This window comes from Globicephala melas, chromosome 2 (genome assembly GCF_963455315.2).
Source record: "Globicephala melas chromosome 2, mGloMel1.2, whole genome shotgun sequence".
NCBI classification, from domain to species: Eukaryota; Metazoa; Chordata; class Mammalia; order Artiodactyla; family Delphinidae; genus Globicephala; species Globicephala melas.
In genome coordinates, this window is record NC_083315.2 from 146,154,122 (window position 1) to 146,208,161 (window position 54,040).

General features: G+C 46.0%; 1 protein-coding gene across 1 annotated transcript; it reads left to right on the forward strand.

Annotated features, from left to right (window-relative positions):
• Nucleotides 1–293: 293 nt before the first annotated feature.
• TTC9 (tetratricopeptide repeat domain 9) lies at nt 294–35,436 on the forward strand. The gene is made up of 3 exons (XM_030831544.2): nt 294–908; nt 28,277–28,459; nt 31,203–35,436. Exons 1-3 carry the CDS (start codon nt 509–511, stop codon nt 31,280–31,282), a joined length of 663 nt encoding a protein of 220 aa, XP_030687404.1. The 5' UTR covers nt 294–508; the 3' UTR covers nt 31,283–35,436.
• Nucleotides 35,437–54,040: the final 18,604 nt, after the last annotated feature.

Genomic DNA, 54,040 nt, shown 5'->3' on the forward strand with positions numbered 1-54,040 from the left:
CGTGTGCCTCTTTCAGACTAGGCGCGTCTCCGAGGGCTGGATTGAATGGGAAAGAAAGGGCCAGTCTTTGTCATTAATCCTCCCCTCCTTCAGGCGAGCCAAGCTTCTTCCGGGTCAGCGACAATCACCGCCAACCCCAGCAGGCCCTCGGTCCCCCTCACCGCTAGCCCCGGAGCGCGCGAGGGCCAGGTCGCCACCGCCCGCAGGTTGAGGGAGGGGAGGAGGGCGAGGAGGAGGGCGGGCGGCGCGGGAGGAGGGGAGGGAGGGAGGGAGGGAGGAGGGAAGGAGGGGAAGGCAATCCGAGGAGGAGGAGGAGAGAGCAGCCTCCCGCAGCTGGCGAGGAGAATGGGAGTGCGGGACGACAGACCGCCGCGGGGTGTCACGGCCGCGGCCAAGCTTGCCAGGCGTGGGGCAGGCGCCCGGCGCTTTTAAACCCGGGAGGGCGCGGCGGCGGCGGCGGCGGCGGCGGGCGGATCGCGGCGCGCGCTGGGCGCCGGGTGGCGGCCGAATGGAGAGGAAGGGCTCGGCGGCCAAGGGGAACCCGAGCCCGCCGGCAGCCGGCGAGGCTCAACGGCCGCAGCCGCCACTGTGCGTCCCGGGCGGCGGCGGAGTGACCCCGCCGCGGGGCCAGGGTGGCGCGGCTGCGGAGCCAGCCGAGTTCATCCGGCGAGCGCACGAGTTCAAGAGCCAAGGGGCGCAGTGCTACAAGGATAAGAAATTCCGCGAAGCCATCGGCAAATACCACAGGGCGTTGCTGGAGCTGAAGGGGCTGCTGCCGGCCTCCGGGGAACGGGAGCGGGACTCGCGCGCGGCCTCCCTGGCCGGGGCCCCCAACCCCGGGAGCCTCTCGGAGGAGCAGAGCAAGACGGTGGAAGCCATCGAGATCGACTGCTACAACAGCCTGGCAGGTGAGCCGCGCCGCGCCCCCGACCCCTCCTCTCCCTGCCCTCCCGATCTCCCGCCAGGCGCCGGTCCCCATTCCCCAGCCCCGGGCCTCCGGGTCACAGCCGACCGCCGCGGCGCGCCGCGACGCACACGCCCCCGCTGGGACCGTGCCGCTCTGGGAAGGAGAACCTGAAAGGGGGGCGCTTTGGGAAAAGTGTGACTTTTAGGATTATACCTTCCAAAACTCGTTGTCATCTCGCATTCCTCCCCCGCAACCTCGTAAATCTCGCCTATAAATAACTGGACAGAGAGATGGGGACCCAGCCGGCCTGGCGGCGACTGCTACTGCTACTACTGCTCGCCAGTGGCCCTGGGTCCAAATGCGGGCAGCAGCACCCAGGGTGGGCCACCCGCACCCACGGCATGCCCAGTGGCTGCTTGCCTCAGGGATCGTTAGCACCAGAGCTCGCCCTCACCTTCCCCGCAGCTGACCGCATCCCTCTGGGTCAAGTCCTTCCCCAAGTTTCTTTGGCCCCAGTAGCAAAGGGCAGTTTGCTACGATGCCTTCAGCATCTCAAGCAAAATGGATTCCAAAATGCACTTTCTTCTCTCTGAGCTCTGCTGGGGCCCGGGTTGCCAGGTGAAGAGAGCGATCTCAACGGAAAGCTAGTCCAAGGTTGGGCTTGAGCTGTGCTGCATTCTAGCTCTTCTCCCTGCCTCACTTCGTGTAGCGCTGGTTCTCACACCAGCTAGCTGCTAGGCTTGAGGAAAACGGAGCCCTTTTATTGGGATAAGAAGGTGAGGTATACATTCCCGAGTACACTTTGGGGGTTAAGGTCAAAGTCGGGCGTTTTAAAAATTAACTTTGGCACAGAAAATTTTAAAGTCTCTAAAACCGGAGGAGTCGGGGTCACTCCAGGGGCTTCATGTGAGAAAGTGGAAGATGTTGGCAGAGGCAATGGCCTTATATTTGAAAAACACTCTCTCTCCTCTTCTCCCACCCCATTTGGTGGGATCTGGGCATGATGCAGCTCCTCTGGCCAGATAAAGGCCATCGCTCCTAATCCTTAATCCTTGAAGTTGCCTAAACTAGCTCTGGACAGTTGTAGCAGAGTCAAGTTGGGGGAATGGGTGTGGTTGGGGACGGTGGATTTGTCTGGGGCCCAGACAGCTGGGGATGAAAACAAATGTATGGACAATTCTGCTCTGTTCCTAAGTGCCAGTCAGCTCAGTTCCCTTTGAGATCTCTGGCGCCAGCCTACCTCTGCCTTCCCATAACGCCACGTCCAGTGTCATCTCTAGTCAGGCAAAGCCCAGGCACTTTGTAGATTGTTAAGTAGTTTACAAACTTAAAGGATTAATGGTAATAGTAGTAGTAGCAATTGTGGAAATGGTGGTGCTAATAGCAGTACTAGTAATAACGGCAGCAGATAAAGTAGTAGGAATACAGCATAGATGGACTATTTCAATCCATCGCAAGGTACACCATGACTCCCTTTATTTCCCGTAAGTCTCTGGCATATTCATTACTGCCTGATGAATATAAAGGGCAGAGTGGCCATGGGGGAAGGAGGGGGCACTCTGGATCACTAATGCAGTGATTTCAGAGTGGTAATAGAGTCTTATATTCAGTGTTTTCCATGGGCATTCTAGAGTTGCCCCTCACCCCATGCTTTGGCTGCCTGCCGATGGCTAGCACTGCCTACTTTCTACCCCAGAATTGGTTACATTTCCAAGGTGAAACCTAAGCTGTGTCCTTGGTCAGACCAGCCCACTCAGGGCAGGGCTAAGATCTGGACGGTTCCTCCACTTCCATAACCACCCCTCCACACACTTTGGAAAACTTTAGTGGCGAGAGAATGGAAAGTAGCAATGGCAGATTTCCCCCTCTGCTGCCTTCTCCGGTGCTCACCACTTATTAATATTAATAACTTGTGGATTACAAAAGTAATGCTTACCTATAAAATGTATTTTCGTTTAGAAAATACAAAATTACCTTTAATCCCACCAACCTAAAGAAATCCATTGTGATATATTTCCTTCTGTATTTTTTTCTATACCTAAACATAAACTATTTACAAAGCTAAGGACCTCCCGTATCCTGTTTTTATTCCCACTTGCCATCATTGTGTCAGAGCATTTTTACGTTTCACTAAAATATTTTTGTGAAGATTATTTTAAATGGCAACCCAAAATTTGTAAATGTGTGTTTACAATGAGCATTTGATGGAAAGAGAAAGAAAGATGATCGCTGTTATTGCTGTTAGAACCAGAACAGTGCAGCGTGGCCCATAAGACAATCTACCCCCCCACCCCACCCCCGTGCCTGATTAAAGGGAGGAGACAGCAACTGCAAGTTTGTTCCAGCAAAAAGGCAACTGGCCCTTCCACTGGGGCTGCAGTGCTGGCTGAGCAACCCAGTGGGCTTCAGGAGAGAGCAGTCTGAAGATGTTGGTTCTCTCAAGGACCTGTCCTTCCACACAGCTGTGCATAGAGGGAGAGGTTTGGGGTTTAGAAGCAACATGAACTAGCCCAGAAACACCTGGAGGATTAGGCTGTGTTGCTAAGGGCATCTCAGCACCTAACAAAAGACTATTATGAGGCTTCGGGAGGAAACCTAGGTTCAGTGGACCCTTGCACTCTTAATGGAAGACTCCAAGAGAACAGCAAGGGGGCGGTTAGAATCTGTTAAGAGATGTTAACCTAAAAATCCATTTGGATGACTTGAGGTGACCACTTGAAGGGTGTGCAGGCAACGTGCAAAGTGCCTGTGGCTGTGGTCTGTTCTGCCTCGGAGTTCCTTCTGATTAGTAGGGATCTGGCCAGGGGTGCAAGACCCCCAGATTTGATTTTGCATGTCTTATTCTCTAAGAAATTCAAGGCAGGAAATGAGAAGCATCTTCTTCCTTCAGAATTTCTAATGACTTTGATACAATGATTAGAAAAGATATTCTGCCTGGGAAGATGTAGACATGTGATTCTTAGCAAGGCTGCAAAAGAAGCATGTACTGGCCTGTCGATCAACTCCCACTGACCTTGAGCAAGACACAGGACTCCCCTGGGGCCTTGGAATGTTCTGTGCAAAACCTCTTGAAGGACAGAACCTTTTGCTTTACAGCTGTTCCTGTGGGGCTGTAGTGGCCCCAGCTGGGTTTGATCAAAATGTTGCAATGCATGACTCTGTTGGTATTTTCAAATGATGTTCAGGACTCAAATGCCCACAGTGGAGATGGGTGCTGACAGGCCATGGCATTGGATCTGAAGGCTAGACGAGAGTCAGCTTATGTCCCTATTCCTGGCATACCTCGTGACTTTGTATTAGTCCCTACCACATCATTTTACCTCCATTTTCTCATCCATTTAGAGCTATGTTTGGGCGGGGTTTTTTTTTGTTTTGTTTTGTTTTTTACCAGAGGGGCAGATAATATCCATTGATGCCAACTGAAAGTCCGAGGACAGGGGAGTGACAAGGCCTAAAGAAGTCACGCAAGAAAAAGGCCTGGATGGGAGCCAGCTTTATCAGTGCTTGTGGACGTGTTTTGAAGCCATGGGACCGGGCCAGCTACATAATTTGTGAGGCCCAGTGCAAAATGAAAATGTGGGGCTCCTTGTTCAAAAAAGCAGGAAAAAGTTGTCATTAAAAGTTTTAAAAGATAAAGTTTTTCCCCTTTCTTTCATGGTTTCTCTCTCGACTGGAATGGTGTTTTTATCTGCTATTTAATGTCATTTCAAGAAAATTACAATTTTAAATTATTGGCATGAATTTACTATTCATCTTTATAGTGTGCAATGCCAGTTTTAAGTGGAAATATAAAAATGCTTAACTGGTATATGAAATCATGTCAGTTACACAATTCACGTTTCGTAGCTTGTACATGCATATGTAGTTTATTCTTTTTTTTTTTTTTTTTTTTTTGTGGTACGCGGGCCTCTCACTGTTGTGGCCTCTTGTGTTGTGGAGCACAGGCTCCGGACGCGCAGGCTCAGCGGCCATGGCTCATGGGCCCAGCTGCTCCGCGGCATGTGGGATCTTCCCGGACCGGGGCACGAACCCGCGTCCCCTGCATCGGCAGGCAGACTCTCAGCCACTGCGCCACCAGGGAAGCCCTGTAGTTTATTCTTACTGAAACCATGGAAATGCTGACAAAATGAACTCAACTCTTTTATTTCACTTTTTATATGCATACTTTATAGGTGCCCTTTCTACCAGTCTTGGCTTTCTGATGAATAAGGAAAGGAAAAGGAGCTATTCCATACTCCTACCCTAGTCTTTCCTCCTCTGTCATCCTTTTCAGCATAAGTGGTTGGCTAGTACAGGGCACTTAAGCAAGAAAGGATGTGATGGGGTTTTAGGTTATTTTTGTTTCTTAGAACACCATTGCTCTCTTTCTGCATTTGAAGCAATTTCTGGGTTGAATGGAAAGCCTGGCCTCTTCGGCTGTCAGCGTGTGTGCTTACTTAGTTATTGACCTAAGCCTCTTGTTTGTTGCTGAACTCCCCTGCATTGTGGGTCCACTGGAATTCTGAGCTCATGGGGCATCGTGAATGCTATATACTACATGGGCCTGCAAAGAATAGTTGTACCTCTGTCTTCTGCTCAACTTCATGCTCCATTATCCAATCAGGCTTCACTTCCAAAACACAGTTTCAAAGGTAAAATAATTAGAATTTCAAGAAGTCAACAGCAGAGCATTAAACCAAATACAAGGCCCTTCTGAGCATGGGTCTTATGTGACGGCACCCTTAAAGCCGCCCCTGCAATGGGACACCAGGAGATGACTGAGCGTATACATCTAAGGTGGACAGAATTAGATATAGACCCTGAGGCAGATTCTAAGACAAAAGGTACCCCACAGAAATTGGTGTGGGAACCAGAGAACCAAGCAGGAAGATGGATAAATTACAAATGCAAGAACTCAGTGAGAAAAAAAAAAAAGAGGTCAAGAGCTAGAGACAAGCAGTAACCTGGTAGCCAGAAGATGAATTGTTGGGATAAGAGCTGGCAAAGGAGGGGAAAGAAGAGGGGCTTCATGCTAAGTTGCTCAGTCAAGATACTGCCATCTGGATGGGAGAGTTTGACTGGCCAAGCCATTGTTAACCTGAGGCTATTCCTCAGGCAGCCCCTTGGCCAATAAATCTTAAGCCTGTAAATGTGGCTTCAAAGATCATCTTCCAAGAAAGGATGTGAGAATTGAAACTTGTAGAATGCTTTCAAGGAGAGAAAATTCTGAATGTGGACTTTGGGCTGAGTTTCTAAAGTGGATTCTGAAGTTCCTTAGTTTACCTGCAAAAGTAATGAGTTGGGTGGCTCGTAGCCAGAAACTGTCTAAGATATCTTGAAGTAAGAGTCCCTACAGCCAAAAGGCATGGGAGTGCCCCATCCAAGGCAAGGGGACTTGGCTGCAGGATGGACAGGAGGGCCAAGGTGTGGAGCAGCCCAAAGCTTCACAGAGCTTCACAGGTTGGGAGTGACCTTCAGATGGGACATCCTCTCCTGCCAGCTCTTCTCTTTCTTCACCAGGTTGTGCCTCCTCCAAAGAGCTGGGATAAAAGCCAAATGTTTCAACCAACCAGCCAACCAGCAATTTCCTAATTCCCAGATATTTGGCTTTGGGAAATCAGAGGTCCATGCTGGGACCAGAGTTTGCCATTATCACCAATGCGATTAGTGTGGTCCATTCCTAATTACATAGCAGCAAGCACAGCTCTAGCACAGACAGTGGTACCAGACATTTGAAAAGCCAAAGATAGGGGCTTCCCTGGTGGCGCAGTGGTTGAGCGTCTGCCTGCCGATGCAAGGGGCACGGGTTCGTGCCGCGGTCCGGGAAGATCCCACATGCCGCGGAGCGGCTGGGCCCGTGAGCCATGGCCGCTGAGGCTGCGCGTCCGGAGCCTGTGCTCCGCAACAGAAGAGGCCGCAACAGTGAGAGGCCTGAGTACCGCAAAAAAAAAAAAAAAAAAAAAAATTGCCAACGATAGGGGAATTCCCTGGCAGTCCAGGACTGGGCTCGGTGCTATCACTGCCGGGGCCCTGGGTTCGATCCCTGGTCAGGGGACTAAGATTCCGCAAGCCACGTGGTGCAGCAAAAACAAACTTTAAAAAAAAGCCAAAGATAATACGACAGAAGATTAAAAGAGTTTAGTCTTGGCGTTCATATGGCCTTGAAATGATCATAAGCAGTGTAAAGCTCATTATCTTCCTCTTAAACATACACACACATTTTCATATCAGCAATGAAATGATGCCATGTCTGGTAGGACTCAAAACCAACAGTTCCCAAATATTTTTTAAAAAGAAGCAGGATGTAGGAGCTATGCTCAATATTTTGTAATAACCTATAAGGGAAAAGAATCTGAAAAAGTATGAGATTATATATAATATATATATATATTATATAAAACTGAATCACTTTGTTATACACCTGAAACTAACACAACATTTGTAAATCAACTATACTTCAATTAAAGAAAAAGAAAAAAAAAGGAAGGGGAATGTGTAAGTGCCAAGGAGAGCTGACTTGAACTAAAAGAATCCTGGGTTGAAATATATCCAAGTGGACCTTCTCTTCTCTTTCAGCCAAAAGGAGTTTAAAACAGCACTGAAATTACAGACAGGGTTTACAGAGAGGAAGCTTGTGGAGCAAAGTTTCCCTGCCACAGTGTGTCTGTGGGAAAAGAACAAAAGTGCTAAGGAAGTGCTAACTAACTAGCTCGAGAGTTATGGAAAACCAGAATTACGATTTCAGATTTGGTTATGACTCCATACCTTACAGAGGTGTGTGAATTTCCTTGTCAACATTACCACCTTGTTATCAGCGTGAGCTTAGGCATTTCCAAAAATAGGGATACCCACCACTACCTATAGTGACTTATTTAATAACCACCACCACAAAACAACAACTATAATAATAATAGCAGTAACAATAATGGTAGTAAAGACTACCGTGAGGAGCCCAGCTCCTGGCAGCCAGTAGATGTTCCACAAATGTGTTTGAAAGGAGTGAAAATGCTTATCCCAGCATCTGTCTCATTAAGGATCCAAGAAATTCAATCATTTCATTAATATTCATTGAGCAACTAATAGGTGCTAGACGCTGGGCCTTGAGGGCTGGGAACACAGGAGTAAACATAAAGAACAAGGTCACTGCCTTTCATGAACTTACATATGTACCTGTATAACTTTGTGAGAAAGAAAACTCAAGCTGGAGCAGTTAAGTCCCTTGCCCATGGTCACACAGTAGTATGTGGCAAACTGGGATTTCTCATCTGCCAGGTCTGTAATTCCAAAGCCTATAGTCCTAACCATTCACCCCACAACCTCCATCTTTAGAAGTTTCTTCCTTAGGTACTAAAATTTGCCTCCTTGAAATTTCTATCAATTCGTCCATATTCTATCTATCTTTTGAAGCAACAAAAAATACATCTCATCACTGTAACAAGGAAAAGCCTTGACAGTTTTAGGGCAACTCGCTTGCCCATCCTCCAGTCTTGTCTTCTGTAAGTTATTCCTTTTACCGTGATTATGCCTTGTGTGATTAGGATTCCCATTCCACGACCATCCTGGGTGGTTAAGGGGAAACTGTCCTGCTCTCTGTAACCAGGTTCTGTGTCACTAGGAAGGTGACCTGAGAGGAATGAGAATCTGATGAGTCATAATTTCTAATGAGCCTGGAGGCTTACAGAAGCCCCACCCATACGTCCCCTAGTTTTTATCCCCTTTGCTCCAGAGTGTGTGAATTCCAGTTAAGAGGTCTTGAGAAATTTAAGTGGATGTGGTAAGAGTAGGAATTCATTTCAGCCATTATTTTTCAGTAACCAGTTTGTGGATACAATGATGGGAAGTGACCCATTAGAAAAATAACATCTGGACTTGTGCAGATGCATTACTCCAGACCTGGTCAGTTTTAATGTCATGAGAGTGATGATACCATCATTTAAAAATATGTTCTGGTTTAAGTGCTAAACGAGATTGGACACAGTATTATTCTGTGTGGCATGGAACATTTTCTCTCCTAACATCCTGTAAAGTAGTATTTATTTTTTAGTTTGTGTCTTTATGACTGGCTGATAAGTTCTAACTTTGTGAGCCGAAACCTCATCTCCCAAGAAACAAAAACAACCCCTCCCCCAAACCCAGCAGTAAATAGACCAGTTGGCCCTGTGTCTAGTGGGACGGGAACTAAGGGAGACTCGTGTGACAGCTGGTGGCACATTCGCTACATATGTGAACTTAATCTGGTCTTGAGTTTCCTCACATATTAAATGGGTATAATCATGCCAGCCTGACTCGCAAGATAAGGGTGAAAAGCAAGAAGATAACGTATGAATGTACTTTATAAACTACAAAGTATTAGAAGTGTAAATTATCCTTTTAAGTGGGCAGGGATATTTAGGAGAACAAAAAAAAGAATAGAAATAAGAAGTGGGAACTGAGGCTTCCCTGGTGGCGCAGTGGTTAAGAATCCGCCTGCCAGTGCAGGGGACATGGGTTCGAGCCCTGGTCTGGGAAGATCCCACATGCCGCAGAGCAGCTAAGCCCGTGCGCCACAACTACTGACCCTGCGCTCTAGAGCCCGCGTGCCACAACTACTGAGCCTGCGTGCCACAACTACTGAAGCCTGTGCGCCTAGAGCCCATGCTCTGCAATAAGAGAAGCCACCGCAATGAGAAGCCCGCGCACCGCAACGAAGAGTAGCCCCCCCTCGCCACAACTAGAGAAAGCCCGCACACAGCAATGAAGACCCAACGCAGCCAAAAATAAATACATTAAAAAAAAAAAAGTGGGAACTGCCCAATGAAGGAAATTTTCACCTTTAATTCTAACAGTTTTAAGACAAAAGAGATACTTGAGTAGTACCTACTAGGAAAACTCTCTTGATGCGTGGTTTCTGCATTAAATATCTATTGATGCTGACTCTCCCATTTTGTTTCAAACGCACACAAAAAAACTGCTCCCCAAATGCACGTACTCCACCAAAAAAAGCACTTGCTAATACAGTAAAACAAAAGCGTTCCTGATGAGCAGAATGCGAGGGACGTTCTTTGAAAGTCTTCAGACGTCCCCATCAAAGACACAGCGGAAGCGTGACTTGGTAAAGAGTGACGTGGACAGCAAGTTCTGTCTCTAACTCACCAGCTGCCTTGGGTCAAGGAATTTTACCTCTTGGGCCGTAGTTTTCTGATGTCTAAAAACCGAGGGTTGGAGTCCAGGATCTCAAAGGTCCTTTCCAGCTCTGGAAAGAATAATTCTCCATTCGTTCTGAACTGGGTGGCCATTATCCAGAATGGGAGAGTTCCGTGTGGACTGATAGAGACCAGTCTCCAAAATCTGTTATTACGTGAAAAGGCAGAATGCAAAACAGTGTTTATTTGCTTTGTGTCTGAAAAAAGAAAAAAGATATAAACTAGCATCAACATATACTCTAGTACAATACTTGCTTTCAAGAAGATTATCTGAAATTATGCAAGTGAAGCTGTTCACTTCGCTTGAATAGGGACTGGGCAGAGAAATTGGGGAGAGACTTTCACTTCTTTTTTTTTTTTTAAAGATTAAGACTTGATTGTTTCTAGAGCAGTTTAAGGTTTACAGCAAAATTGAGGGGAAGGGACAGAGATTTCTCATATACTCCCTGCACCCATACATGCCTAGCCTCCCCCGTTATCAGCACTCCCCACCAGAGTAGTACATTTGTTACAGTTGGGGAATCTACACCGACACGTCATGATCACCAAAAGTCCACAGTTTACTTCAGGGTTCACTCTTGTGTTGTACATTCTATGGGTTTAGACAAATGTATAATGACATGTACCTATCACTGTGGTACCATACTGAGCGCTTTCACTGCCCTAGAAATCCTCTGTGCTCTGCCTCTTTATCTCTTACGCCCCACCCTTGGCAACCACTGATCTTTTTACTGTCTCCATAGTTTGCCTTTTCCAGAATGTCCTATAGTTGGAATTATACAGTGTGTAGCCTTTTCAGACTGGCTTCTTTCACTTAGTCATATGCATTTAAGGTTCCTCCATGTCCTTTTTTAACTTTTTATTCTAAATCTTTCCATAGTGCATGACTTTTCTAAGTATATGCATTATTACTTTTATTTTTTACGAAAAACGATGACAGGATTATCTGTGTAGAAAGATTATGGGTAGTTTTGCTTTCTTCTTTTATATTCCCGAAGAAAACCTACCTCAAACACATAATTTTTAATGCCATTCTGGACATTATCTGTGCCTTGTCTAATCCTGTCAGACTGTAACACCAAAGATGTCAAGCAAACTTACCCCAAGCCTCAGACTTTCTCTTAGTTTCCCATAATATGACTTATCCTTTCTGCAGTGCCCACCACCCCCATGCACACATAGGGCTGGATCCTGGCAGCATGGTACCCCACAGTAGGGAGACGCCCCTTTGGACTCAGTAGCACGTGAGTGACGGTTTGAATCTGCTGGTGAGGCAGGGAAGAAAGTTGGGTCAGAGCTTGTGATACAAACTGGTCCTGAGCGTTAGTGATGTGTCGCTGGTGTGGAGGAAGGGACCGTATGGGTGGTCCATGTCCAAGATGCTTGTTGGCCCCTGAGTCTAGGAAGTCCTGTCCATCGATAGCTCAGACACAGCACCCAGAAGGAAGCTCACTCAATCATCAGATCTTTATTGGATACTTGCCATGGCTCTTCACAGCCCAAATCTCAAATCCACTGTGTTCGCCTCAAAACATGGCATGCGGTTGTGGGAACAGGGTTCTAATCTAGAGTCTGCCGTCAACTTGCTCCGTGACTTTGGAAAAGTCACATCACTCTGAGCCTCAGTTTCCTCATATGTAAACAATCGATGTTGGGTCACATGCCCTCCGAGTCCCCTTTCAGAAGTGCTGAACTGTCTAGGAGTTTGAAGACCCTCTAGCTCCCCTCTCCCCCACCTTCTAGCCTCTCTCTCTGGAAGCAACCAGATTTAGGAAGGAAACAGGAAACGAGCTCTCTTTTGTTCCCGTTTACTGATATGTGCTGACAAATAGGCATAAAGATCTCAACTAAGATTTCCAAGGTAACCTTGCAAATCTGAGGGTAAACCAAAGTAAATGGCAGTCTCCCCGGACGACAGAGTCAGACAGAGGGTCTCAGAGAGGAACCGGAGTAGGGGTGGGAAGCCTCTATAAAACATTGCCTGGGCCCTGGAATCTGAATCGACGGTACCAGAGATTACATACTGCTGCTACACCTTCTCAGATTATTCCAAAATTCAGACTTTGGTTCTAAGCAGGCAGTCGTTCACCATAAGAAATCTGGCAAGACTAGCTGTATTAGGCCAGGAAGTTCTGATGGAGGGGAAAAAAAAAAAAAAAAAAGCTGTTAGGAAATGAACTGGCAGCGGCAGGGCCAAGAGTTTCAGGGAGCAGTTGCTGGCTAAGCTATAGCATCTCAGAGAGTTGCCACCATTGGCTCAAGACTGGAGAGCCCTGAGGAGTCTGGGCCGGATCTGAGGATTTGGGGGATGTGATTCTAGGCCAACTGCTCATGCTGAGTCAGAACGGAGCTCTTTCCTTGAATGGACCTAAACCTCAGGCTGTAGGTGCCACTGGGTCATTGGAACTTGTGTGGAATTCTCCCTGATACCTAGAGAGAGAGAGAAGGGCTGTGTTCCTGTGTGTGCCAGTGAAGATGGGAGGGAAGAAAGGGAGCACAGAAAACCTGTAGGGCAAGGTGGCCTGATGGAAAAGATCTTTACTTAGTGTAAGAGGATCTGGGTTTGACTCCTGACTTCCCATCGACTCCTCCATTAACCTTGGGATGGTCCTAATCTTGACAAGCTTCTGCTTCCATTATAACATGGGAGTAGTAGTATGCACCAAACAGGATTGTGATGGTGATTGAAATTAAAGGATACATGCACGCATGCCTAGCACAGTGCCTGGCACGTAACAGATGCTTAATAGATGATGGCTACGGGGACTTCCCTGGTGGCGCAGTGGTTGGGAATCTGCCTGCCAATGCAGGGGACATGGGTTCGATCCCTGGTCAGGGACCCACATGCCGGAGCAACTAAGCTCGTGGGCCACAGCTACTGAGCCTACATGCCACAACTACTGAAGCCCGTGCACCTAGAGCCCGTGCTCTGCAACAAGAGAGGCCACCACAATGAGAAGCCTGCACACCGCAATGAAGAGTAGCCCTGCTCGGCGCAACTAGAGAAAGCCCGTGCGCAGCAATGAAGACCCAACGCAGCCAAAAATAAATAAATTTCAAAAATAAATAAATAAAATATAAAAAAAAGTAGATGATGGCTATGTGTAAATCTAACTCCTACTCCGGTAGGAACTATGGCGGGAAAGTGTGCAAGAGGGGAGGAGAAAGGACTCAGCAAAGGAGGCTATGGGGGAGCATGGGAAGCAAGTGAGCAATAGAGGGGTCACACCTTGCTCACCTCCCCTGCACTGTAGCCACTTAAGAGCAAGTTTCAGCTCTTAAGTGCAGGGGAGGCAAGCAAGGTGTGAACCAACAGTCTTTGGTATGGATGTTTCCTACCTGGGCCCACGGGGCTGGATGAACAAGTAACCCATCAGGCTTCCTCTGAAGGGCAGCTGAGCTCCAGCAGAACCAAGGACCTTTGGGCCCTGAGGTCTATGCCTGCTTCCAGCTTCTCAGGATATAAGGCGGTCCAGAAAACACTTAGAAACTGCTGAGTTGGGACTTCCCTGGTGGTGCAGTGGTTAAGAAACCACCTGCCAATGTAGGGGACATGGGTTCGAGCCCTGATCCAGGAAGATCCCACATGCCACGGAGCAACTAAGCCCGTGCGCCGCAACTACTGAGCCCACGTGCCGCAACTACTGAAGCCCACACGCCTAGAGCCTGAGCTCCGCAACAAGAGAAGCTACCGCCATGAGAAGCCCGCGCACTGCAACGAAGTGTAGCCTCCGCTTGCCGCAAGTAGAGAAAGCCCGCGTGCAGCAACGAAGACCCAACACAGCGAACAATAAATAAGTAAATCAATAAATGAGAAACTGCTGGGTTCTAGGCAGACATGTCTCTGGCCTGAGGTTGTGCAAGCGAATAAGCCTCAGTTAGACGGTGTCTGTTCTCTGCCACTTTCCATCCTCTGCCCCAGGATTCTCTGACCCGTTCTTTGAACTGAACTAGTAGGGAAAGAACTTCGGATTCTCTCACAAGTTAGACCAGTTCAGAGTCTGAGAGCAGAGAGCAAGGATGTTCCAGGAAGAGAAGATATATGCTGTGATCAGCTGGGTTCCCCGGGCAGCTTCACAAGCAAGAAAGTTGACTGGTGCTCTGGGGAAAGGAGGCTGTGGAAGAAGGCAAGGCCCCTGCAAGAGGGAGAAGCTGCTAAGCTGGCAGCCTCATGCCTGCTCTGCCTGTTCTCTTGTGTCTTATGCTGGCGCCAGTTTCCTGAGCTGCCTTCCTCATGTCGGATGAGGAAAGCGCCTGGCTTGATCAGGTGTCCTGGGAATAAAAGCACTAGCAGCCATGTCCCCTGGAGCCTCCTTTCAATCCCGCCTTACCGGCACTCCTCTGCCACAATGCCTGGAGTCCTCTCATGACCCTGGGTGTCTCCAAATTGAACAGCCAGTGCTTTCTGCTCAGTAAACCCTTCAGAAGCCTTTCCTGCATCTCTCCTCCCAGGTTCCCCCACTTCTCTCTTTGAAGACATAATGGGCAGAGGCGATTTTTTTTTTAAATAAAATCACAGTTGATGAGGGTATTCTAAAAAAAGATAATTTCTTCCCTAAGAGGAACTCTGATGCCTGTTATCACACATTCTTCACCCTGATACACACACACTCACACACACACACACACACACACACATTTATTTTTCACAGGATTCAGGTTGTACTGCACAAACGTTCACAACTTTTTCCACCAATATTTTACACTAAAAACATTTTTCCGTGTCATTATTTTTCTACAGCATGATTTAATGTACGCGTCATGTTCCATTATACCAATGCCCTGTTATTTATTTAGCCAATCTCCTACTGATGGATCTTCAAGTTATTTCCAATACTTTGCTAATACACACAGTGCTGCCACAGAGAGGCCACAAAAGTGCTCTTTCTGCTACACGTGTGCCTGTTAACTAACTTATCTCCAAACATATCTGGTTACGTGGTATTTGCCCTGTTGGCATGGAAAGATGGCAGGAGAGGCAATAGGAACAGGAGAGGTGTTGCTGGGGTCACAGAAGGATGGAGGGAGAGGTGATCAGAACAGGAGAGGTATTTTTTAAAGTCTAAAAAGAGAACAAGATGGCATTTTGGCTTCTGAGATTTTCCCCCATCCTGGCTCAGAATTCCTGCCAATGGGCATGACATGTGTCCTTGGCCAGAGCTAACAAGGTAAAGATACTATCAGGCAGTGGGTTTCTTCTGAATGTTTCTGGGTATATACTCATTGTCATATTCCAGATGGCCCAACTGGCCCTTCCAAAGTCCCACTTCTAACCCAAGAAAGGGTGTTAATGAAGACAAACAGTAATCCTGTCCTACCTTCTTCCTACTACTCCACTTCTCTCTGTGTATATACCGCAATGAAGTCGATAAGAGTTGGGGGCCGTGGATGGGATAACTTGTAAGTATGCTGCTGTAGCACCCAAGTCTGCTCCTTCCCTCATGAACAGGAGCATGTGACAGGCACCAAAAGGCTGAGCTGACCTCAGGCTTTGGCATTACAACTCTCTTGAGCAGATTTCGATATCCCTTAAAGGACTATCAACATAAGCTTTTAGCTTATAAGAGTTTTAGACTGGTTTTTCACTTGAGCTCTTTCAAATGCCACTTTCACAACCAAGTAGTGGCCAACAGAGGGTGAATAAGAAGAATATAAACTCCTTGAAGATATCAATATCTTTTGAATGCTCTCCATTTCCTTACAAAGCCCCGGCACAGGCCGTGATGAATGAATCCTCATCGAATAAGTTTATGAAGAGCCTGTACCCAGGATTGTGTGGTTATGGTGAGAGGGATGCAGCAGCCCTTGAATGCTGGGGACATCCATGTGAAGAATTCGAAGGGCGGGAAACAAAGGGCAGCTTGGAATGGTGTAAAGAGACCTCCAAGAATAATGTCGCTAAAACAAAACAAAAGAAACACTTCGCAATGTTTATTTGAATCCATGTTAAGCATGTGCTAGATTGGAAAAATAGAAGGTCAGAAATTCATGTGAATGGAATCAGAGGAGATTTAGCCCATGAGATAAAGGCAGACGATCCCTGGTCATGGGAACAGCATCAGCAGTGATGGGGGAACTCTATCTAGGCGCCAGGCAGGGCAAGAATGATGTGAATGAAGATACTGCCACTTGAAGGGTGCTGGCTTCCTGAGTCAGCAGGAAGTTGTCATAGCTTCCCAGTGCCTTAGACTTGGAAAAGACCTTCAGGGATCAGTGAGTCCAGGTCTCTTTATCCACCAGCTCTGCTGGAGGGGAACCAATGTGGGCTTGGGCTTAGACAGTCCTGGCTCTTTCCCTAAAACTCAAATGGCCTTAGCAAATCACTTAACTTCTTTAAGCCTCAGCTCTTGGAAGCAGGACTAATAAGACCTATTTTCCCAGAGTCGCTGTCAAGGTCAAGTGAGTCATGAAACGCTATATAAGTGTTTGGTATTGCTACTTCCTGAGCATACGATATGTGTAAACCAGTATGATGTAGTTTTGCTGTGTGAGGGTTTACAGATGCCCTACAGATGCTTGTCTGGAAAGCAAAGAAGGTATGTGTCATAAACAGCTGCGATGATGGGCATGAGCTGAGTCTATGGCTGTGAAAAATGATTTTATTCATTGGGAAACAAAAGGGCCCACCTGATGACTGTACCTGTAGATCTGGCCTCATTAGAAAAAGACCACCCTACACGTTCTGTGAAAGTGTTACCATTAGGGAGGGTTGTACTATAAATCACAGGTATTAGAAAGATGGTAACTTCTCAGCAAGTTAGAAATAGAGGGAAATTACCTGATCTTGATAAAGAACATCTACCAAAAAAACTAAAGCTAACATCATACTAATGATGGTGAGAGACTGAATGCTGTCCACAACTCTTCATAGCAGCAGCATTCATAATAACCAAACACTGGAAATGGCCCAGATGTCCTTCAACAGATGAACGGTCAAACAAACTCTGGTACGCCCGTACCATGGAATACTACTCAGCAACGAAAAGGAATGAACTATTGATACTTGTAACAGCTTGGATGCATCTCAAGGGGATTATCTCAAGATTATGCTAAGTGAAAAAATAGCTACTTCTCAACAACTTCATACTATATGATTCCATTTATGTAACACTTTGAAATGACAAAATTTTAGTAATGGAGAACAGATTAGTGGTTGTCAGGGGTGAAAAAGGAGGTGGGGATACAGGAGAGACATGGATGTAGTTATAAAAGGGCAACGGGATCCCTCCTGTGATGGAACTGTTCTGTAACTTAACTTTGGGGGTAGACACAGGAAACCACGTATGTGATAAATGGTATAGAATTAACACACACACACACACACACAAATGAGTACAAGTGAAGCTGGAAAACCTGAATAAGATCTGCAGATTGTATCAGTGTCAATATGGTAGTCAATATATTATACTATAGTTTTATAATATGTTATCATTGGGGACACTGGATAAAGGGTGCAAGGGATCTCTGTATTATTTCTTACAACTGTATGTGAATCTAATATTATCTCAATAAAAATTTCAATTAAAAAATAATACTGTTGGTGTTAGTCTGGCCAGCAGCAGCTAAGATGGATGTTGTTTCAGGAAGAAACCAGAGATGTGTCATGTCAGCCCTATTAGGATCACAGCCGACTCTCAATGGAATTGGAGATGCAGGTGGTTTTAGGACTTAAAAAAGAGAAGCCTTGGTGGAAACTTTGCACTTGGTTTTGTTTGTTTGTTTTTGTCTTTGAATGCAGAGACATAAGAAGGGTAGAGGGTCCCGGAGAGTTATATAGGAAGCTTCCAAATGAGATGTATACAGATAAAGTATACAAATAAAATGAGAACAGTTTGGTACCAACAGAGTCCCACAGTTGCACCTGGCAAGAAGCAGAACTCAAGCCTCAAAGCTGTCTAATGAAGGAACTGAATTAAAATTCATTATAGGCAGTTGAACATTCTAAGACAGCACTGTGGGTAATGCTTAAGATCACGGTCTCAGGTGACAGATGGCTTAGAATCAAATCCCGGCCCTGATGCATATTAGCTTTGTGACCTTTGGCAAGTGACTGAACTTCCTTGGGCCTTAGTTTCCCCATCTGGAAAATGGGCAAAATACTAGAACCTACCTCATAAGCTGTTGTCCAGATTAAATGGGTTAATGCTTAGAACACTCCCTGGCCAATTCATGCTTGATCAAGGTTACCTGCTCTTACTCTTACTACCCTTCTGGGAGGATAGATGAATACTGCCTATGGTGCAAGGCTAGATTCTCCTGAGCTCATCAGGAAGCATCTCAGCGTTCTACCCTGTTTCTTCATTTCCTTGGCCTGGGCTCCTATTCACCAGTCAGAAGTCTCTAATCACTAAGAAGGAAAGAACCCAAAATGTCACATGTTGACTGTCGGAGAACAGCTGTTTGCCTACATGTGCAGATTTCCTGGCTCTAGGGCATGGCTTTCTGGGACCTGTTTGCCCTTGTGGGTAATCCTGGGGCCTCCCATGGTTATCCTGGGCTCTTGTGGTTTAACCAATAGATGATCCTGAAGAAACATACATCGAAAATGGTAGAATGTAAAGTACTAGCTCAGGTGAGGCGGCCCACCTGCAGGTGCTCACTGGCGACTTTTTAAAAATGTGGATTACGGGGACTTCCCTGGCAGTCCGGTAGATGAGACTCCACGCTTCCAATGCAGGGAGCGCAGGTTCGATCCCTGCTCGGGGAACTGAGATCCCACATGCTGTGCAGCTCAGCCGAAAAAAACAGACTTAAGAAAAAAATGTGGATCACAGAGTTCCGGAATCTCCATGTTAGCTAATGACGATCAGTTAGCGTGGATGATTTAATGAGAAACACTGTGGGGTTCTCATCAGATGTCAGGGAAACCCTGACTTTTCTCAGCCCGCTCACAAGCCTTCAAGGTGGGGAGCAGCCATAATTACCTTCATTTTTACCCACTTCAAAACTGAAACTCTGAGAGGCGAGCTGTCTGAACCCAAGGATGCCAGGTGAATGCTAGTGCTGGGGACATTGTCTTGTATCCACCAACTCAGAGGCACTGAAACTGGCCAGCGACTTCTCCATAAAAATATTTCCGTCTTCTCTCGAAGGCTCTTTCATGCCCTATAGAGTCGGGAACAAGGCCTATTCATTTTCCTGCCACAGCTGGCTTTTAGAGCTCCTAGCTTTCCCAAATTATTAGGACTCCAGAGGAGCCCAGCAACTTTGGGTCTGTCTGCCACCCCATCCAAAAAGCTGTCAGTGGAATATCGGCGGTGGTACCCAGTCATCCACTCGTGATGAGAGAAGGGCTGAGAGCAGGCAGGAGGCAGCATTCACGTCTGCAGTTTAGGGATGGAGATGGGTGGGAGGAGGGCACAACCAACTGTTGACTCAGAGGCTGTCTAATCTATAAGTGAAAAGAAAATAGTCCCAGAACCCTACCCCATTCTTTCCCTAAGCCCCCTTTTCTGGCTGCAAAGCTGCTTTTATCATGTTCTCTGCACATACCCACCTACCCCCGATAGGAAAACACACCTTTGAGCACACTTTTGAAAGGAAAACTGGTAAGTAAAACCAAGCATCAAACCTAGGTGTGGGAAACATTTGTGGCAAGTGTGAGTTTATGTACATCCGAGACCATGAAAGGAAAAATGAGAAATCGGGGATGGGCTCTGCCCTCGCCGCACAGGTTTGGGGGCGGAGCATTTTTGCTGATCTCTGAATCGGCTCATGTCCACGGAGCATTTGCTGTGGGCCCAGCACTGCATCCAGCGTTGTGGTGCACTTTCTCACTTCATCCTCAGAACAGACCGGTGAGTTCGATAGAGTTGCTGTCTTTATTTCAGAGACGAGGAAACGAGTCTTAGAGAGGGCCAGTCACTTTCTAAGGCCGCATAACTGGCCAGGGGCAGTCAAGATTAGAACCCAGGTCTGCCTTACCCCTAAATTCTTCATCTCCCTTAGAAAGTACACATCTCTTTGTGCAAACTGGGGTTTGCCCATCTCCTTCCAGCTGTCTTCTTTGCCCTCCCCACAACCCAGTGAAATAAAAGCAAGCCAAACATAGATTATTTCTGAAATGAAGATTCCTAGGCGTTTGGGAGGGCCCAAGGCTCTAAGTAAACAGCCTCTGTCAAGGGGAAAGATCTGTGTGTTACGTGGCAAAGGCCACGCAGACAGTCACACACCCTGACCTAGTAATTGTAACCCTGGGATTATAGGTTATATTTAACATAAACAAAACCTCCATGAGTATATTTATCATAAAGTTACTTCAGTATCTAAAATGTAGAGGCAACGTAAATGTCCAGAAAGAAAAAAAAAGAGAGAAATCAAGAAAAGAAAGTTGTTTTCAGAACTCTGAGTGTAAGCATTTGCGTACAAAGAGAGGAAAATCAGTACTTTTATGGAAAGGTAAAATTGGGTGGGTCATAGCAGTCCTGGATATGAAGCCTAATAAGTAAAAATACCCATCATTTCACTGCACACACTACATTCCCATTGCTCTGCCACAGAAAGACCCTCTGTCATTTTGCAATATATACAAACATCAAATCACCATGTTGTACACCCGAAACGAACATCATGTTATGTCAACTTTACCTCAACCTTTTTTCAATTTTTTTTTTCTTTTTTTCTTTTCTTTGGCCACACCGCATAGCATGCAGGATCTTAGTTCCCCGACCAGGGATTGAACCTGCACCCCCTGCAGTGGAAGTGCAGATTCTTAACCACTGGACCGCTAGGGAAGTCCCTACCTCAATTTTTTAAAAAAAGAATCAAGATGCTAAAAAAAAGAAAGAACCTCTAAATTACCCTCCAAAATATATCTGACCTATTCTTGAAAATTGGCTTTAAATTAAGCTGTAGTTTCCTGCACTGTGTGTAGGATTCAAAATGGAAATTTCCTCTGGTTAACAGAACACGTTGCTGGGGAAACCACATTCGACCAGTGATTTCCTAAAGAACTAGCATTTATGAGAATCAGTGTTTGTGCCCAGCGCTGTGTGGGGCATATAACATACATTAATTACTTCATTTTATCATCACAAGAGTCTCTACGATGTAGGTATTATTATCTTCATTTAACACATGAGAAGAAGGAGACCGAGGGAGAGGAAGTAACCTGCCCAAGGGCCAGGGCTAGTGCGTGGCAGAGCTTGGATTCCAGCCTGGGACCGTATCTCCAGATCCAGCACTGACGCAGCCAGAACACCCCAGAACCGGCACAATCCCATGTGCCTATTCCGTGTGGTCAGGACCTATACCAGTTGTTAAATATCCTGAATGTCACCTCTATCCTGATCCAAGCTCTTTCCACTTGACTCCTATGCCAACGCCCCTTGAAATCAATTTGAAAATGGGTCAAATAATTTGGTTTGGGAAAATCTCCCCCAGGAACGTCATAGCCAATTCCTGGGCCCACTTCCCAAAGAAATGACCAGCAAGGTGTATTCGTTTCCTAAGGCCACCATCATAAAGCACCACAAACGGCATGGCTTAAAATAACAGAGAAACACTGTCTCACAGTTCTGGAGGTTAGGAGCCCAAGATGAAGGTGTTGGTAGGGTTGGCTCCTTCCGAGAGCTGTGAGGGAGAATCTGTTCCAGGCCTCTCTCCTAGCTTCTGGTAGCCTCTGGCATTCCTTGGCTGTAGGTGGCCACCTTCTCCCTGTGTCTCTTCACATCGTCTTTTCTGTGTGTGTCTGACTCTGTGTCCAAATTTCTCCTTTTTATACGGACACCAGTCGTACTGAATTAGGGTCCACCCTACTGACCTCATTTTGACTTGATCACCCCTATGAAGACTCTCTCTCCATATGGGATCACATTCTGAGGTGTTGAAGATTAGGACTCCAACATACCTTTTTGGGAGGACACGATTCACCTCCGAACAGGGAGCAGCCTCGTGAAGCAGGTTCCCCCTCCTCACTCCTGGCCCCAGATGGGTCTCTCCTTCCCTCCCATCCAGCCCATGCTTCCCTCCCGTCCAGCAGGTAAGGGCAAATGGTAGTGAATCGGCTGTCAGAAGAAAACCAATGGCTACATGAACTTGGCCTTCCTCCTCCCATCCAGTTTCCTTTCATCTCATGCCAACAAGTGGCGTTTTGCCCGGGCTGTCACCATGCCCTGCATGCACCAGGAAAAACAGAAACAAAACAGGTGGCAGAGCCAGGAGAGCCTGACGTGTTTTAGCCTGAGGTCTCAGTGTGGTTGCCTTGGGGAACATCAAACTTATGATTTCCTCTGTCTCTGTGTGTGAGTGCTTGGGGCTGTTTAAGTTTCTGATTCTCTTTCTCCTACCGAAGAGTCCTCTGCGGAGCTAAGAAAGCCTGCCAAGCTCTTTCCATAAAATCATACCCTAACCACCCAAGGTTGGCAACGGAAGAGGAATCTCCACATGGGAGGAGCGATTGAGGACTTACCGCCCCAATTTTGTCCTCCAAGTTTACCTTTCTCTTGTAAGTTGCACTGGCCACTACTGCTGCCCCCATGGTAGGCTCAGGGAAGGCAGTTTCCCTTCTAGCACTCCTTTCCAAGTATGAATGGAAGCTTGTCCTAATTCTCCACAGCTTGGTTGATTCCAGGATGCAGCATTTATTCAAACTTGTCAGAAGACCGAGAGACCAGAAAGTTCATAATATTTCTCTGAAAAGAGCTTCTAGATATGGTGGTCTGGGAGCCCGGGCCCATCGCCACATGTCTACTTTGGACATGTCTCCCCACCGGGCATCTGCTGCTTAATAACTGCATCTTGGAAGCCAAATATATACTCAGAGCCAAGACCACGGACAAGAACAAGCTCCCTTTCCATCTAGCCTGAGGCCTGCCTTCCCAAGTCCACTGTCTCCTAAGCTGGGACTGGCCAACAGCGGCGGTGCTTACGCCCTGCAGGGAAGATCCTGCCCCAGAGCCTTGGCTTGGGAAGACCACATCCGAACATAGTCCAGTCTCTGTGCCAGAACAAATCTCCACATGGCAGGACTGTCTTAGACGAGCCCTTCAATCGCTGCCCCCCCCATTTCTGATTGTCATCTGCAGCAGAAGATGCCTTTTACCAAAAGTAATAGAACAGAAGTCCTTTTGAAGAGGAACCAGTGAAACAATTTCATCCTTCTATTAAGTGGCAAACATTGATATTCACAGGCTGTTAGGTATGGTAGAGATGACTCAGTGAAGTGTGGGCCCCTCGTTTTTACTGAGGCCCCGAAATGGAAAGTGATTTTCCTAATGTTGGCTAGTGGCAAAGGTGGGACGAGGATCCAGCTCTTCTGATTCCCAGCCCAGTACTCTTTAGAATAGTGATCTGTGCCGTACAGTAGAGCACAGAGACTCGTATTTTAAACCTTATTTCAAATGGAGACCAGGTTGCTACAATGTGGAAGAGAACTCGTGGATCCTCAGTGGATCCAAAATGGCAAGCTAGGATCTCCCGGGATGACGGGATCCAAGCACGTGAGTGTAACAGCAGAGGGAACATGCTTCAGGGGTTCCCTAATGCTAGTCAGTTCTGACTCCTGGGTGCCGCTTGAATGAATCCCTTTCTCCTGCCTTTCTGCCTCAGCTTGAGTCAACCGAGTCACCATTATTTTATCATCCAAATCCACTCTTGCCCTAAGAATAAAGTCCCAGATCCTCAACATGAACCAGAAGGGTCTGTGTGTCCTGGTTTCATCTTGCTTCTCTAGCTTTATTCCCTTTTACCCTTCCCTTCAGTCTCTCTGCTCCAGCTGGGCTTGGCTACTCAAACCTCCTCAAATAAGCCATAATCTCTCTTTCTTTCTATCTTCCTTCCTTCCTTCCTTCCTTCCTTCCTTTCTTTTCTCTCTTTCTTTCCTTCCTTCCTTCCTCCTTTCTCTTTCTTTCTTTCTTTCCTTCTTCCTTCCTTCCTCCATCCCTCCCTCCCCCCCCCCCACATAGAAAGATTTTTCTCCTTTCCACCTACATCAACTGTTCTCACACAAGCGTGATTCCCCCCGCCCCCACCAGGGGACATCTGGCGATATCTGGAGACATTGTTTTGCTTGTCACAATTGGCATCTAGTGTGTAGAACACAAGGATATTGCTAGACATCCTACAATGCACAGGACATCCCCCCCCCCCGCAACAAACAATTACCCAGGTTAAAATATTTATGGTGCTGAGGTTGAGAAACACAACCTTTGGAACCCAGCTTAAACACCGCTTCTTCCAAGAAGCCTCCCACGATACTTGATCTTGGTTTAGGGCCCTCCCCCCTCAGGAGGCTCCCACTCATCACTTCTCCTTCACAGCTCTTGGCACACGGGGGTATTTGAGATAACGCACCATCTGCCCTCCCCAGCAGTCCATCAGCTCCAGGACGGGGCAGGGCGTTTGGTTCACCACCTCATCCCAGTGCCCTGTACAGTGCTCTGTGCAGTTAGTTTTTGTTTTGTTGACCCTGGGACCCAAAGGAAGGCTGTTTACACAGGTGCCCTGTCTTTTACGAGGGGTGATGTGGTTTCTAAAGGCTTCACACGTAGACCCACAGGTACCCATGGGCAAGAGTACAGCCTTGGGAGCCAGACAGAAGTGGGAGGATATCGTAATTCCGCCACCTCCTAGTTGAGTGACCTCCAGCAGGTTACCTACTTTCTCTGGAACTGGGTTTCATCATCAGTAAAAGAACCATAACGGAGAACCTGTTTCATAGATTTGCTGTGAAGATGAAAAGACATAGTATATGTAAGGTACTGAGGTAAGGTAAGGTATCCTCTGACACAAGGTAAGGGATTAACGACAGAGAGGAAGAAAGGGCAATGGGACAAAATGACCTAGTCTCAGGGTTTCCTGCAGCCCCCAGGCCCTGGGTAGCAGGCAGAGAAACATGGAAGAAACATCAAGAGACTGCTGGTCAACCTCTCCTTCTTAACTTCTTCAACTCTAAAATGTGCCTACAAACATCCCATTTTACTTATCCCATGGACTTGTTATATGTACCCCAGATAACTCCCCACCCAAACAAGAGAGGTACCTAAACATCACCCGCAGGTAGGGCTGAGTGCAGCCCAGACTGTCTCTTGCCTCCTCCACCCTGGGCCTTCTTAAGAGCTCTGGCCTGCCACCCCTTGTTTCTTATCTGGATTCTCCCTCTGGGTGCAGACTTTTGGGAAGGCAGCCCATCTGGACCCGAGGTAACTCCAGATTTCTCCATCTCCCTGGGCTCTGCCTCTGGTGCCAATAGGGCCTCCACACCCTGTAACCTGCCGGGCCCCACCTCCCCTGCGGTCTGAACCGAGGTCCACAACCAGGTCTCACAGTTCACACCAGATCTGCAGGGGAATTCCAGACATTTTCACTGAATGAGTCCTAGAAATCGACTGCTATCCTTCTTTTGCCCAAGGTGGGGGGATGGTGTGTTAGCGGGAGGACTTCCCCATTTCCAGGCCTTTTTGTTTCCCCCCCCACCCCAGTTTTAGACATTCAAACACTGTTTTTTTAAAACAAACAAAGATCCATTTCCTAGACTGCTCAGGTCAGCAAACAGAAGTGTCTGAGGATGGAGGGCTGGACAGGAAGAGGGCTCTCAGCTGAGAACAGTGGACACGAGATGGCCTGTGGAAGCTTGGACAGGAAACCCTTCAGTTCTGGGGGCAGCTGTTAGAGCCAAGTCCCACATAGGTAGCAGCCAGTGAGGTTCCCAGGCGGGAACCTCATGACAGAAGCCCTCCCTGTCCGCAGAGCTGTGAAAGCACCAAGGCAAACTCCAGCAGCAACGGGGTAGGGCAGGGGGGCAGGGGGGCCTCCACCCCACAGCTGAGGGAAGAGAGGGCAGGGAGCTGGTGGCATCAGCTCGGCAGGGTGGACCCCTAGTGTGCCAGCAGGTCTGCGTGTCTCTGAGACCACAGCCACCCACGCCCATGCCCACGGGGTTAGCAACCTGCTGCTTCTGTCGATTTGTTTGGCTTCCTGCCCTGTAGCGAGTGGAACGTGATGGGTCAATTTCCAGATCTGGGCTGATTCTCTGCCACTTCCTGGTTGTCATAGCGCCAACTCAGCCTGCAAAAGGATGTTTTTTGTTTGGGTTTTTTTTTGTTTTTTTGGGTCTAAAATGCCCGATGAAAGATCTGGTCTCTTAATCAGCAGTTCACATCCCTGGGAAGTTATTTAAGGAATCAAAGCAGCAGAAGTTAGACCCCTGAAGATTAAAATCAGTGACTTGACTCTATCCCGAGGATGATTCTTCCAACGTGGGAGAAACCTGGGTGCAAAGGAGCAGCGCATCAGCATCCTCCCACGTCCCACGTCCCACCAGCCAGGTCTTGGCAGGAAGCAGCAGTTTGACCTGCTAAGTCTGTTTTCATTCACTTTGAAGAAGCAGACAGGTGCCCTTCCGCCACCGCACCCCACCCCCTTTTAAAAAATTCCTCCAGTGTGTTTGACACCCTTCTTTGCCTTTAGTCAACGCCTACTGAATGCTTGAGGGATGGAATGGAGGCCGAGGTAGCTCAGCAGGGCTGGGATTAGGGTGAGGCAAGTGAGGCCCCTAGGGCACAGTATGTAAGGAGGTGCTCACTCAAGGGTACAAGCTTCCTCACCCTCGCCCTAGCCCTGGCCCTGTGACTGATCGCTGTGAGAGAAAGCTTCAAGGGGGAGACGGTTTACTCAGAGATAACTGACTCTGGAATAGGAAGGAGCCCCACATAGGCAGCTGCCAGCCTCAGCTTCCTCTTGCCTGGGACCCCCAGGTCTCTCACGCCCAGAGGTGTGCTCTGTATAAGGCTGGTCACCAGCCCGTCAGAGGCCCCTGCTCCCAGGGACTGCAGAGACAAACGTGTGGAAGAGAACTTGAGGAAAGTAGAGGCAGTTGTCACCACGGGATTGCAGGGGCTGCAAAGAATTATAATGACATGAAGTAACAGTGTGGGTGTTTACTATGTGCCAAGCCCTGTGTCAAATACTGTGCCACCATTTCATATAATCCCTTCAACAGCTCACTGAGGAACCTGGGCTCTGGAGCTGGACAGTTTTGATTTAAATCTCAGCCTTGCCTCTTTCATGTTGTGTGTCCTTGGGAAGTTACTTAAACCTCTCTGGGCCTCAGCTTCCTCATCTGTAAAATGGGAATAATACTTGGACCTTCGTTATAGTATCCCAAAGATTCTATCAGGTGAGACAAGTAAAGCAACGAAGCAAGCATCCGGCACAACGGAAGCGTTTGACAAATATTGGCCAAGGTTAGTATTGTCATTGCCTCTTGTGGCTTGTCCCTACCGTAGCCACAACAAAAGTGTCACAGACTGATGGCTTATACAATAGATACGTTCTGTCTCATGGTTCTGGAGGCTAGGAGTCCAAGATCAAGGTGTTGGCAGGGTTGATTCCTTCTGAGAGCTGTGCCTCTCTCCTAGCTTCAGGTAGCCCCAGGCATTCCTTGGCCATCTTTTCCCTGTGTCTCTTCACATCGTCTTTCCTGTGTGTCTGTCTTGGTGTCCAAACTTCTCATTTGTCTTAGTCTCTTTGGGCTGCTGTAACAAAAGTATTGCACAGTGGGTGGCTCAAACAACAACTACTTATTTCTCATAGTTCTAGGGGCTGGGAAGTCCAAGATCAAGACACCGCAGATTCAGTGTCTGGTGAGGGCCCACTTCCTGGTTCACAGATGGCTGTTGTCTCACTGTGTCCTCACATAGCAGAAGGGGTGAGGGAGCTCTCTGGGGTCTCTTTTATAAGAGCACGAATCCCAGTCATAAGGGCCCCACCCTCAATACCTAGTCACCTCCCAAAGACCTCACCTCCAAATACCGTCACTCTGGGAATTAGTTTTCAACATGTGAATGTTTGGGGGGACACAAACATTCAGTCTATTGTACCCTTTTTATAAGGACACTGGTAAGATTGGATTAGAACCCACTCTAATGACCTCTTTTTAACTTGATTACCTTTGTAAAGACCCTATTTCCAAAGAAGGTCACATTCTAAAGCACTGGGGGTTAGGACTCAGCGAGGGGGGCGGGGGGCACAATTCAATCCATATTACAAGGTCAGGTAACTTGCTCAAGGTCACAGAGCTTGTTGAAGATGAAACTGGATCCTAGAACCCTGGATTATTTGATGACAAACTCCACGGCATAAACCCCACCGTAAAGCCCCAGCACTCGTAAACCTTCTCCGGTCAGAGAGGAAAAACCAAAGGGAGACATTCAGAGCCTGCTGCTGTTGTGGTGATGACACTATCCCTTCTTTCTCCCTTCCTCTGTAGCCTGCCTGCTCCAGGCTGAGCTGGTGAACTATGAACGAGTCAAAGAGTACTGCCTCAAAGTCCTGAAGAAAGAAGGGGAGAATTTCAAGGCCCTTTACCGGTCCGGCGTGGCCTTCTACCACCTTGGAGACTACGACAAAGCACTCTACTACCTGAAAGAAGCAAGGACCCGACAGCCAACAGGTAAGGCAGCAACTGCTCTTTCCTTACCACCAGCCCCCTGGGGCAGCTCCCAGGCCGTCTCATTGCCGTGGTCAGAGTTCCTGGCTGGCAGGGCCAGGCAGGGAGGGAAATGGCAAATGAAGGGTCAGGTGTGTGCTAGGTCCTGGAACAAGGAGAACACATAGTCCCTGCCTTTGCCTGGGGTCTGAGTTCCAGGGAGCTTGGGCATCTCTTCTTTTCAAATAGAATATGGAATTCTTCATTTCTCCAACCGAGAATCCAGCCCTCTTTACTTATTCAACAGGTACATATTGTATTCTTACTATGTGCCAAGATTTGTGCTGGGTGCCAAGGATGGAGATGAGAAGACGCGGTCCCCACTTGTGAGGAGCTCACATTCTGGTTGATGAGACAGAATACAAATGGATAATCTGGGGGCTAAGCCCAACATCCTCCAGGAAGCATGCTCCAACTCCTTCAGTCAGATCCTAGTCCTTAGAGCAGGTGTCATCTGTACCATTTGCTTAAATCACATCCACTAGCCCCGCCATTCATTCATGCCACAGGTATATATTGAGCAGGTACAATGGGCCAGGAACTCTTCTAGGTGCTGGGTAAATAGCAGGGAACAAAAAAAGTTGCTACCTTCAAGGACTTTATGTTATAATGGAAGGAGATGGACAGTAAACAGACAAATGGATAACGTAATATTTAGTAGTAGTAAGTGCTATGAAGGAAGTAAAGCAGAGTCAGAGGATCAAGATTAAAGGGGGTGCTATTTCAGACCAGGTGGTCAGGAACACCCTCTCTGAGGAGGTATCATTTATTTATTTATTTTTTAATAAATTTATTTATTTATTTTTGGCTGAGTTGGGTCTTTGTTGCTGCGCAGGGGCTTTCTCTAGTTGTGGTGAGCGGGGGCTACTCTTCGTCGCGGTGTGCAGGCTTCTCATTGTGTTGCCTTCTCTTGTTGTGGAGCACGGGCTCTAGGGGCACAGGCTTCAGTAGTTGCTGCTCACAGGCTCCGTAGTTGTGGCTCGCGGGCTCTGGAGCGCAGGCTCCGTAGTTGTGGCGCACGGGCTTAGTTGCTCCGCGGCGTGTGGGATCTTCCCGGACCAGGGATCAAACCCGTGTCCCCTGCACCGGCAGGCGGATTCTCAACCACTGCGCCACCAGGGAACACTTGAGAAGGTATCATTTAAACCATGACTTTGACTTGCTGTTGCCGTGGTTGTTCATATGGATGATTTCTTTTTAATGCAATTCTCCTTCCAAGGAGTCTTGCTAGGATGAATTTGCAAATACCCAATATGCTTTTTTCTTTATTTTTTTAAAGAACACTAATATCTTTATTTTTATGTGTTGTTGATTTGTTTTCTGTATATAAATCGTGTTCCCCCAGCTCTACTATAAGCCACTTGAGGACCAAGAATGGGACTCATTCAACAGAGTTTTCTTGAGCACCTGCTATCTGCCAGTACTGTTCTGGGTGCCCTGCCAGGCATTCTGGAATATTATACAGCATTCATTTGTGCTTGTGGAAGTAAACATCTCAGGCAGCCTAATTCATATTTTGGTGTGTGCAGGGCTAAATAGTTGTTCTATGTTTAGAACACTCACTAATTTAAGGGCTGGAACTGGGGGGAAATTCCCCAGTTTGTGGTGAGGTGGTTGCCTAACCTTACTAGTAAGAACGAGATAAGACAATGAAGCAAATTTCTTCTAAACTCTCCAACTGAAAAACATTACAGGGGCTTCCCTGGTGGCGCAGTGGTTAAGAATCCGCCTGCCAATGCAGGAGACACGGGTTCGAGCCCTGGTCCAGGAAGATCCCACATGCCATGGAGCAACTAAGCCCGTGAGCCACAACTACTGACCCTGCGCTCTAGAGCCCGCGAGCCACAACTACTGAGCCCACGTGCCACAACTACTGAAGCCCGCGCGCCTACAGCCCATGCTCCCAACAAGAGAAGCCACCGCAATGAGAAGCCCGCGCACCGCAACGAAGAGTAGCCCCCGCTCGCCACAGCTACAGAAAGCCTGCGTGCAGCAACGAAGACCCAACACAGCCAAAAATAAATAAAATTATTTTTTAAAAAAAAACATTACAATCAACTAATATTTATTGATCATTTGGATTAAGCCCTTTTAGACATATCTACTTTGGTCCTCATAGCAATTTTATGAGGAAGATATTATGATCCCTGGGAGAGGCAGCCTTTGGATTCAGATGCAGCAACTATGTGTGTCTCCTTGGGCATCTGACTTAATCTCTCCGGGGCCCAGTTTTAACTTTGGTCACAGTGAGGATGATGAAACATACCTTACAGGATTATAATGAGGGTTCAGTGAGACGATGAAGGTTAAAAACATGGCATAAAGTAGGCACTCAAAAACGGAGGTTGTTTCTTGCAGACGAGACAGGAGGCTCAGAGAAACTTCTAAGTTGCCTGAGGTTAAACTCCAACTAACTGTGCTGACTCAGGACCACTGAGGTTTGCTGCTCCATAGACATAAGTGGAGAAATTCCCCTGTCTCTCCTCTCCTTGCCATCTGTCCTCTGGGTCACAGGGACCTGTCCACGTGGAGACGCGGAGCAGTCAGAGAGAGGAACCACATCCTGGTTGCCCTTCAGCCACACTGGACCTTGGCTGGGTGCGTCTGGCTTGTCCATGGTCTGCAGATACAGCTTTGATCTGATTCTCCACAGACCCAAGAGTTTCCCTCACCAGCTGTTCCCTAAGGTGTGTTTCTCTCCTCACAGACACCAACGTGATTCGATATATCCAGCTGACGGAGATGAAGCTCAGCAGATGCTCCCAGAGAGAGAAGGAAGCCATGTAACTGGAACACCTTTCTAGAGCCGAGCCTAACCCGGGACATCCAGGCACCTGCTGGTGGAGAGCTCTTCCCAGAGTTCTCTTCCTTTCTCCCCACTTCCTCCTCCTATTGCCCCTCAACTCTTTGTCTACTCCCAGTGTGAAAAGAAGGAGACGTGCAGATTTGGAATCTGGTGGGTTGCCCTGACAAGGGACATCCTCTTTCCGGTAGGGCAGCCGCTGAGAGGGACCTAACTTCAGCGGGAACAGCCGGAGAGGACTGTCACAGGTTGGGAATGCCATTGCAGCTTTGACTTGGGCCAGTGCTTCCGGCAGAGGCAGAGCCTGGCAGGTGCACCATCCCAAAGGCGTCGGGCACGGAGCCCACGGGCTGGACCCCTCCACAGCTGCCTGACAGACTGCAGCATCTCAAGGCAACTGTGACAAATCCAGGGATGAGACAGACACCAGAAGCGTTGGTTAAGCCAACAGAGTCCGAGAGTCTGTGCACTGGATTCCTGCACACAGACCCGCTCCCCACCCCCAAAACCTCAGGCCCTGCCTCCCTCCCTCGCTCGTTGTCTTGGTGTGTGCTTTCTCCTCTCCCACTTGGGGATCTGAGACTCTGCCAGGATTCACATGCCATCGAAGCCCACTCTCAGTGCCCTCTGGTGACCACACATACCATTCTTCCATACTCCCAGCCAGCAGGCAGCTGTGACAGCAGAAGGGCAGGGTAGAGTGGGCCAGGGGCTGACCACATAGGGATGGGGAGAGGGAGAGATGATATCTAGGGGAAAGAGCATTGTATAGACTGGGAGACTGAACTGCGGACGAATTAAGTGTAAATAAAAATAAATTAACAGGCAGCAGTTCCTGTCATTTCTGTTGAAAGCGGCCCACTTCCTCACTTTTACTCCCTCCCGCAACCCTCGATCAGAGCTGCTTGCAGCCAGGTAGGATGGGACTTCCCCCAAAACAATGAGCCATTTGCGCAGTGGTGTACAATGCTGGCTGCGCCTTTGTGCTTTTAGAGTAGGCTGGCATTGTGGAGACTGCCCAGGGATTTGGCTGTGTGGGATCCTGTAGCCTCTCTTTTGATGAAATTACCTGGACTCAATATCTAGCACATAGAATGTGTTCAACAAATATTTGTTGAATGACTAAATGATGACTGCAGACTGGCTCTCCTGCCTTAAACTAATTTTATCCCAGCCTAGTCTCCCGATACCGATGCCCTTTTTGCGATGCCATGTTGCTTCAGTCAAATCAGAGACGCTTACTGAGGGCTTCTTGTTTGCCTGTCATTGTGCAGTTTGCCCTGGGACGTAGGATGTAGTCCCAGTCTTCAAGGAGTTGGAAGAGTTGAGAAATAGTCATAGGAGATTATTACCAATGATACCTTTAATTTATATGATGCTTTAAAATTTTCGAAGCACTTTCATGTATTTTTTGTGTGATCCGTGAGATAATATTGTACAAATTAAAATATATACAGATGCAATAATATTAATAGTGAGCATTTATTAAATGCACTATCCTCAGATCTTTACATGTATAATCTCATTTCTTTTGTGCAATTACCCTACTATTCCCATCTGATGGATAAGAAAACTGAAAAAGAGAAAACTAGCCCAATGTTGCATGGCCTTAAGTGGCATAGCTAGGATTTGAACCGAGTCTGTCTGACTCCAGAGCTTCAGCTGTTAACTACTCTGTAGTTAGTTGCTGCCCTAAAAAGTATAATATTGGGTAGTTACAACCATTCAAAAGCAGGACAGTATGTGTGACAAACCTTGACTACGTCAATGATGGTACGTGGGCTGCCTTTCATATTTAGCCCAAGGTGAAAAATTGTCCCTAACACTTGACTCCCTAGTGGCGGAAAAGGCAGCTGAGACCCAGCAGTTATTTCTGTGTATTGTTTATTCTCCTTGCTGACGGGCCAGCACGTATCCAAACAATCCACCCAGCATTCCTCACCCCATCCCCAGCTTTGGGGAAGAGTCACAGTTCCAGGTAGAGATTGAAAGGAAACACAAAGTTAATTCTGGCTTATTTGTTTAATCAGAGGCTCCAACACTGCAGGATCCAATCACTTCTGAGGGGCCCAGAAGCCGGCAGCACAGTTTATATTCACATAGCTCCTCAAAGGCTTCCAACGGGGGCTGCAAGAAGGTGCTAGAAATATCCAGGGGCCCCCAGTTGGTTGCCTATAGCTCACTCTCTGGAGAAGGGAAAAAGGGAAAAACGCTGATACTGCTGCCACATCCTCCCCCACCCCTACCATGTCCTCCTCTCTGCCCTCTTCCCCCAAAATGATTTCACATGACCCTAACTCAAATCCACCCCGCAGCACGCATCGTACAGGCAAACGTGCAGAACTCCCCTCTTCCTGAGGCTCCAGCCCAGAAAGTTTGCGAGTTGGCAGACTGCTTGTTAGGATCTGAAGGATGAAGATGAGGTCAGAGGTGGTGTGCAGAACCAGTTCAAATGGGCAGGGTCTTCCTTTGGTCTTCGTGCCATGAAGAAGGACTCAGAGTAACTATTCGCAGCGTGGAACAGGAGAGGGGTCTTGCCTCACCGAGTGAGTTGGGGCAGAGCTGGACAGATGGAGATGATAAGATTGCTGCCATCCTTCCAAAGAAAACGGTTGAAAACCAGAACTAGGTGAGGACAACCTCATGGGACCTCATAGAACAAGCGACCAGGTCTTCTGCTTGTCTGGTAACGTAGGTACGCGTGCTGGGAACTCCATTCACTGTGACCCAAAGTTAAATGATCCCAAAGAAAAAAGCTGCCTGGGACTTGTTTGAGATGGTGGGACTGAACTTCCTGTGCGTTTGTCCAGAGACTTCAGAGAGCCGGTAGGCAACATGAGCTCTGTTCCCCTTAACAAACCATCAGCTTCCTTCTCCTCGTCCCTCCCCCAAACAGGGACTGGTATTTAATTATACGTTTTGTTTGCAGATATCACTGCTGAGCTATACTTGGAGCGCTCATCCTGGATCTGACCTGCTTTGCCATCTCCCGCTTGGACTTTTGTGATAGACTCTTTGGGGAAAAATATTATACTTTTATTGTAATTATTATGAAAGCCTCACATGTGTATTGTAGAAATATTAGGGGAAAAAAAAGATAAATTCCGCCCCATAATCCTACTACCGGAGACAGATATTGTTATCCTTATGGATGTATCTTTTGGTTGTTTTTGGTATAAATGTACACATGCACATGCATTTTTTTTAAACAAAGATTGGATCATACTGTACATACTCTTTAATAACTCACTTTTCAAAATGTGTATTTATATTGTAGAATATGTAATGCATACACAGGTACAAAATTCAAGAATTACAAAAAGATCTGGAGTCGGAAGTAACTCTCTTTCCTGCCCTGTCTGCCAGCCTCTAGTTTCTCTCCAGCTACTTGTATATCCTTTCAGAGACAGTTACGCATTTTCAAATGTATGTATCTATTTTGTCACAAATGGTAGCACATGGGACACACTTTCTGCACCTTGTGCTACTTCACCCACTATAACACGAACGTAACATTTTTTGCTGGTCTCGCAAACTGTTTCAACAGCGTCCTCATTATGTGGGTGGACCCTCATTTGGTAACCAAACTTCCAATAGTGATTATCTCATGCGTTCCCAATCTTTATTGTAAATAATATTGCAACAGACATTCTTGTAGCTAAATTTTGCACATATCTAGGACTATTTCCTGAGGATAAAATCTGAGAAGGATGTCGTTTGGCTATCTTTAAGAATTTTGATATATTTTACCAACTGCCCTCTGGAGAGTTTGTACCAAAGCACTCTTCTACTTGCAGGCTTGAGAGTGCCCTGTTCCCTGCACCCTCACTACAGGTGGGTATTATCACTTACCAAATCTTTACCAATTTGAGAGGAAAATAATAGTATATCAATGTTATATGAACTCACAATTCTTTATTAGTGAAGAGCATCTTCATATGCTTATTGACCATTTGTACCTCCTTCTTTGTGATTTTTCTATTTATTTGATATTGGTATGTTTATTATCAATATGTAATTTTATTAAGAGTATGATTTTGGGCAAGAAACACTGCCAAGTATGCTTTCCAAGTGCTTTGTTTTCAAATTTTGTTTATGGTGCTTTTTGACATACATAAATTCTTAATTCTGCAATTCATTTGTTCCTCTGTTGCCAGCTTCTTCTGCCTATGGTTCACCTTTTCATTTCTAGCAGAGTGACCCTTCTAAAACACCATCTGATTATGTCATGCCACAGCTTAGAAATCTTTAGTGGCTGCTCATCACTTTTAGACTAAAGGCCAGACTCAGCATAACACACAAGGTCTTTCATGTGATTTCTCCCACTGACACCTCCTGGTCCTCTTCCCAAGGTTCCCTACATTCTCCTGTTGCCTAGCTTCTTGTGATTCCCCGAACCCATTGTTCTGGGGTCTCTGGGCCTTTCCATGCTGTTCCCTCTGCCCAGTTGGCTATGCCTCACCCCTCCAGTCCACTCTTTGCCATGCTAACTCCTATAGGACTTGTTCAAGTCATCACTGCTTGAAAGCCTTCCTTGATTCCTTAGTCTGCATTCCAAACAACATGAGTCTACCTCTGCCTGGCATCTGCTACAAATAGGAATCAGAACTTCCTATTCCTATTCGTTTGGTCCACTATCCGGATGTTCCTCAGGGCAGACACTGTGGTTTATTCATCTTTGCAGCTAGAATGCCTAGTACAATGCCTGGCACATACTAAGTGGCCAATAAACGTTGAGCATTGAACCTGGGATGAATGATGGATCCGGTGGCAAATGTTACTTGAAGTAAGTGCAGGGCTCACTGGATCTTGGCTTCTGAGGACTGAAGAAATCCTAGGAGACTTGGGTTAGAAGAGAAGCTATGGGGCTTCCCTGGTGGCGCAGCGGTTGAGAGTCTGCCTGCTAATGCAGGGGACGCGGGTTCGAGCCCTGGTCTGGGAGGATCCCACATGCCGCGGAGCAACTGGGCCCGTGAGCCACAACTACTGAGACTGCGCGTCTGGAGCCTGTGCTCCGCAACGAGAGAGGCCGCGATAGTGAGAGGCCCGCGCACCGCGATGAAGAGTGGCCCCCGCTTGCCGCAACTAGAGAAAGCCCTTGCACAGAAACGAAGACACAACACAGCAAAAATAAATAAATAAATTACTAAACTCCTACCCCCAACATCTAAAAAAAAAAAAAAAAAAAAAAAATTCACTTCTGTCATATAGTCACAAGCCCAACCAGATTCAAAGAAAGGGGATATAGACCCCATCTCTCAGTTAGAGGTGTGTCAAAGAATCAGTGACCACGTTCTAAAAAAAAAACCACCTAAAAAAAAAAAAAAAAAAGAAGAGAAGCTATGTGCTCCAGTGCTGTGCTTTTTCCAAAACATCAGAATCACTTGAAGCAGCTTTTTAAAAATACGTAATCTCAGTCTGTGCCTTAGATGCATTGAATCATGGGGATGATGCTCAAGCTACTATAGTTTTTTAACGTCCTGAAAAGTTTCCGCTGACCAGCCAGGTTAAGGAGCCACTGCTGAGGTAGCCCAGCAGGCAGTCAGAACACCCAGCTCCACTATTTCAAATCCTGTGATCTTTCGGCGTGGATAGATGGAGTTTTGTTTGAATACCAGCTTTGATGTCTACTAGCTGTGTGACCTTGGGGCAGTTGCTTGACTTTTCTGATCCTCATTTTCCTCACCTATACATGGCATAATGTCACATTTCTTAAAAGGCTGTTGGGAGGATTAAGAAGTACTTGTCTCCTAGCTCAGTACTTGGCACAGAGTAAGCATGGAATAAACATTCATTTCTTCCTCCCACCCTGCTCAGCCTCAGTTTCCTCATTTATAGTGTGGCTACTAATACCTGTATGTTTATCTTCTGTATTTCCCTACACTGCACTCTAGAAGAAAGTGAACTTCCAGCAGGCCCCTGGGTTACTCTCTGATCAAATAGAACAAGTATAGATACTTGGGGGTTAGGGGAGCAGAGGAAGCCCCATACTCCATCACATGCCTTCTGCAAGCGTATATCAGACTCCACAACAATCGGTTGGAATAATTCTGATGGTTTGCAGAACCAGGTGTTTCCTAGTCACACCCAAAGATCAACACAGTTTTCTTGCTGCAGTTGCTCCCACAGGCTAGCGGCTTCTGCGCTGCAAGAAGAAGGCAATTGTCAGGGAAAAGGATAGCCATCGCCCACTCTCCTTCCAATGCCATGGTATCCACATCCTGTGCCTCAGAGCAGGAAACACAAAACTGGCTGCAAGGCCAAAACAGCTGATCTGCAGCTGCTTAGATTAAAGTGCCCCTGCTTCCCACTCCCAGTGCCTGCACTTTCTCTTCCCACCAGCCCAGAGCGGGTAACACAGGCAGGGAAAATGCATTCAGTCCATCAGGCATGACAGAGTTCAAATTACCAAGTCAGCATGAAAAGTACCCCTCTAAATGGACTGAAATTGGATTCTGTAAAAAAACCACCCTCAGTGAGGCCCTTGGCTATTCATATTTGCTAAGACATGGAGAAGGGGGAGAAGGCAGAGGCCCCTGCAAAATGTTGGGAATCTCAGCTGTTCTGTTGAATTGCTTGTCTGGAAGTAAGCCAACAATTGAAAGCCAGATTTGCCCTGTCTTCAGCATCTCACAGAATATTAGGGCTGGAAAGGATTTAAAACTGAATACTTCAACCTCTCAACTTACAGATGAGGGATCAAGTCCAGAGAAGATAAGTGACTTCTTCAAGGTCACACAGCTAGTAAGTAACAAAGCCAGAACTAGAACTCACATTAGTTTTCACATCAGTTTTCTAACAACAAATTTAACTTCTACCCAGTGAACCAAAATACACTTACAAAGCATCTTTCTTTTTTTAATGTGATGCTGTGACATTACTCTCTTCTAAAGAAAGAAGGAACATAATACTCACGCAATCATTCCCTCACTCAATATTTATCACTCCCATCACTTCACTGTAGGTGGTTAACAAGGTATTGTCTCTGCTTGAGAAACTCACAGTCTATAGGGAAGAAGGAAAAGTAAACAGGCAACTTCAAATCTGTGTAATAAATATTACAGAAAACACCAAGGGCACAGCAAGAAGGGGCATCTATAGCAATCCCGAAGGATCAAGGAAGATTTTCCCAAGGGAGTGTCAATGAGAGGAGCAGAAGTGGTAAGAGGGGTCAGCTTCAGACCAGGGTCAACGGCAAAGCTCTGTTACTCCCTTTCCTGGATACCATATGAAAGGATTTGAGGCCGTCAGCATGAGCTGTTTTTTCTCACCCTTGCCCTGTTTCCTCATGCCTGAGCTCAGGCAATGGCAATGTCACTTTACTACCCTTATAGGCCCAAGGGCTGAGAAGTCACAGAAAACTCTGCAGACTCTTATCTGATTAAATCCCCTCTGTGCAGAGTAGGGACAAGTACACCTGTTATCTCTGAGTGCAATCAGAAGCTCTTCAACACTTGTGATTTCCATAATAGGTGAAAATTCTACACTAGGTTTCACAAATGTAGCTCCAGAGCCATCACGGCATGCATACTTTTGATATATTCCATTGTTTTATGTTCCTTTTTTCCTCTAATCTCAGCCTCTTTATTCTAGAACAGCACTGTCCATAAGAAATATAATGTGAGCCACCTGTATAATTTTAAATTTTCTAGTAGCCAACCTTAAAAATAAACAGAGAAAATTACTTTTAGTAATATTTTCTAAACAAAAATAAGATTAAGAAAACAATCAAAAAATTAAATCATCAGGAATAAATTTAGCAAAAGCGCAAAACTGATACTCTGAAGACTACAAAACATTGTGGAATAAAATTAAAGAAGACCTGAATAAATGGAAAGACTTTCCATATTCATGAATTGAAAGTCTTAAGATTGTTAAGACAGTAATATTTTCCGGGACTTACCTGATGGTCCAGTGGTTAAGACTCCACCCTTCTACTGCAGGGGGCAGGGGTTCGAACACTGGTTGGGGAAGATCATGCATGCCTCGTGGCGTGGCCAAAAAAAAAAAAAAAAAAATAGTAATACTTTCCAAGTTGATCTATGGATTCAACACAAACTCTATTAATATTCCAACTGATTTCTTTGCAGAAATTGACAAACTGATCCTAGACTTCATATGGAAATTCAAGAGACCCAGGATATCCAAAATAATCTTTAAAAGGAAGAGCAAAGTTGGATGACCCACACTTCTTGATTTCAAAATTGACTACAAAGCTACAGTAATTAAGACAGTGTGATACTGGCATATAGATCAATGGAATAGAAATAATAGTCCAGAAATAAACCCTCTCACTTGTGGTAAATTCATGTTCGACAAGGGTGCTAAGACAATTCAATGGGGGAAGAAGAGTCTTTTCAACAAACAGTGCTGGGACACCTGGATAACCATATGCCAAAGAATGAAGTTGGACTGCTACTTCACATCATATACAAAATATTTACTCAAAATGGATTGAAAATCTAAATCTAAGAGCTAAAACTATAGAACTCTTAAGAAAAGAACTTTGGCGTAAATCTTTATGATCTTGGATTAGGTGATGATTTCCTGGGTATGACACCAAAAGCACCAGCAACAAAAGTAAAAATAGATGAACTGGACCTTTTATCTATTAAAATTAAAAACTTCTGTGCTTCAGAGGACACCATCAGGAAAGCAAAATGACAATACACAGAATGGGAGAAATTTTTGCAATCATCTATGTGATAAGATAATTGTATCTAGAATATATAAAGAACTATTAAACCCTATAATAAAAAGACAATGGGCAAAAGCATCTGAATAGACATTTCTCCAAAGAAGGTATACAAATGGCCACTAAACACATTAACAAATGCTCAACACATCATTAGCTACTAGAGAAATGCAAATCAAAGGTACAGTGAGACACCCCTTCATACCCACTAGGATGACTATCGTCAAAAGACAGATAACAAGTGTCCCGATGCAGGGAATTGGAATCCTTATACACTGCTTGTAGTAATATAATGTGGTACAGCTGCTGTGGAAAACATTTTGGCAGTTCCTCAAATGGTTAAACATAAAGTTACTGTATAACCCAGCAGTTCCGCTCCTAGGTATATACCTAAGAGAACTGAATACATATGTCCACACAAAAACTTACACACTAATATTCGTAGCAGTATTATTCATAAAAGCTAAAAAGTGGGGAAAATCCGGATGTTCATCAACTGATGAATGGATAAATAATATGTGACATATCTGTACAATGGAATGAAATTAAGTAGTGATACATTGTACAACATGGGTGAACCTTGAAAACATTAAGTGAAAGCAGCTAGTCACTAAATACCACGTACGTACGATTCAATTTTTATGAAATTTCCAGAATAGGCAAATACTAGAGGCAGAGAGGAGATTAGTGGCTGCCCAGAGCTGGAGGTTTGGGCGTGGTGGTGGGAGGATTGGGGGGTGATGCCTCAGTGGTGCAGGGTTTCTTGCTGAAACGTGATGAAAATGTTCTAAGATTGATCATGGTGGTGGATGCACAACCCTGTGAATATACTGAAAGCCATTGTCAAGTACATTTTTTTTTTTGCTGCACTGCCCGTTCCCCCACCTGGAGTATTAGTTCCCCCACCTGGGAATCAACCTGGACCCTCAGCAGTGAAAGCGCCAAGTCTGAACAACTGGACCCCCAGGGAATTCCCTCAAGTACATTTTAAATGCGTGAATTTTGTCCCAATAAAACTGTTTAAGTAATGTATTTTATTTAGCCTAAGATATCTAAAATATTACCATTACAGCATACAATCAATATAGAAATTATTAATGATGAATTTACATTCTTTTTTCATAATCCAGTGTGTAATTTACACTGACAGCACATCTCCATTTGAACTAGTCACATGTTAATTGCTCAATAGTCATGCGTGGCTAGTGGTTACTGTATTGGACAGCAAAATTCTAGAGCTTCAAGGACCGTCCTATGTCATCAGGGGCCTTCCTGGTTATTTTAATCTTGCTCTTTCATGGAGTTTCCATGTCCCCCAACTCCAGACCCTTCCGTAGCTGCTGCCACTGAACCAAGGCAGAGGGGCAAGGATTGCAACATTGTAGGAGAGAGGGCAGCAGGGGAGAAGAGAGCGCAGTCATCTGCTCCCTGGGCCTCTACTTCTGACCCCACTCTGGCTCACACACCTTTTGTAATGTGAGCCAATCAGAGTCCAACTTCAGACTTTAACACTTATTTGCTGTGTGTCTCATTTCTGAAACTAAGGATAATAACAGTACCATTCTCAAAGATTTCCTGTGAAGATTAAATGCAATAATGGGGGTGAACTGCTTTGGATGGCGTCTGGTACAAAGTAAGCATTCTTTAGCATTAGCTAATTATTTAATGATAATAATAATAGTAATAAGATGAGAAGGGGGAAGAAGAAGGAGCAGAGGAATATTTTTTAACAGAATATATAATTATATACATTATATATGCATATTATATATAAATATATAATATAATGTAGTATATTCCTTATCCATTCATCCTTGTCCGCATCTTTGTCATCCGTTCATCCATTGATGGACACTTAGGTTGTTTGCATATCTTGGCTATTGTAAATAATGCTGCAATGAACGAGCAGAGGAATATTATCATTCCTAACGTCTCTAGGTTTTAGCAGAGTGCCTGGCATACAATAGATACTCAGGAAACCATAGCTCTCCACCCTGGAAGCTTATGACATCCCCAACAGTTGGTTCTCTAGTCTCTGCGTGAATGCTTCCAGGGAGTTTCATATCAAATAGAGCCCATTCCATTTTTAGGTACTTCTACTTGTTGAAATCCACCATCTTATATTGGACTGGAACTTATAAAGTGCACATATCTCACGTCTTACCAAGTATGCAAACTGATGAGTCCTAATAATGAATACTCCCCTGCAACCAACACAACAATCATGATATAGAACATTGCTGTCACCCTAGAAAGTTCTCTCATGCCCCTTTCCAGTTAATCTCCTCCCGGAAACCCTAGAAGTAACCACTATTCCCATTTCTAGCCCCGTAGATTGGTCTTGCAAAAATAAAAATTGCTTTTAAAGTTCATGTAAATGGAATAATACAGTATCGTCACATTGTATCTTTATCTCAATGCACAATTTTATTCCTATTGCATTTAATCGTATTGATTTCAGTCTTCCCTTACAGCTTGTTGTGAGCATTTTCATCTTGATCCCATCACCCATATTTGCTCATTTCTCCCACTTGGTGCCACCTACAGATTTGATAATAATTCTTTCTTGTCCTTCGCCCAACAGGACACAAGAACAAAGATGGAGTCCAGCAGTACCTGACTAGAAATCTCCACTAATTTGAAAACGTAGGAGATGAGAAGCATTGTGGAGGTGCTGCCAAAAAGGGGGCATGAGGAGAGGCTCCATGTTGATGGAGAAGACTGAATTCTGCCTGGATTCATGGAAAGAGGGCAGTGCTGACATGGCATCCTGCTGGGGAGAGCGCAGGGCTGCAGAGGAAGCGCTGAGACTCACATGCATAGAAATGAGTGCTGAGCTGGAGGGAGGAAAAGAGCTTGGGGCGGGGCGTATGGAGAACCGAGGACCCATCACTCACCCATAGTTAGAGGGCCACGAAAGTTTCCAAGGTCATCTCCGAAGTCCTGAGCTAAGGTTATTGTTTGGTCTGGTTTTACGTTTGGTTTTATTTGTATTGATAAGTCCCAAATGGAGTCTGGCAGCTTATAAGAAAAATTATTTTCCTGGATTTAGAATCTACTGAAATTGTTAAAACCATGGAGCGCTCTTAGTCTCTCCCCAGCTTCAAATCAGTGAGGCTTTGGGTACCTGCTGAGTGCAGGCTGGAAGGTGGAGCTGCGGGAAAGGATGTTTGGGACTTGTTGGTTCTTTTCATCTTTCAGTCAGGGGATAATTCTGGTAAAGTAAAGCCCACCTTATCAAGATGTTCTTTAAACTTTCACTTTTTGCTTACTTTTGATTCAGCATCATAGGGGCTTCTGTTTCTTTGACACACATGTGAACTCAGACATGTAGATAAGTGCATGACCTATAACAAAGGAAACCTGACCCTCCATCTGCCATCATTGGCTTTGGTACCTTGAACGTGTGGCAGGCCTCATCTACCTTGTCCTCAACTATAAATGGGTGAAGGTGAGTCAGAATCCTGTCTGGGTGTCAGGAGCACCCAGCCAGCATTTAGAAAATACAGATGTGGGGTCCTGGAAACTGCATTTTTTTAGAAGCTAAAATTCTGATAGAGGGTCACAGAGTCATATTTGGGAATTGCTGAAGTATTGAGGTCTCTGGCAGTTCTAATAGTCTATAAATATGTGGTAGGAGATCCTAGCTGACACCAAACAGAATTGGTCCTTTCTGGTCCGTGTATTTATTTCGTTTATTTGCACGCATCAATATACATATTGGTCAAAGTTGAGAAAACGCTTTTTTTTTTCCCCCAGAGATTTAGAGAAGATGGAGAGATAGACATAAAGACAGTAGGGATGGAGTGTCTGACCATCAGGTATGGTTATAAGTTCATGGTAGATTGACATTTGATGGAAACTTCTATGATGAGGAAATGAGGAGATTAAAAAGGTATGCCAGGGGAGTTCCCTACTGGCCTAGAGGTTAGGATTCCAGGCTTTCACTGCTGTGGGCCAGGTGCAGTCTGGTCGGCGGAACATAATTCAGCATAAGCAAGGTACTGACACCTCATCCCCAGTGGACTGAACTGTGAAACCTTTGAGCATGAGGTTACTTAGGCCTCTTAGGTACCATCAGAGCCGTCATTGAACTTGTAGAAGAATTAAATTCTTTCACTTCCTCCATTCTCCTTCTGCTCCTTGTAACCACAGCTACCTTTTAAGCCACTAAGTCCCACTTTCCTAGACTGGGTCTAATCTTACACCTGCCCAGGTTTGCACCAGTTTCTAGTTAAAAGAACCCAAGGTCTTAGCCGAAGCGTGTTCTGAGATCCAGAAAAAGGAACGGTAAAACAGAAGAGGAAAGGGAGCTGAGAGAAGCTAAAACTCTTTGTCAATCATGTTGCTCACTTTGCAGTTAAGAAACTGAGGCACAGAGCACTCATGCACAGCAAGAGCGTTGCTAGCCTGGTCTTCAGTCTTTCTGGGATTCACTGTACAGAGACTTCAAAGTCTCTCTTTAGGACTGCTGGAGGTTGCTTAAATTGATTTCCTACATCCCCTGGCAGGTGGCAATAGGGGAATTTTGAATAAGACTATTAATAGAAGGTATGCATTAGGGAATGTCTAGTGAACCCACTAATAGAGGAATTATGTCTGGTGACTTAAAAAAAAAAAACTCATACTGAATATTGCTGGTGTTAAACTCTGAATATATGCCGAGGCCAAGAATGTTTGATGTGGCAAAGGCGTACTGGTGATGTGGCTCCCTCTTGCTACTGGTCTATATGCAAAGACTTTATTCAAAGATGAGCTCACTAAAGTATAAAGTTAATTTCAATATAGAATGTATTCCAGTTCTTAGCATACCTGATGGCATTATATCCTGGCTTAGAGTTTAAAAATCGTAGCAGTTCACACATTCCCTATGGAGAACCTGGGACCTAGATGGGTGAACAGCAGTGCTTCTCAAACTTTGATGTGCCCAAGAATCACCATGGAGATCTAGTTAAAATGCAGATAAACTACTGAATGGAAGAAAATATCTGCAAATGATATGAGTGATAAGGGGTTAATATCCAAAATTTATAAACCGCTCATACAACTCAATATTGGAAAAGGAAAACAACAAAGAACACAATTTTTAAAATGGGCAGAAGACCTGAATAGATGTTTTTTCAAAGAAGACATCCAGGTAGGCAACAGGCATATGAAAAGATGCTCAGCATCGCTAATCATCAGAGAAATGCAAAGCAAAACCACAATGAGAGATCAACTCACACTTGTCAAAATGGCCATTATCAAGAAGTCTACAAACAACAAATGTTGGTGAGGATGTAGAGAAAAGAGAACTCTAGTACACTGTTGGTGGGATTGTAAATTGGTGCAGCTGCTGTGGAAAACAGTATGGAGGTTCCTCAAAAAATTAAAAATAGAAGTACCGTATGATCCAGCAATCCTACTCCTGGGTATACATCCGAAGAAAACGAAAACACTAATTTGAAAAGATACATGCATATGTTCATAGCAGCATTATCTACAATAGCCAAGATATGGAAGCAACCTAATTGTCCATCGACAGATGAATGGATAAAGAAGGTGTGGTATATATACACCACGGAATATTACTCAGCCACAAAGAGAATGAAATTCTGCCATTTGCAAGGACATGGATGGGCCTAAAGAGTATTATGCTTAGTGAAATAATTCAGACAAATACTCTACATTATCACTTATATGTGGAATCTAAAAAATAAAACAAATGAATGTATATAACAAAACAGAAACAGACTCACAGATATAAAAAGACAAAATAGTGATTACCAGTGGGGAAAAGGTCAGGGGAGGGGCAAGATAGGGGTATGGGATTAAGAGACACAAACTGCTGTGTATAAAATAAATAAGCAACAAGGATACACTGTACAGGACAGGGAAATATAGCCATTATTTTATAATAACTTTAAATGAAGTATTATCTATAAAAATATTGAATCACTATGTTGTATAGCTGAAATTAATGTAAAATGGTAAGTCAACTATACCTCAATAAAAAAAAATGCAGATTAGGATTCAGTAGGTCTGGAGGGAGGCCCAAGATTCTGCCTTTCTAACAAGACGTGGGAGATGCTCTGCAGCTGGTGTTTGGGCCATGCTCTGAGTAGAGAGAGAAGAGAGTAGCCTGACTCCTGAGCAGAGACAGCCAGCCTGCAGAGTCAGCTATTCCTAACCCTGCATCCAGATACTCCTCTGACCATATCTTTATCTAGCTACACGTTGTTTATAAATAAACTACTGTATGCTTAAGTCTCACTGAGACTTTTGGGTATTCCAGCTCTCCAAACATCCTGGGAATCAGGATCTGAACCCCACAAGCCACCTCTACTTCCAACCCCTTTTGCTTACCTCTAAGTTCTTCTTTGCGCAGTCACCCAAATCCAAACCCTATAATCCATACTCCCCAATTTACTTTATTTCCCTGTTTTCCTCCCTGTGAAATAATTTGCTTCTATAATAGGAAACGTCAGTTGACTTCTATGCGGCAGAACAGTGTTTTACGGTCCTATCAGGTTTGTAAACATCATTTTATGAGACAGTTATTATTAGAACAACCATTTTACTGACAAGAAACTTGAGACCCAGAAGGGTTAAATAAACTGCCCAAGGTCGTGGAATTAATAAGTGGAAATACCGAGATGTGATCCCAGACCATCTGACTCCAAAGCCCACATTCTTGGCCACTGTAATGTGGGAAGTTGTCCTGGGAGCGTGAGCAATCCATTCTCCCTGGGATGTCAAAGACTCTTACTGCCTCTTCTCAGCCAAATTGTATCTGGTCCTAACCCACTCTGGCTGCTTTCATCTCTCGTTAGCCTGGAACAAAGTTACATTAGGTCCTGAATGTCCGGGATCAAAGTCTGGGTTAACCTTTGAGCCTCTTCAACACTAGAGAAGTTGGCCAGATTGATGTCTGAGGCCCCCAGCCTCCTCTTCCTGACCCTCCCTGCTGGCCCCCATGGGACCACCTTTCAGTCCGCTCGTCCCTCTCACTTCAGGAGCCTCTGCTTTCCTTTGTTCTCTACTCTCCTTTCCTTCTACATCAAAGGTGGCTTTTAGAGAAAGATCTGAAAAGATTTCTCAGTGTCTCCACATGCATGAGTTTTTCGAGGCAGTTTGCATTTTAAGCCTTATCACTTCATCAAGGGAGAAAAGTTCTGGGGCGCTTAGGTCAGAAGGATACATGGCTGTTGATTAGGCCCAGGCTGGAAAGGGAAGTGGGCAAGGAAAGGGCATTCCAGGCAGGAGGACCTAAGCTTGCATATCGTAGTTACTCAATAAATGTTTGTTGACAAAACACTGAAGAAGAAATGGATACGTTTAGGTCCACTGGGACCAGAGAGGGATCTCCCTGCAAAAAATCTGGCCTCCCCTCCTGAGCCTTTATCCAACTCTAAGAGAGTTGGACAGAATATGCTTAATAGATAGGGTTTTCCCCCTTCTCTTGGCCACATAGGTTGATTTTTCCTTTAATTTAGTATTCTAACAGTAAAAATAATAATTCCACCAGGTACCACTTAAACAAGAGGAAATCTCTGACATTCAACCAAAGGTACTTGTTATGATGGAACGGGTTGGAATTGCCTCCTTTACCTTCCCACTAGCTCGTTTGGTTATTCGGGCCTCCACAGTTTCTCCTTCTAGAAGAGTGACAATAATCATTAGGAGTCTGGCCTCTGACCTTTGGAGCCTCGTCAGGAATAGGAACCAGAGCCTAGAACTTTGCCAGGGAGGCTACCTATCAACCCAGTGCATGAACTGGCAGCTCCACCCATTCTTTCATTTTTCTGGCCCTCGCTCTCCAACCCCTCAGCTTGTCCGTCATGAGGACCTGTGACCACTCCTCTAAGAGAGCAGCAAGCAAGGAGACAGCAGCGAAAGCAGCTTTAGGGTAAATTTCAGGCAGCAGGAGGGCTCTACCATTAGTTGATGCCTGTGTACCGATGAATAGAAGTGTATTAGACTAGACTAGAACGGAAGATAGAAGTGTGAGGAGTGGGGACCTGGGGACGCACTGGGATCATATGTACAGGCCAAGGAACAAGGGTCCAGACAAACCGTCAACTTCTTATCATCTGCTGAAACATCTCCCCATTGTCTCTTGGGTTGAGAACCAGGGACACTTGGCTGGTAAGGGTCTACTTATAAGAACAAAGAGCAAGATGAATGTGTTAGCACAGACATTTAGAAGGAAAATTCTGAGCTTTTATATTGTCAAGTGTGGCGTAAGAGATGTTAACCAGTAGAACATCTTGCTAGAAAAACAAAAGAAAGGTTCTCATCCACAGAACGTTTGGGCAGCGACCTGGAAAAGAACTAGCTTATTCCAGGAACAGCCAGGTTCAATTTTTTTAAAGTTATCTCTGGCTATTCAGTGAAGGTGATCATCCAACTATAAGTCTTCATGTTTCTGTCCCCCATTAGACACAAGTTCTTCAAGGGCAGAGACCATGCGTCATGCTTGCTTTTGCATCCTTGATGACAGCCATACAATAGTGTGGGTAATCCACCGACCTTTAATAGCCAGGGAAAAGAGTTCACAATAAATATCAAGGGCAAAAAAAAGAAGTTGAATAGTTAGAACCGCTTCTGCATCACCTACTTCTGCCCAAAGCTAAAGGCAAGGGAAGACCTAGGCCCTAAATTTGCCCTAATGGAAATGCAGCCTTCCCTCAGCCTCTACTGCTCTCGTGTTGAATTTCACCCACGTCACTGTTTTTTGGGTTTTTTATTTTATTATTTTTGGCTGCACTGGGTCTTTGTTGCTGCACGCGGGCTTTCTCTAGTTGCAGAGAGCGGGGGCTACTCTTCATTGCAGTGCGCGGGCTTCTCATGGCAGTGGCTTCTCTTGTTGCGGAGCTCAGGCTCTAGGCGTGTGGGCTTCAGTAGTTGTGGCACATGGGCTCAGTAGTTGTGGCGCACGGGCTTAGTTGCTCCGCGGCATGTGGGATCTTCCTGGACCAGGGCTCGAACCCGTGTCCCCTGCATTGACAGGCGGATTCTTAACCACTGTGTCACCAGGGAAGCCCTCACCCATGTCACTGTTGCCTAAGCATTACAGCTTTTCCCCCTCAAAGCAAAAACTTCTAATTCTGACTTCTTTGGTCACTGAGTCTCAGTCGGGAAAAACCAACTATATGGCATGTGACTCCTCCTCCGATAACCCCATAAACAGTCACCGGCAAACCAGTGTCACTCGTTCAAGCGTCATTTAGGAAACACAGTCTTAAGGGTGATGGCGACCAGTTCAGAAAGATCAGAGGGAGAATTTGGGCTTTCCCATCATTGGCTTGAAGGAATAGCTCCCAGGCTGGCTCCAAGACAGCTGGCAGGCTCTGTGTTGCCACAAAAGAAAGATTCCCCCCTGTCCAAAGCTAGGAGGGCTCAAATTCTTTCTCTACAGACCCTCCTACCAGGCTGATGACCCCAAACAGAACCAGTTAGAGAAGGGTGACCTGGTGACGCCCAAGAAACGATGGGCCACTTCACATCTTCATGCCTTGTCATGCCTATAGCCCTGGGGCTGACAGAAAAATTTCATTTGCTTTCTGAAAGACAACACACAAGAAACGAGAATAAAGACACCTGGCAACAAGAAAACTAAACCCTGCTGGCATCACCTTCTCTCGTCCCTCCTTTCTCCTGACTTATTCCTTCTTGCCTCAAAGATGAGCATCTTCCACTCAGGCTGCCAAGCGAGGCCCACTGACAGGAGGACGATGAGCTCTCCAAGCCTTAGCCTGGTGATCTAGCTTGAAGGCATCCTCTCTGTCGTCAGGCCATTTTGGAAAACTGTAATTCACCTAGCTATCCTGATTTGTAGGAGGCGAATCGTAAAAGAATGAGGACTCTGAAGGAGTCATGGCCAGAGAAGTACATATCTCAGTTAACAAAATGCTTTTATTGCATAAACTTCACAGACCTTTAGAACTTAAAAGAAGCTCATCTAATTGAACCCTTTATAAACAGATGGAGGCCCGTGGTGACAGGGCTGGGACTCAAATCCATTTCTTTTGGAGCCCGAGCTCCATACTTCTTAGTGGCCCTGGACCTTCCATGTACTTCTAGATTGGCAACTTGTTTCCTGGGTTGGGAGCTCCCTCCTGGAACCCCTCAATGTGTACCTTAAAACTAAGAAGGGAAGGAAGAAATGAATTTTGGGCTTCACCGTCAGGTCCCTGAACTAAAAGAGAGCTGCCACCATAATAAAAATCCTTCATGCCTCCTGTGGGAGTCTTGGCTTCAGAGTTTCCCAAGCACAGGAGCCATGGCTGTGACCTTAGAGATCTTAGCAGTTCTCTATACCTTGGGTTGCCATGGAAAGGGGGTGACCCCTGAGCATATTTGACAGAGATGTGCATGGGAAGGATTGGCTGGCAGGAAGGACCATGTGCCAAGTTATACTTGAGGGCCTGGAATTGGAATTTACGTCACTGCTAGCAAAACACAGCAGTAGTTAAGCTGAGCAAATCCCATCACTTCTACTTTCAAAATATATCTAGAATCTGACAACCTCTTTCCACTCCTACTAGTACCACTCTGGTCTGAGACATGATCTCTAGCCCCCTTAACAACACCAGTTGGACCCAGTACTCCTGTGCTTGACTCCCCCAGTCTATTACAAAGTGATTCTGTAAAACTTGATTCCAGTCATGTAACTCCTCTGTGCAAACCCTTCCACGGCTTCCCTCTCACTCCGAGTAAAAGCTGAACTACGAACCACTTACTGTGAACGACAGGATCCAACAGGATCTGGATCTGGAGTCTCTGACTGCATCACCTACTGCTCTCCATCTTCTCCAGCAACACTGGTCTCCCTGGGACTCCTTCTTGGTGCCCACCTCAGGGCCTTTACACTGGCTGTTTCCCCTGTCCGGAATTCTCTACCCACCCCCTCACCCCAATAACATGACTAGCTCTATCACTTCTTTCAAGGTCTTTAATCAAAAGACACCTTCTTAGTGAGGCTCTCCCTGACTAGCCCCCTTTAAAATGTTAACACTCATCCCAGCCGGCTGACATTTCATACATCTCTTTCCCGTTTTATTTCTTCTCCTTCACACCTGCCAGTGACACATTACATACTTTACTTATTTATCTTATTTGTTGTCTTCCTCTCCCACTAGAATACAAACACCATGAGGGTTCACTGCTGTAACTCCAGCAACCAGAATGATATCCAGCACACAGTAGGTATTCAATTAACATCAGTTAATTGTTGAAAGGCCAGTGGATTACCCCCACTATTGTATGCTTATCATCAAGGATGCAAAAATGAGCCTGACACATGATCTCTGCCCTTGAAGAACTTGTGTCTAATGGGGGACAGAAAAATGGAGACCGATAACTAGATGATCAACTTCACTGAATAGCTAGAGAAGACTTAAAAAAATGCAACCTGTCTGTTCCTAGAATAAACTAGTTCTTTTCCAGGTCACTGCCCAAACATTCTGTGGCTGAATGAAGGAAAGTGTGGTTTGGGTGCCCATGACATGGTAGCACTGACCTGCGCCTCAGCTGGGAATGAGGAGTCAGGCCCCCTGAAATAGCGACATTTGAGCATCCCCATCCCCAACTGTTTACAACTCTGTCTCCCTCTGTAGGTGATGAATAAAGACACGCTCCCCAGGGACTTCCCTGGTGGCGCAGTGGTTAAGAATCCGCCTGCCAATGCAGGGGACACGTGTTTGAACCCTGCTCCGGGAAGATCCCACATACTGCGGAGCAACTAAGCCCGTGCACCACAACTACTGAGCCTGCACTCTAGAGCCCGCGAGCCACAGCTACTGAAGCCCACGCGCCTAGAGCCTGTGCTCCGCAACAAGAGAAGCCACCGCAATGAGAAGCCCGTGCACGGCAACGAAGAGTAGCCCCTGCTCACCGCAACTAGAGAAAGCCTGCACATAGCAACGAAGACCCAATGCAGCCAAAAATAAATAAATAAATCTATTAGAAAAAAAAAAAAAAGACATGTTCCCCATATTCCCAAATCCCATCCCTTCAGCCTGACCCTCCTGTCCTACCCAGGCCCATCCAGCCTCAGAGATTCTCCTGCCAAGTCCAGTGAACCTCAACTTGAATAAGAGCAGTTGTTCAAGGGGCAGCGCTTACTATGTCAGCCACAATGATAAGCACTTTTCGAACCGTATTTCATTTCATCCTCATGAGGTAGGTAATATCATTCCCATTCTCATATGAGACAACCAAAGCTTAAAGACTGCACTGAACACCCAACTGAATGATTTTCCACTTCTTTCTCTTCTTTGAGGACCTGCTATCTACCCACAAAGGTGGGTCATTGCTGGCATGCTGGTACCAAGCATGCCCCACACTCCTCAGGCCACGGTGGAAACTTGACCCCAGAGCAGCAGGTTCAGTTTTTTTTCCCAGAAATGTAGATGTGGATATAGAGACATTACTGTAAGGCCCTTCATGACGGGGGGACTGGAACATCAGCCTGTGGTCATGTGTACCATGAAGGCTAAGCCAGAAAGAAGAAAGAATCAGATGCGCTGAAATTCAGGTGCACAGAGGACTTTGCAACTCCAGGGAAGAAAGAAAGAGGCCACGCCACGGTCCATGGTGACTCTTCCACTGGCTCCCAGATTTTCTGAGACTCTTTCAATTAGGCACTCCATTCTGATTAAGACAAACCAAGTGGCTTTCAATTATTTGTAACCAAAGGGGCGTGACTCAGAGAAGTTAAGTAACTTACCAAATTCCACATAGCCCCAGAAGGATGAAGCTGGACCTTCAAAGCCCATGCATTTCCATAACTGCCAAACCACTCGGGCTGTGTCTTCTCCCAGAGGCTGGCAGGGCAGCTGGAGGGCATTCTCTGCCAGGTCACACTCTCCTTGTCCCTCCTTTCACACCCAATACATTGTCCTAAGGAAAACTGAGGTCACAGCAACCTCCAGGGCAGCCTCAAATGAGATGATAAGAATCTGTAGCAAGTAGAAAAGAGCAGAACCGTATTGTGGGTAGGGAGGAGACATCATGGGGTAATTAATGTTTTTACCAAGTCTCAGGTCTTTGGAGGGAGCAGGTGAACCGTTTCCTTCCCTCCATCAGACCCAGCTAAGCAGATGGCTAGGGTGAGGAGGGGAGAGCCCAGGAAGGAGTTTGGGGACAGTCTCTGGAGAGGGGACTTTGTCCGTGGGGCCTCCAAGCCCAAATCCCCCATGAAGAGAACTGCATTCAGACTTGTCCCCAAATACGCAGTCAAGCCAGGTGAAGCCCAAAGAGAAGTGGGCCAAAGGCTTCTCGGGGCAGATCCATCAGAGGTAGCCACTCCCTCGGAGCCACTTGAAGTCTGCAGCTCCTGGAGCTCTGGTTATTGACTCTCTTTATTTCTCTAATTTGTCAAGTACCGTCTGCAAGCATGTGCTTGCCTCCTAAGTGCTCAGCTTCTATCCTGCCTCCCAGGCTTCTCCAATTTGATTAGTATACTCTGCACTCCATCTTTTGAGTCATTAATGAAAACACTGATGAATATTGGCCATAAGTCAGATCCCTGGGAGGCCTCTCCTTGGCTGCCACGTCTTCTTGACTTGCTAACAACCCGGCAGGGATGACCCCTCTTTTCAGACAGGCTTTGCCTGTTGTTCAAGGGTTTTTGCCTCCTATTTTCATTTATCCATTTATTCAATCACTCATTCGTTAATTGTGCTAGGGCTAGAGACTTCCCACAATTTCTGGCAAGTGCAAATTCATGGAAAATGCTTAACAAATACTAGTTATTACTACTATGAAGTGCTGTGGGGACACAAAGATGCATGGGACAGACCCCAGCCCTCAGTAATGAGAATGAGGATAAGAATAACAGCTGCCTCCCGCCACTGCCAGGTTAAGTATCACACAGATATTATCGAGCCTGTGCTGGACATTATCCACCCTAGGGGGGCAGTTGTTGGTAAGGATTAAGAGTAAGGATTCCGGGCTTCCCTCGTGGCGCAGTGGTTGAGAGTCCGCCTGCCGATGCAGGGGACACAGGTTCGTTCCCCGGTCTGGAAGATCCCACATGCCGCAGAGTGGCTGGGCCCGTGAG

Bases quoted from the DNA above. Each gene is read 5' to 3' on its own strand.
- TTC9 (XM_030831544.2), top strand. From the start codon at position 509: ATGGAGAGGAAGGGCTCGGCGGCCAAGGGGAACCCGAGCCCGCCGGCA. The intron at 909-28,276 runs GTGAGCCGCGCC...CTTCCTCTGTAG, and splicing joins CTGCTACAACAGCCTGGCAG to CCTGCCTGCTCCAGGCTGAG. The intron at 28,460-31,202 runs GTAAGGCAGCAA...CTCTCCTCACAG, and splicing joins AAGGACCCGACAGCCAACAG to ACACCAACGTGATTCGATAT.